This window comes from Podarcis raffonei, chromosome 8 (assembly GCF_027172205.1).
Source record: "Podarcis raffonei isolate rPodRaf1 chromosome 8, rPodRaf1.pri, whole genome shotgun sequence".
NCBI lineage: Eukaryota > Metazoa > Chordata > Lepidosauria > Squamata > Lacertidae > Podarcis > Podarcis raffonei.
In genome coordinates, this window is record NC_070609.1 from 29,311,793 (window position 1) to 29,383,881 (window position 72,089).

Genomic DNA, 72,089 nt, shown 5'->3' on the forward strand with positions numbered 1-72,089 from the left:
GTTCCCGGCTGTCAAGTTTGAAGATCATGTCATCTACATTTTTGTGCAGCTGTTCAAGTGAATGATTTATTTTGAGTAATGCAGTCACAATAACTTCTCCTATCAGCATTTTGAATAGTTCAAGGTCAATCTCTGATTCTCAGGAACTTTATCTTGCAGCTGGAGTTTACCCTGTTACACTCCTGTAACAGTTTCACATGGTCCCTCTAGAGGGAAGCAGTTTCAAATTGTATCAGTTCTTTCAGTCACAGAAACAGTTTCGATTTTCAGTTATTTTTCCTCCCTTTAATAAACTCAGAAGAGATCAATGGAAACAGTATCTTTCTAATTTTAAGTATCTGTCAAATCTGTTCTGTCAGTGAACCTTCCCCAAACGTCATCAGGCAGACCGTCCCCAGGTTCAGAGCAGTAGTAGTTTACTTTTCCCTCTCTCCTGCAGGTTCTCCCTAGTCCACGGCTTCCCCCCTCTTCTCCTGCTTCCAAGGGGGGTTTGATATTTTTAACCAGTGGAATTTTAATCCTTTATCCAAAAACTTTCAGAGACTTTAGTTTGTAACGCCTTTGCTTCAATCTATTTACAAAAACGGGAGGTGGACTTCCTGTTTAGAGCCTTCCCGCTACTTTGCCAAATTAGAATATTTGAAGATCCAAATTTTCCAGTCTACTCACGGGTAGTTGTTTAAAGTCCAATTGTCCACAGGAAAAAGTCAGCGCTCTCCGGCAATAGCAATGCGGCTTCACTCCGTGAAAGAAGCAGTCGATTCAAAGCACCGCTCCACTCACCCACGTCGCTCCGGATCCCCAAAACAGGGTTTCCCCGCGAGTAGGGGAGGCGCAAGAGGTGCCAGCCGAATCCCAAGTTCACAGGCTTCTCCCGCCTGTGATTTCTGTGGGTCTCCGCCTTTGCCGTGGCGGTCAGACCCTCCTTTTTACGGAGCAAGTTCCTCCCGATTGGAGGAGCTCCGCCATTGCCGGAGGCGTCAACCCGGAAGTCCACTATGCATGTTTTCTCTTGCTTTCCCTTTGCAAGAGAAGAAAGTTGAAACCCAGAGCAAGGTGTATGAGGAATTGAACAAGAACTTCTTTTGCATTTCACAATGAGATTAGCTTCTTCCAAGCGTCTTTCTGCAGAGGTATTTCTGTACACACACACCCCATGAAACAATTTCCCATGATTTTTTTGTTCTCCCCTAATCACAACCATATCCAAACCCGTGATTCCCCCAGCCGCGTCTACCACCCGCCACAGCTTATGCTTTTTCAAAGGTCCAGTGGAAGCTATGCTAATAAAACTATATTTAACACAAAGGGTTCTCCTTCCCGGGTAGTGGCTTCTTTCCCTTACAAACTTTCAGTCCAGGGCTGCAAAGGGGCACTGAAGAAGCAAGGCCCAAGGAAATACTTGTGGCACAGCAAAGAGAAGCAGTTTCTATCTTAAATGAGATCTCCAGGCCCTGAAAAGTAAGAACAACACTTCACATTCCTGTTACCATTTTGATTCTAAAACAAATTAGCCGGCACACAAATACAATCTCAAAAAACAACAACCAAAGTGTTCTTAGTAGGAAATGGGAGTGCCTGCTTCAGAACAGCCAGTTGGCACCCCTTAATCAAATACAGCAACTTGCCCTCCTGAGGAGGGTCATGTCACCACCATAACATCTCAGAGGCAGAACATCTCCTTTGCATGCAGAAAGTCTCAGTTTCAGACCTGGGCATCTCCATATAAGGCTGAGAGAGATCCCAGAATGAAATCTTGGAGAATCATTGCCAGTCCATGTAGACAACACTGAGCCAGGTATGACTCAGTATAACAGGGCTGAATTGTCTGAGGAAGGGCTGTAGCTCAGTAGAGTGTTTGCATCACATGCATCGAGTCCCAGGTTCAGTCCCCAGCATCTCCAGGTAGGGCTGGGAGAGACGCCAGTATGAAATAGAGCTGTTGCCCTTCAATGTACACAATACTGAACTAAATGGACCTATGGTCTGACTCAGTATAAACAGCTTCCCAAGCTCCTTTGTTTATTTTAGAAGATTTGTTGGCCATCTAATCTACAAAGTCCTCTGGTTCACACAGGGCTCAGATGATAAACGAAACATCATCATCATTCTTATATTGTCAAACTCAGAGTACGGAATTAATAAACTGAAATTAATAAACATGGCTAGCTTAGGTCCATTATATATACTCTGAGCAGAACTTAGTTGGATACAACCCTGTAACATTAAAACATTTTTTTAAAACATCACTTGTTCAATTTACTACCTGAAAACAATACCAGCTGCATCCTAGTCTTTTCTACTGACCCACTTTTGGCTTCCCTCTTGCCTACTTTGCGCGCTTCTCTCCTCATGCCACATTTTTTCCAGCATCAACTTTAACTCCTTTGACTAAGTTTTTGCATCTTCCTTCCCGCCCGGCTAGCTAGAGTACCTCTTCCCTCTGTGGCTTCAATGGCTGGTCTAACAGGAGAACTGAAAGTAGATTTCCTTTGCATTTCTCTAGGAGTATGGGGGCCTGAGGCAAATCACTCCACAATAAAGGCCCCATTGCCTTTATCTCCCCTCTGCTACACATCCTGTTCCACACAGTGATGGTGGTGGTGACAGCCCTTCCTCCTACTCCTAGCTTACTTGTTCTTTTGAGGCTGTTTTAGCGGTGACATCCTCCCCCTGCCCCACTTTTAATTCTTCCCTTTGCTGTGGTTTTAGCAGCAATGGTGGCAGGAGCAAGGCCATCCGCCTCTGCCTCCTCTCCTCTCCACCTTGCTCCAGGAAGGCAAGAAGTGGAGGGCCTCACAAGGGGGGGCAGGAGGCAGCAGGGACAGCCAGGCACCGAGGCTGCTGACCATGGCCACGGATGCCAGGCATGCCTCCCCTCCCCAAAGAATCCCCTTCCCAAAGGGCAGGACCGGGGGCACTCATCCTATCCCCCCTCAGATGGACAACCATGCCTCCCTAAATAGGTATTTGCCCACCTTGGCTTCCAAAGCAGTTACACATTACATCCTGACACTCCCCTTTCCAACTGACGAGAAATAAACGCATTGCTACAAGACAATTAGTGGTTGCTAAGTTTCCGTATAGCTGCAGGACAGCATTTTTCTGAAGGTAGAACTTTGATCTGCTTTCCTAATAGAAGAGTGTTCCCCCCACTTTTCCTTTTAAATGTTCATCCCCCCTCCCTTTCTTTTTCTTTTGGTCTCATTACTTAGGTGAACATTGACATTCCCCAAGGCATGCAGGCTCCAAAGCCAGGCCCGTCCCTCCATAATCCCAATTCCTTTCCCTCCTTATGAGCCCCAAAAAGGGGTACCCGGAGGCACAGGGATGGGGGACGACAGAGAGTAGCGGTCGTGGGGTGGGGGTGAGGGATGTTGAGATATAATTTAGACTTCAAGCAAGTTTCTTTGCCGGCTCCCTTCTGAAAGGAAGCTGCCAATTAGACTCAAAGCACTGAACTCTTGTCAGTTCACGTTTTTGTCATGGAAAACTAGGGTTGGACTTAGTGATGTTGTTGTTGTTGTGTTTAATGCGTCCCTTTAATGACATTAGAGTTGGGACCCTAAGGACAGAACTGAAGGGGAAGCCACAGCATCTGCTGGGAGGATTCTTCAGCATTCCCACACACAACGTCCCTCAGGCTCCACTATCCTCCACGCAGGCCTTTAAGCCTCACAATGTATAATATCTGTCTCTCACAAAAATCATATTGGACAGCTGAGGCGTCCCTCAGAAAAGCCTGCCCTCTCTGTGGAAACACCACTGCCCTCTGCTGGATGAAAGCTAAACAACTCAGCAGTGAGGTGATGTTCTCAGAAATCTATGGTCACACATGACTTTTACTGGGGGTGGGGAACAATTGGTGCTTTAGATGTTGCGGAACTACAGCTCCCATCACGCCCCCCTCCCCCGGCTATTGGCCATGCAGGCTAGGGCTGATGAGAACTGTAGTTCAGCAAAATCTCAGAGGGACTGGAGATATGAGGCATGAGCTCTTTTCTGACACTCCATGCTTGCCATTTGCATGCAACCAGGGTTGCCAGCATTTACTGTATTTTTTGCTCTATAAGACTCACTTTTTCTCTCCTAAAAAGTAAGGGGAAATGTGTGTGCGTCTTATGGAGCGAATGCAGGCTGCACAGCTATCCCAGAAGCCAGAACAGTAAGAGGGATCATCCGCTGCACAGCGATCTCTCTTGTTGTTCTGGCTTCTGAGATTCAGAATATTTTTTTTTTCTTGTTTTCCTCTTCCAAAAACTAGGTGCGTCTTGTGGTCTGGTGCATCTTATAGAGCAAAAAATACGGTATTTTTCTAGCAGCCTGACACACAGAAAAGTAGCAGAAGTTTTCTCTAGCCCAGTGAAGATGGTGGGGCAAGCTTGATCTAGCTAAACACCAACATCCTTAGAAGATAAGAATGCTGGGAAGGATTTGTGTTTCCCCCCTTTCTTCCTGCTTTGTTTTCTCACTTTTTAAAAAGAGGGAAAAGGAAGGGAAATAAATCACAGACTAATTGCTGTTTAAATATAATTCAACACACTGTTTCAAGCATCTGACATGATTAAGACAACATTTACCTCCTTACCAAACAGGACCTGCAACAAAGTTTTGCAGTCTGGAGTGCGCCTGTTCAGGTTTCCAACCTGCTATGGCCCCTTCCATTCCCCACCCCTGCAACAGTCAGTCAGCATTCTGTGTCAGATGGACATGCCCATTCCCCTTTGGGCTGCTTTGGGATCACTCCCCTTCCCCCCCCCCCGTTTTATTTTTTTACCCTACTTTCTTGCACATGGGTGATGCTTCTTTTGGCTACATAAGGATCCATACATAGTCTGATAATGAAATCATAGACCTATATAGTTGGAAGGGATAACGAGGATCATCTAATTCAACCCTCTGCAATGCACAAATCTTTTGCCCAATGTGGGGCTGGAACCCACAACTCTGAGATTAAGAATCTCATGCTCTACCAGCTGAGCTCATACACATGTGTGTGTGTTAGTATATAGGATAAAACCAGAGTATCTGAGCCTGACGTCTAGAGGCATTTTTGTATGTTATTTTCACTTTTTTATCTTCATTTTTATGCACACTTTCCCCTAATATGTGTGTTTTGGTAAACATCGTTTGGTTGGAGAACTGCATTGCAAAATTCAAGGCAAGATGTGTTTTGGTTTGCATATTCTTTCTGAAAGTGTGGATTCGATAGGTTTGGCTTTAATTGTGTACTAAATTTAATTTCTCCTCCATTTCTAGCTGGGAATTTGCTTGCTTCTGCTCCCAGGGATGTTAAAAGTATCGCCTCTCCATGTTAGGTGGGGAGGTTTCAAGATGAAGAACAGGGAAAGGAGGACCACCCCACTCTCCAGAGAGATCCCTCCCCACCATATAGACCGCCCCAAACCCAAGTCCTTTACTGCTTTGTATTTATAGCACAGTGTGGGAACATTTCAGGAGGCTGAGAAAGAAAAGAAAAGAAAGTCTCAGAAATGGAGATGGACTTTCTTCATTTAAATAGATTTTTAAAAATCAATTTAAACAAAGAGAAAAACAGCATTGCTAAAGAAAAAAGTTAATAAATGGCTATTCCTCCACAGATTGCTGTGTGTGTTTCTTTTGGCATTTACATTTTTCAGATTAACATGCACGAGAGAAGATAGAAAGTGTGCGAGGCCCTGAGGAAATAATTTGAGAAATCTTTGCATATTTTATTTAAAAGCATGCCGTGTTAGGTAGAGTAATAAAGCAGAGAGATAGTGATTAGGTTAGGCCTGGAGGGATAACATCCCTCCTTCCCTCTCTGTGGCTTTCTCTGTTCAGCTGCCCCTTTCTCCCTCTCCCCTCTTTCTGCCCTGCCCCACCCCCTACTCCCAGACTTTCCCTAGATTCAGCTAAACAAGGTGACGTTTTTAATTTAAGAAGGGCTGTAATGTGAATTTCAGTTGGGCAGGTGTTTGTGGATTTGGTGTTACATAACATAAGGTTGCTTAGCAGTATCCCACAGCCTTGTAGAAAAAGCTGAAGAAGTACTCTGAGTATGTAACAGAGGAGTATGGATGTCAAGGAATGCTGACAAAAACAGAAATTGGAGCAGAAATTGCTGGTGTTTACTTATTTGTTCCATGTCCAGAACTGAAATCAACCCACCAAATATGATTGATGCCTAAACAATACGTAATTGATTCCACCCCCCTCATCCCATTTGCATTGTGTTTCCTTTGCACTGAAATGCATAATGTCATGGCAACATAATGTACACAATTAATTACATAAATTAGGTAAATGTGAGATCGCCCCAGCAGACAGTAAGATGAATAACACAGTTCTTGACAGAAGGCAAACTGCAGTGGAAAGGAAACAGTGATGAATGCGGAAAATGGAAAATAATCCCTTCTTACATCTCTCTAGAATGGGCCTTTTTGTGGTGCTCCATTTTGAAACACACTCCCCAAGTAGAGGTTGGGTAAAGATTCAGTCCAGTCTACATTTTAATACTACTACTACTACTACTAATAATAATAATAATAATAATACGCAAACTGAAATGCAACCAGATTAATACATTTTTATTTGCTCATATATTTTTATGGCCCTTGTCTATTTCCTTTCCTTCCTTCCTTCCTTCCTTCCTTCCTTCCTTCCTTCCTTCCTTCCTTCCTATTTCTTATGTTATTTATTTTCTGTATTTATAGGCTGCCTTTCAAGGTTGCCCTTCTCAAATAGGCATGGCCCCTCTCAGTTTTTATAATTTTTATAATTTGTTGCTTCTCCCTTTCATTGTTGTATGAAAAATATTTGTGTGTGTGTGTGTGTGTGTGTGTGTGACTGTGTTACAGATGCATTTAGCAAAGGAAGAATCTACAGCACTATATTTTTGCAGGGTACCAATAAAGAGGATTGGCCCTGAGGGAAAACAATTATTGTTTCCAAAACACATCAGCTAACAATAAAATATTGTGATAACTTTTTCTCTCTGCCTTATTCCAGCATTTTGTGCCTCTCCTGTTCCCCTTTGGTTTTTGTGGGTATTACACAGACACCCACACCCTGCTTGGAACTCATTAGGGTGGCTTTAGACAATTACAAATAATTAATTACATGCATATCCTTCGTTCTTTGCTCACATTGCCAGAACAGATCAACTGAAATCAACAATCTGACCAAGAACATTGCTTCTTCAACTGGTAGGTCGGGACCCACCACTGGGTCACAGTCTCATCTAAAATGAGCTGCAGCAGTGGCACTACTATCATAAAAATATATGGTTAAAAAAGTAATATATGGGTCCCCAAACGTATGTTTGGGTTAAAGATGAGCCTCATGCCAGAAAAGGTAGAAGAATATTCATTTAGAGCATCTTTGTCAAGCTGGGTTCTCTCCAGGTGTTTTGGACTACAACTAGAATCAACCCCAGGCAGCTTGCTTGATGGCAGTTGTAGTCCAAAACCATCCTAGCTTTCATGCATGGGCACGGTGCTCAGACTCTCTTGGCACGATTATTTCCAAAAGCTTTATTCCAGAACTCACTACAATGCTGAAAAATAAATCAGGTACAAGATGTGCAGGTCAGTGGTTAAAACAGAGCTGTAAAGTTCATGGCTAGGCATAAATGAAGATGTCCCAATACTTGACATGCCAGTGTGGTGTAGTGGTTAAGAGCGGTAGACTCGTAATCCGGTGAACCGGGTTCGAGTCTCCGCTCCTCCACACGCAGCTGCTAGGTGACTTGGGCTAGTCACACTTCTCTGACGTCTCTCAGCCCCACTCACCTCACAGAGTGTTTATTGTGGGGGAGGAAGGGAAAGGAGAATGTTAGCCGCTTTGAGACTCCTTCGGGTAGTGATAAAGTGGGATGTCAAATCCAAACACCACTTCTTCTTCTTCTCCTTCTTCTTCTTCTTCTTCTTCTTCTTCTTCTTCTTCTTCTTCTTCTTCTTCTTCTTCTTCTCTGAGGAGTTGTTGCTGTTGTTGTTTACTACAAAAAAAACCCCCTCCTCTTGTCTTGTTCATTTCACCAGAAAATATAATCTTTTCTGTTTTGTTTTCAAAGCATTTCTAGTTTGGCAGGTTGAACCAGTTTTTCCTTAGCCCTAGTTTTTAAATGGATGACTTTCTGCTGAAGTACTGTTTTGATGTATTTTAATTACATCATGTAATTATTTTACAATTGACCATTGAGTTTTTAGAAACAGTGTCCACAATTCAGTGTTTTTTGTTGTTGCTTTCTAAAATAAACAAATAATACTATTTTTTTATATGAATAAATTGGGTGCAACATACTGGTAGCACAAAATGGACACATTATTAAAAGACTTGGATGAACATCTGAGCAACCATTATAGATCTGGTGCCACAAGGGGGCCTTCCTAATGTCACACCATGAACTCACCATCATCCCTGAGGCCTGCAATGGATGTATAGTGTCAAATGCTCCTCCCCCCCCCCGCCGCAACGCCTGCCACTAAAAATAGAAGCGCATTTGCAGCTGCAAGAAGGCTGTTGTGGGAACTCTCCATACCCATTAACGCCCAAGTCCCAACAGGAAAAAAGATACAGTGAATGTGTAGAAGACAGCACTGATCGCCCAAGTTAACAGGAAGCTGGCTTTCATTCTGTGACAGCCTGTCTCCAAACTTGGCGTTTCTCTGCAAAAGCCAAATGTGAAAGCCATTGTGACAGTGGTGCTAAACCATGGATCTCATAACATGGGCCTGACTTAGTTGTGCTCATTGGTTTCAGTGGGTCTGTTCTGATTCTGAGTAAAATGCAGCTGAAGACCACCCCTTATCTGTTTCTCTTTCCCCCTCTCCCACTTTGCCCCTCCCCCAAATTGCAGCAGGAGCAATTGGGATCAGGAGTGCGGAGGATGGGGTAATTTTTAATCCTGCCCCCCGCATGCACACACAGGGAGAGATCCAAATGGCAGTCCCATCTTTCAACATTTGAAGAAGAAGAAGAGGAGTTTGGATCTGATATCCCGCTTTATCACTACCCTAAGGAGTCTCAAAGCGGCTAACATTCTCCTTTCCCTTCCTCCCCCACAACAAACACTCTGTGAGGTGAGTGAGGCTGAGAGACTTCGAGAAGTGTGACTAGCCCAAGGTCACCCAGCAGCTGCATGTGGAGGAGCAGGGAAGCGAACCTGGTACACCAGATTACAAGTCCACCGCTCTTAACCACTACACCACAACGGCTGGGCTGGGAAAGAGGGACTGCCCACTTGGCTCCAGGTTGCTATTTGGATTCCATAAATTTGGAAGCAGAGTTGCTGTTCCACTTCCGCTTAAAACAGAACAGCAATGATGGTGTGCTGCTAGATTATCCATGACTAGAAGCACCCTAAATCCTGGATCCTCACTTTCACTTTTCACCAGACACAGCTCCATTCCTTCCTCTCTTTGGTACTCTGCAAAGTTCCTAGTGGAATGACAGAATAGCGAAAGGATTCGCTTTTACAAGCCTCATTCGAAAGGGGGGAGGGATTACATGTGGAAGAGCCATGAATCACATAGCTGAAGGATTTGTATCATCTTGCCCACTTTGAAGCCAGCCAATAAATCAAGGATCCTCTCTTTAAAATACAGCTCAGCACCCAGCGTTTTATGCAGAATATATTTTTGAAAAACAGGCTTCCCAGAGTTGTGAAGCCCGCAGGAAACCAACAGGAAATTGGAATGATCCATCATAAAACGCTTCTCGCTTACGTTTCATGCGGTAACTTCCACAGCTCTTTGAATACATTGATTGGGAGCCGAATGATAAAAGTGTTAACAAATGCCAGTTCCCTTTATTTGTTCCTTGATCAATTTCAAAATTAGAATGCATGGCTTACCTTAAGACCCCTTTCTTATTCCCCACCCCCTTTCAGTTAAAAAATAGGATTCCTTTCTGCAATTTTCCACTTTTATGCTGACCATAGCAGCTACCCCCTGTCCATTCCAGTTTGGCAAATAAAAGGTGCAGTCTGTTCTCCACTGCCATGCTCCTCTCCACTTTTCTGATTTTTGTCTGCAATCATAAGGACTAGACGCTTCATTTTTAAAAGCTTGTATCCAGTCACATGAGCAAGTGTTGAAAAAAATGCAAACTACACCACCTTATCTTCTAGTAAGGGCAATTTTTGCGATGAGAGGGCAGACCCATAATATAACTCAGCAGGGAAAGCTAAGTTTGAAAAACAGCTACTAGCAAGCAGTGGGAGGAAGGGGAGAGAACGTTTCCTAAGATTTATGAAATGTTATCAAATTCAGGAAATAAATTTGTATATGGTAAAGTGGGATAGAGACATGAAGCATGATATGCCTGAGGGCATTTGGTCTTGGATCATCTTTCTGTTGCAATTAATTATAAGGGAAATTGAATTAAGATAGCCAGGCAGTGGCATTTGACAGCATAGAGGATGTCTAAGGGCCTTTCCACATTTACCATTTATAGTGGCATAGCTGCTGTTTGATTCGACTTTTTTGAGAATGTGTTGGTAGCTGATCGTCTGCACCTTTGGTCATATGTCCCTGTTATTAGAGAGCAACTGTGGGGTTTTCCTTTCCACACTAATGGTGAGCTGGCCCCAAATCGAGAATAGTCTTGTGGCTATAGTCACAGCTGTTACATATCCTCATGTTCCTCCAGCCAGTAAATGTCAGTTATGAGCATACACACAGGGATACCACTTTTGCTGTTCGTTTGTTTTTAAATATGATTTAATGCCTAGTATTCCTGAATTCTAATCCTGCGTGGAGATAGGGGATTAAAAGAGAAACTACCTGTCTGCTTAGTTATTGTGGTGAATTTTTGTCTGCAGCTCGTGACTGCTGTCATGGGCAGCGCTGTGACTCAGAACCATTGTCTACATCTCTCCTCTAGCCACTGGTCAGAAGGAAGTGGCACAGAACAGACATCTCTCAAACAAGGCTCATCAGTCCCCACCTCCTCCACACAGAAACCTGGGTTGCACACAAACGAAAATATTAAGGATCCCGTGCCGATCTTTCACCTTTTTCTCTTTTTTTCCAGTAGAACAAAAAACAGGGTTCTGAGTACATTATTCTGGAACACTAGTGGAATAATGCCATTGTAAGGCAATGGGTGGGGGAGGAAAATCCCCCCAAACAGCTGCTATATTGGCATAAATGATAAGTGCAGAAAGTCCTCAAGACTCATAGTAGGCAATACGTTAGCTATGTAGTTGTCCCTCTAAGTGCAGGAGTCCCCACCCCACCCCATGATTTGCCAGCACAGGGGCCCAAATCAGATTGGGAACCAGTGGAGTGAGGAAATTGGAGGGCTTTTAATGTTGGCCCCAGCTGTGGTTCCACTCTAGCTAACACTCCCCTTGTGCCTACAATGTACATTGGAGGGGGAGACCATCCCCCCCACCATGGGAATCCTTGCCCCCTGAATCTGGATCAGGGCCATGGTAGGGAGCAAAGGATTAAAGCCTCCCTACTCCCACCCTGGCAACTTGCATAAAGCAAAAAAGCTCTGCTCTGCATCCAAGGGCACAGATTCATAGTGAACGTATCATTTTATTTTTATAATCTTCTTTGTCAGGTGACTCATCTTGTGCCTCTGTTTCTTTAATGTATGTTGCTTTGGTTTTATTTGTTTTGATGTTTTGGTTGAGCTTGAGGTGTTGTTTATGGATTTTTAATATGAGTTTGAAGTATAGAAATTAATAAAAATAAAATGAATAAAAGTAATCTGGTTTGACCCTTAGATAGGCAGGCAGGGGGAAGGCAGATATTGGATTTGTAAAGGAATGAAGGGTGACATCTTATCAAAAGTAGAAATGCGAGAAAGCTGTAGAATTTGGATCTTTTAAAATGAGTGCAATCAATTGTGGGGTTTTTCAGACCGACATATTTTTGAATTATTTGGTACGTTTACAGTGAATTCCTACACAGGTTTACCCAAGTCCCAGGGGGTTCACTGAGACTTAAGTAAATGTGCATGGGACTGCTGTCTTAATGCATGATGTAAAATATTATATTCCTGTAAGTTTTCAAAAACAAGCTTTATATATACATGGACAGACTTCTAGATCTATTAAAACAGAACTAGTTAGGAAGCTACTGAAATGGTTAGAAAACATTTAATTAACTGGGTTATTGAGAAACCCGGAGAAACGCAGAGGAGCCTGAAATAAGTGGAACAGAGGAAACTGTCTTAGACCAAGTCAGTATTGTCTAAACAGATTGGAAGTGGCTCTCCAGGGTTTCAGGTAGGGTCTCTCTCATCCCTACCTGGAGCTACCAGGAACTGAATCTGGGACCTTCTGTATGCAAAGCAGATGCTCCACTGCTGAGCTTCAGTCCTTTCCCAAACCTAATGTTACATTGCATTAAGAAGAAATGGTGGGCTGAAGAATCAATGAAAGGTCACAAGGCACCATATCTTATTTATCTTTTAAGTAAGAAATTCATTGTGATTATGGATAGGAGGAGAAAGCTCAGTTTGCATTTAAAGGTGAACCTACCTATTTCATACTTGCTGGAACAACATGCAAACACAGCCATCCTTCAAAATTCACACTTCTCCGAATTTTGCAATGCTGTTCTCCTGCCAAATTATGTCTACACAAATGTATATACACTAGGGTAAAGTATGCACAAACTATAATATGATATAAAATATATGCTTTAGATTAGGAGGAATTAAAGGTAAAGGTAAAGGGACCCCTGACCATTAGGTCCAGTCACGGACGACTCTGGGGTTGTGGCCCTCATCTCGCTTTACTGGCCAAGGGAGCGGACGTTCGTCCGCAAACAGCTTCCAGGTCATGTGGCCAGCATGACTAAGCTGCTTCTGGTGAACCAGAGCAGTGCACGGAAACGCCGTTTACCTTTCCACCGGAGCAGTACCTATTTATCCACTTGCACTTTGACGTGCTTTCAAACTGCTAGGTTGGCAGGAGCAGGGACCGAGCAACGGGAGCTCACCCCGTCGCAGGGATTCGAACTGCTGACCTTCTGATCGGCAACTTTAGACCACAGCGCCACCCACGTCCCTTTAGGAGGAATTACTTTGCAGAAATGTGTATAATAGGCAAAAATGCACACAGAAATATTTATATTAGGATAAATTCATGCTAAAGAGCTGTTGAATTTTCATGAGAACGCTTTTTCTAAATGCAAACTGATGTTTAAATGTGGAGAACTTAATATTAGAAAAATGAGAAAACTGAAATTGACTGATTCACCCATCCCTAATTGTGATTAAGGTTATTTAAATGTGAAACAGTAGATTGTTCCATATTTGTTGCTTTTGTACTTTTCCTAATTTCAAAACAAAACAAAACTTGACATTCTACACTTAAAGGATTTGGCATTTGGATTTGTCTCCTGGTCCGTGTTTCTTTCATCTGATCTTTCAAAAGAGGCAAGTTAAAATCAATCCCTTTCTCCTCTCCACCCACCCTAGATTTTTCCAGCAAATCCAAGCCCCTTGACAACTCTCTGTTCCTTCTCTCAGCCTTCAGATCTGAAGCAGTTGGAGAAAAGAAAGACACTTAAACGCCGCTTTCTCTCTTGTCCATTCCCATTATTAATAAACTCTGAAGGCTTCCTTTCTGTGCTTTAATGAGATTAGTGTTATTTCTATGCATTGCTGGAGGGGAAAAGGCTGGCAGGGAGGCAGGGAGGCAAACCCGACTGATCTGTTAACTAAAGGGTGCTAATCTATATAGAGTGTGGGTCCGTCTCTTCCCCCATCCCCATAGCCCAAGGACAGACGAGGTTTGGGTCGAATCAATTAAAAAGGGAGGATTAGTCATCTTGGTCACTCACTATATTAAAAGCACCCTAACACGCTTCTGAAAACAAACAGCCAGTAGGTTCTTCCAGGGCGTCAATCTGCCTGAGGGCTGGTGGAGGGAGGTGATGGATAGCCTAAGAAAGGAGATTGCAACTTTGAGGCGGCTAAGCTCTTCAAGGCAATTGCCTTGATGGACCGTCTGCCTGGTTTGCAAACCAGAAATCGGAGTACGTAATCGTCAGCTAGCAAAACCATAATCGCCCGACTGTGTTTGTTTGGCCGGAGCTTTAAAGCTCTTATCAATTTTTGCTGTAGTCCTTGATTACTAATTTTCAGGCCTTACTCTTGAAACAAAAGGTGGAAGAAGGATAAGAAGTTCCAGAAGCATGACCTTGTGAGTCTGTTGCAGCAAAAACAACAAAACACAAAACCCCGAACAATCAAAGCAAAAAGGGAGAGAGAGAAGCAGGACACCCTTTTGATGGAGTAAAAGATCCAAATTATTTTACTCAAGGACACTTTGTTGTGTGGGACTAATAATGACTTGTTTACAGCTAACTAGTATGCAGAATGATGTAGTATGTGGAGATATTTAAGATCTTCCCCAATTCTTTTTTGCTCCCACACAGTACTGAGCTAAGCCAATGTATGGACTTAACCATAAGTCTCAGTTTGGATGACATGCTAAGCCAAACCTTGGCTTAGCTCAGCACAGCATGGCAGTAAAAAAGACCCAGGAGCAGCAAAATAACTGTGAGCTCCTCTCCAGCATATTTGCATGGTCCTGGTAAGCCACAGTTTGGCTTATCATTTCATGCTAACCAGGCCACTGGCATTAATACTTTAGGCTAAACATGGGGCACACTGGCCAAGGAGAATGGTCACCACCAAGCCAGTGGGTTCAAGGCCAATTTATACTATACATTCAGCAGTGATGGGCAGTGGGTAAACTCATGAGTATTCACAGTGGGCAGGTTCACACATAGCACTAAACCAAGGGCAGGTGGAAAATAAGCAAAACTTTAGACAAATGAACCACAGTTCATTTGGTTGTCTCTGGGACAACACAGGGTTTATTAAACAAATGATGGCTTCAACAAAGTAAATTACCTTGAGTTAAAGAGGACTTACACTACCATTGTTAACTGCATTTACTTGGGACTAAGCCCCACTGAATTCTTGTTATCTTCGCTGCATGCTTTCTCCTAATCTATGTTTCTGCAGTTTTTGGTTGGAGAATTGCATTCAAAATTCAGAGAAGTGCAAATTTCAAAGACTAGATGTGTTTTGGTTTGTGTCTTGTTTCAGGGAGTGTGAATTAGGCCAGTTCACATTACAATGCAAAATCTGCCTCCCCATCCTTATTTGTACAAATGGAAGGGTGTGTTATGCACATAAAACTAGATTCCCCTTCTACATGGTTCCCCTATTTTGTATTGAAGAATGGCAAAGGATTAAATTGAGGATGAACAGTTCAGCCTCAGTACTCATTGGAGGTGTGACTGATTTAGCATTAATGTTCATTTTTCCTGGCTTGTGTGAACACACTTATGCATAGACCCCATGTTCAGGGTCAGGCAGGAAGTGTGATTGTGCAAAAACCTCCAACACCTCATCGCTGGTAAGTATGGCTTGGTTCCTTCCATTTTGAAAGAGTTTGAAAGACAGTCTCTTCTTTAGGCATCCCTCATCAGGCAAAAAAAGGCAATGGGGATAGAGTTGGATTAGGCTGTGTGTTTTAGTCTCAAGATTGCTAGCTGTCTGGCTGATAGTTCTGGGGTGCTAAACACATTAGCAACTTCATCTGTCCTTCTGCACACAAGAAACTCTGGACAGTTCTTTGCTTCAGGATATAATGCTGAAGCAGTAAGGCAGAAGGCGATGAGGATGGTGTGTGAAAATGTTACTGCTTAATTTGAGAAAGAGAAATAGTGTGATGCTATCAAGGGAAGCAGATAACTTCTTCCTATTTGGAGTGGTGGCGCAATATGAACCCATGTTTGTGTTACAGCTTGAGATCTAAGTATCCGAAGCAGCAGCTTCTAGCAAACAAGCCTGCCCAAACCTTGTAGGCCCTTCTCTGAACAGATTTCACCATAGATTTGTATAAAGGCAATTTATATAATATGGACAGTTCTACTTCTGTTCCCTTCCCTAATGATCTCCAACATTGAATATACCTTTTTCCCAAAAGCTGCACATTGGGTCAGATGTCAAAGAAATAAACAACTATATGACATTTAGAAGACATCTGAAGGCAGCCCTGTTTAGGGAAGTTTTTAATGACTGATGTTTTAATGTATTTTTAATCTTTCGTTGGAAGCCGCCCAGAGTGGCTGGGGAGACCCAGCCAGATGGGTGGGGTAGAAATAATAATAATAATAATAATAATAATAATAATAATAATAGTAATAATAATAATAATTTATGAATTAATAATTAATATCACTAAGCTTTCCACTACAACCCGCAAGTCCCTTTCCTGGTCAGTCACTGTCAGCTTAGACTGGAGAGGCATTGTTTTTGTTCTGCCCTATATTCATTGCATGCAGCACTGTCTCCATTCCACTACAGTTTGTCTTCTTCCAAAAACATTATCCCTCTCACTGTCCGCTATGGTAAATTTACATGACTTGCATAATTAATTATGTAGATAATGTAAATTGCATAAATTACATTGTCATTAGGTTATTCCACCCAATTCATTTCAATGCAAAGGAAACACAAGCAAATGGTGTGGGTGTGTGGGTGTAATAAATTACATAGCATTTGCTGAAAGCAACAACAGTGAATATGGATCATATTAGTTGACTTGGTCTTCCTTCTGGACATGGGACACATAAGCGAACACTGGCTATTTCTGCTCTCATTTCCATTTCCATTACAACTCTCTGGCATCCTTACCTCAGGCCCCATCAGCATATATGTCAAGTATGGGGAACTTTTGGACCTCAAAAAAGTTGCTGTGTTTATAGTTACATCAGTAGATTGATCAACAAACGTAGAGATGATTAATCAATGAGGACCAATTTTAATTGGTGAAGCTTGGAATTATGGACATGCAGACCATTCTTTCCCTGGTATATAAGTGTAATAAAGAAAATGTTAAATATGGGCTCCCTGCTAAAGAAGCTCGAAAAATACACTTCTGTAAAGGCTCTGGGGTCCTGCACCCTGATATCCTTGCCGTTGGCCAACTGCAATTCTCATGGCTCTTTGAGGAAAACTGTAATGTTTAAAAGGGTTTAAGAAAGGAACTTGCCCACTACCACTCAATGAAAGAGCTGCCCTACATCTTGAGGAAACAACATGCCACCGCCCACCCACCTCCAAGGGTGGCAACTTTTGCTTCAGAGTTGTGTGGAATGAAGCCAGGTTTGAATGCTTCCCACCATGTTTCTGGGAAGAAGGGAGTGTTGGAGAACTCTGATGAAAATAGAAAAGGAAGCAGAAATTAGGGCAATGGGAAGGGTTGGGGAAAGCTGCAACTTCTGAAATTCCTTCTTCTGCCAAGCTGTTAGAAAGAGGGTCCTTGCTTCCTTTTGCTCCTGGCTAAAGCAGGTGAGAGCAGGTGAGAGCTGGACCATAAAGAAGGCTGATCGCTGAAGAATTGATGCTTTTGAATTGTGGTGCTGGAGGAGACTCTTGAGAGTCCCATGGACTGCAAGAAGATCAAACCTATCCATTCTTAAATAAATCAGCCCTGAGTGCTCACTGGAAGGACAGATCGTGAAGCTGAGGCTCCAATACTCTGGCCACCTCATGAGAAGAGAAGACTCCCTGGAAAAGACCCTGATGTTGGGAAAGATGGAGGGCATGAGGAGAAGGGGACGACAGAGGATGAGATGGTTGGATAGTGTTCTCGAAGCTACCAGCATGAGTTTGACCAAACTGCGGGAGGCAGTGGAAGACAGGAGTGCCTGGCGTGCTCTGGTCCATGGGGTCATGAAGAGTCAGGCACAACTAAACGACTAAACAACAAAAAGCAGGTGATGGGGAATCAGGCCCAGGAGCCAAATGCAGACATCTAAGGTCTCTTCCCAGGCCACACCCCATCCCAGTCCCTTCCTCCAGGAATGTTTTTGCCTTGTTGGAATGTGTCCATGAACTCTGATAACATCTCTTGCTTGCCTCGATGGAGGATATGAGGGTGTCAAGAAACTAGCAGACTGTACAGAGGTGAAATCTACATTTATTACTCCACCCACTTTTGCTTCTAGCCCCACCCACCAATGGCATGCAGCCCCCAGAAGACTGACCAGAAAGGAATGTGGTCGGAAAAGGCTTGCTATTGCTTTTTTAAAACATCCACACCCACAGCAAAAATGCAAGTAGCTTTGCCATGGCAATGATGATTTCTTTAGGATTTGTTCTGCTACATGGTCTGTCTGGGTGATAATAAAACACGTGGTGCCTTTGTAATCTATAGGGTAGATTCATATGCACTAGCAGCAAGAAAGGTTGACCCAAAAGAGTGCTTACTGTAGGGATGCAGGAGAAATTCTATTCCTTTCTCAGTTAAAGGTAAATCTACCTGCTCCATACTTTCTTAAAACAATATGCCAACCGAAACCCAGCCATCCTTCAAAATTCAGACTTCTCTGAATTTTGCAGTGCAGTTCTTCAGCCAAGTAATGTCTATAAAAATGCACATACTGGAGTCATGTGTGTATATATATGCATGTATTACTGAAAATAACATACAAAAATGCCTTATATTAAGGGAAGTTTGTTTGCAAAAAGGTGTATATTAGGATAAATTGCATACATTTAGGAGAAACAGGAGAAATTCACATTACAATGGCAATGATTTCTTTTAACTTCTTTTTTTAAAAAATGTGCAAACTGGTGTGGATATGTGGAGAACTAAACTGAAGATTGGAAAAGTGAGAAACTGAGAGAAACTCAAATTGACACATTTGTCTTTTCTTATTTGTCAAAGGCAAAGGGATTAAAAAATTCTAAATGGTCTGGGGAAGTTGACCATTTTAAGTTTTGATGGCATGTATTTCCGAAAGTTTGTATGTTTAACTCACTTTTGGATTCTCTAGTTTTGTTTTTCAACAGCTACCATTGTAATGGCTGTTGGCTACAACCAAGCAGTAAATATCTGCCTGGCTGATGTATTGCCCTCAATCAGATGTTAAGGTGGTTTGTAAGGTTGTGGGGGGAATAAAAGCAAAACAGTGTGTGGGGAGGCAAAACCAATGAATGTTTTCAGTACACAACAGCACCTCTTATCCGTCTTTGGCAGAAAGGTCTTTCTCAATTCCTAACATGCCGGAGGGGAAAAGAATCACCCTAAACTTCCAGTTTCTTCAGCAGCAGGCTTAATGCAGCTAGTCTCATAGTTTCATACACTTCATTATCATGTGTTTGTGGATTAGGTAGCAAACCCCTGAACTTCCCTTTGTCCTAGCCTATTGTCGAGCATTTTGCTTGCCTGAGCTTAAGAACCTTGTAACCATTTTGCTTCCTTTAAAAAACAGGATGAATGGGGTGGGCAGGGGGGTGGATAAAACTAAGGAAAAAGGAGGGGGAGGCCTCTTTGAGGTCAGGGAAGCATTCAGGCTGCAGCTGCCCCATTCCCAACAACTCCCAACGGGCGCCCAAACACTGTGCCAGCAGCTTGGGGGTGGGACGAGGAGGAAAAATACACCTGCTTAGGGCTGGGACGATCACTTTCACGCCTGTTGGGATTAGAGATTTTAAGTGTCGTTCCAAATTGTGCGGATAAACAGCCTTGTGAAAACTTGTTAGTGCGGCAAAAAGGCAGCTTAGTTGCCTGCCTTTTGTTATGCGTGATTTTTATTGGCGGATTGGATTTGATGAGGTTTAGGGTTTATTCTAAGAACTCCATTGAAGAGCTGGGCCTTTTGTCTCCCGCCACAGAGCGTGAAGATTATGAAACATGGGCCAAGCTAAGCCTGCATTTTGACAGGTATTAGCTGCTGGGATACATGAGGACCACCAGACACAGCAAGGCCTCGCTGCCTGCCACCATTCCACAGTTGCCAGCCTGACTCCTGCCCATCCGTCTACTGCAGGCCTGCTGTCTGTCTTGTCCACCTGAGATCCCTCTCATGGGTGGCACAGGTAAGATGATGAAATGCAAAGGAGGCCATCCACTTTTACATATCCTCCAACTGTATTGTTTAGGGGCAGGTTTTCTTTCCTGTTCCCTGATCCTAAAATTCCATGCTCCTTATTTTGTTCCTATTTTTGCTTTAGTAGGATGCCATGTTAAAATGTTCTTTACTGACTTGTTAGCATTGTCACGCTTTGGGGTTCAGCTCCATCCACAGGGTCTCTTGGAGAAGAATGTAAGAAGAGCCTTGCTGCTGGATCAGCTTCCTCACAACTTCACCAGTCATGGGCTCTTTTCTGAGGTGGAAGATGGTTTAGACCAGGAGGACTCCGGAATTGGAAATCTATGGCCTTCCAGATACTGCTGTATTACAGCTGCCCAAATCTCTTATCATTGTCCATGATGACTAGGGTTGATGGGAGCTGTAGTCCAACAATGTCTAGAAGGCCACAGATTCTCCAGCCCTGGTTTAAGTAGCAGCAGGTAAGAAACCTAACAATGTTTTTGGCTCTTGGAAAAGCATGTAGCCCTCATGGAAGTCAGGTTTCAAGTTATCTCATTCAAGAATCTGATATACATGTGCTGCCAAACCCTTGCTAAGCCCACGTTTTCTTCAAGTCATCCCACTGTTTCAGTTATGCAGCTTCCCTTATCCACGGCTGGCCCCACCATTAGGCAGAGTGAGGCACCTACCTCAAGTGGCAAATACTGCAGCGATGAGCAGGGATGGTGAGGTGTTGGGCGGCAGAGCTGTGCATGCTCCTTAGCCTGCTCTGTTCCCACAAATCTAGCTTGCTACTCTGGTTTGGCAGATGATGTTGTTCCTTTGCTTGGTGTTGAAGTAAGATTCAGCTTCCTTGTGTAAAATGTGGGTGAAAGGAACTGTTGTGTCGTCCTTCTTAGGAAGCAAAATGTCTTGGGCCAGCCCTCCCCTTCACATGTGTACTGAACTACAACTCTCATCATCCCTGGCCATGCTTGCTGGGGCTGATGGGAACTGTAGTTCAGCGACATCTGGAGGGCCAAAAGTTCCTCATACTTGCTTTGTCTGCTTGCTCCAGAATCATTTTGGAAGCTCCTGGCAAACAGGGAAGCTCAAGCCTTGCCTTGTAACCCAGCATAGCTTAGCCAAATAGCAAGGCTGAGTAGCTGTCACATTTCCATTTGATTGCTGGGCCCCAGAGGGCCGTGGGGCCTACTTTTCTGCTCTACGAAGGCCATTCCTCAGCTCCAGTAATGGGACATGTCAGAGCAAGTCCCGCTCTGTAAAAGGTGGGACTTTCTGAGGAGCTGCTTTCAGATGAAAGCGAGCTTGTAGGGCAAAGCTTCTTCCCAAATTGCCCTGTTGATTAATCTCACCCAAAAGCGACTGACGATAAACAAAACGATTAAAAGATGGATCTGCCAATGCAAGTTGATTGTTATCAAAGTATGGAGTGGTGTTGGTGGGGAAAGTGCGAGGGAGTCAAAGGAAAACGTCACAGCCAGCTTCTAATACACCAATCATTTGAAATGTTACCCATGAAATATTGTAGAAAGAGGCTGGCCCACCTATTTTTGTGACAGGTAGAGAAAGAGAAGGACTGTGGCTCATGGTTAGAGAATCTGCTTTGCAAGCAAAAGGTCCAAAGTTCAGTTCCTGATATTTCCAGGGAGGAATGAGAAAAGATTTGTGTTGGAAATCCTGACAAGCCACTGCTGGTCAGTGCAGCCCAAATATAATATATGATTATCATTGTTAATCAAGATATTCATCAACCACCCCTTCATGAGGAGTTTTACGATATTCATTTTTAAACAATTAAAAACAACAATAAATAATAATACAATATCCTATCTTATGGATAGAAAACCAGAGGCTTGGCGAAGAACCAAAACTGACATTCAGATTATCCCCATCCTATAATAGCTATTAAAAACCAAGCAATCAATAAGTCAATTCAGCTCTTCAGAAGATGTTCAGGAAAAGATTTTGGTGGCTCTACAGGAAAAGTGCTGCAGTTAAAAAGCAGCCACAAGGAGCCCCTCTGCGTGTGTCCTCAGGATTCCAGTTTGGTGTAAGGAGGTTGCAGGCCAGAGAGTGCTCTTGACTTCAAGGGATGGACCAGAGGTGACATCTGCACCCATAACAACAAACCCAGCTACTAAGATCTCAGGATCAGGCCCTCTTGGTTGTGTTCTCAGAATGCAGAAATACATCTGGTGGCAACCAGAGGGACGCTTTTTTTTGTCATGGTGCCCAGTTTATGGAACCATCTTCCCCTGGGGGAAAAGGCAGCGCCTGTTGAAAACACATTTATTGACCCAGGCCTTTGGGGATTACTGCTACCTGGCCTTGAGAATTGTTCTGGTTACTGAATTGGTGGCAGTGCTTTAATTTGCATCCATTGCAATGTGTTGTTACTGGTTTAAAATTTTGTTTCTTGTCTTTTATGATAAAAGCCACCTTGATTTCTCCATTACGCTTGGCAGAAGTTCATCTGGTAGATCTTATGACTGAGTAAAAGACATTGAGCAGCTCATAGCAAGCTGCCTTATACTGGGTCAGACCATTGGTCCCTCTCTCACTACTGTCTACACTCACTGGCAGAGGCTGTCTAGGATTTCAGATAGGGAACATTCCCAGCCCTGCTTGGGGGTGCTGGGGATTGAACCTGGGGCAAAGCATGACAAAGCAGATGCTCTACCACTGAGCTATGGCCCTTCCCAAGTACACATCACAGAATATCTTGCTACACATGACTTGCCTGGTTTTGCAGAAATTCTTTCCTACTCCCTGTATCTGTGCAGACAGCTATGACTTCACTTGCAAAGCTTCTAAGCAAATCTGAGTCTGCTGCCTGTCTGCATTCTGCTGTCAGGTAATATTCCATCCGCATGGTAGCTTATGAAGGAGCATCATGCATGGCTTGCTTGAGGAAGGTTCTGCAGCCTTTCCCCGTCACAATAATGTATTTGCTAGATGGGATCTGATCACTCCCGTCTGCTCTTTCCAGGACAAGGACTTGCTACTGCAACTTTCGTTATGATGGCAATTGGAGTTTAAAGTAGGGTTGCCATATGTCTGGAATTTCCCAAATGTAACCAAAATACTGCATTCGGCACCAGTGTCAGGGCAGAAATTGGAGAAAATGACACATGGCATTTCACTGTTTGAAATAAGGCAACCCTAGTTTAAAGGCATGAGCAGCAACTTGAACTGAACACTGAATCCTTGCTGAAGGGGCACACTTTGCCCTGGATGTAATCACACTGAGACTCTGGGTTTGGAAAATAAGAAAGCTCAGGGTTGTTGTTTTTTTAAAAAAGAAATATATACTTGATAGGAAAGGTCCCAATTCTAAATGACTGAGGAGAGGGGGATACACAGAAGAGACATACAAATACCTATGTCTCCTCTCCCAACGTAAATCTCAGTGTTGCAAGTACATAGGACTGAGCATACAGAGGTTGAGTGAGATGAATGCGTAGTTTTGGTGGAAGGCAAGCTACAACGGAATACAATGCTGCATGCAATTACAGAGTAGAATGGAAAACAATATGCACTTAAGTCCCAAGCTTGGAGAGGAGCCTTTGAGTGCACTGTACACCAGCTGCAGGAAACCTGCCTGTGGGCTTCATTGAGCCCAGCACACATCCTAATTTGGCCCATGAAGCTGTTTTCCCCAAGCCACACCCTCCCAAGCCACACCTGCCATCATAAGTATTACATCAGCTGTGGGGTAGGTGAAGAAGACACGGCTGCAAAGGAACAATCATGAGCCTTGAAATATGGGCTTGCAGACAGCACCTTTTAAATTGGACACCAAAAGCAAGCCCTGCTGAGATTGGATGGAAAGCTCCTGAGTGGAGCTGATCCATGCCAGAAGCAAGGCCTGAAGCCAGTGCTGATCAGCTGATTGGCAGTGACCAAGCCCCAACTGTATCAACTCCTCCCCCTTTTTCCCTGGCAGGGAGGGGCACCATTTGGTGGTTCGCCTCAGGTGTCAAGATGTCTTGGGCTATCCCTGACAGCGCTCTTCCCACCTGGGATTCCCAGCAACTGGTATTCAGAAGCATACTGCCTCTGATAGTGGAGGTAGAATATAACCATTGTGGCTAGTAACACTGACAGCCTTATAGCCCATGACTTTGTCTAATCCTCTTTTAAAGCCATCTCAGTTGGTGGCCATCAGTGTCTCTTGTGGGTGCAAATTCCACAGGTTTAATTATGTGCTGTGTGAATCTGTCCTGACTCTTAGCAATGTTTTGCTTCACTGGATGTCCATGAATTCTGTATTATGAGGGGGCTTTGCAGTACACCTTGCTGCCCTCTAACAACACCATGCACTCTCCACTATTAAATATGACAAGATACTCTGATGCACACAGAAACGTAGCAAGATGCACGTGTACTTCATGCTGTCAGAAGGGTATACGGTAAATTCACTCAGTTTGTTTTCAGGCTGTTTCCCCTGGTACTCCCACCTCCCCTCCACCTCCGCTGCCTGATAAATGAAGCATGTGGGGTGGGTGGGTTAAGCTGTTTTCCGCCGCAAGGCCTGAAGCTCTGGCTTGCCTGCTATCACCAGGATAAATGCAGGCTTTTCGGCCTAGAGGCGGCCCTAGCCCTCCCTCTTTCCCTCTTGAGTTGGGTTATCAATCCAAAGCTCCACATCGCTCATCCCAGCCTGGGCTCGCTCTCCACTGGGAGAGACTTGTCTACCCTTAGGCCATGAGCAAGACCATTGTGACTTAATTCTACACAGTATCGACACCAAACAGACTCCGTCTCGGGCGCTACTAGCTACCTATCTTTCTCTTTTGTGTTCTTCGGTTTTACCCCCACTTTTTTTTTAACGTTCTCTACCTCCGCTTTTTAAAATAGAAAAAAAATAATCATGCCTCTGTGTACCATGTACCATGTGCTGGCTGGGGATGATGGGAATTGTAGTCCAAAACATCTGGAGGACACCCAGTTGATGTATGCTGTGGAAGGCCATTCCTTGTTTGTTTGTTTGTTTGTTTGTTTGTTTGTTTCTCAATTCCATGAGATGTTTAAAATCTTTTGCTTGATTTTGTTTGCTCTTAATTGCAATATCATTTAGGGATTTTGAATTTCTGTGCTTTCCCCTATAACCCCAGCCCTCCAATTCATGCAAACTTTTGGAGGGATTTTATAGACTCTTTCGACTGGCAAGAGAGCAGGCAAAATTGAAACAAATATGTCCCTGCCATTTGCACTCTATAGACATCAGATGGCATTGGCACATAAACTAAAATGCCATGTGTTACCATGCTGCCATTGTCAGGACAGCCAGCACCAAATCATGATTTTTTAAAAAATGCATGTTCTATTGCTTCTGCTTCTTTGTTGTCATCAGGCCCAGCCCCAGACATTTTGCGGCCTGAGGTGAAGGACAAGGTGGCACCCGCTCCCCATTCTATGCTCAGAAGCAGTGGGATCTCATTTCAGCATTTTCCTAGGGAGGGCAGGATCTCTCTATTTCAGTTTTCAGTTTCCTGCTTTTCCAATCTTAAATTCAGTTTCTGCAGCAACTTACATATTAAAAAAGCGGGGGGGGGGAATCCTAATGGAAATTCTTCAGCATTTTCATGCAAATTTATCCTTATAAACACATTTTTTGTAGTTAGTTTCAATTTCACATAATGCATTTGTCTATGCTATTTTCACTAAAATGTTTGTTTGCATGTACAATTCCCCTGATATATGCATTTTTTAAAACACTGCTTCAATGAGTGCACATTTTGAAGGATGGTTCTTGTGTTGTTTCAGAAACTGTGAATTAGATACATTCAGCTTTAAATGTGAGGGGACTGACGAGAGGTGGATTTTTGGACGTGTGCAGGTGAACTATTTTTTACATCCCCCCGAAAAGAAAAGCTAAGCTCAACAACCCTGGGCAATCACCCCCCCTAAAAAAGCTCAACAACTCTGTGCCACCTCCCCCCATTTTCTTAAATTTGAGTCTCCAAAAATAGGGGGTGTCTTATACATGGGGGCGTCTTATTACATTATCTATATCTTATTATTATCTATATCTTATTACATTATCTATAACTATAACTATAACAACTATAACTATCTGTCCAGGCCTAGCCCAAGACATTTTGGCACCTGAGACAAACCATAAAGTGACACACATGGTGCCAGGGAAGAAGGGAGGAATGAAGAACATAAAGGTCAACATCAGAAGTAGGGGGTGGGAGAAGACTAGTAGTGCCTCCTATTCACCCAGGCTGCTGTAGAGGCAGCATTGGGGGAGGGTGCTGCCAAGGAGGTGGAAGAGTTGGCCTCCATAGAGAATGCTGCAGCTGCTGCTGCTGGCAGTGCTGAATTTAGGGTGGTACAGGTGGTTGCTCCCGCACAGGGTACTGAGCCATAGGGGAGCAAATGGAGAAAATCCATTTTGGGATGCGGAATTTTGGCCTTGCACAGGGTGCCATTTTACAAAAGATTACCAAAGTCTACCCCTGCTTCTGGCACTGCAGCAGCACTGGGCAATATGTTCCTTGGAGGCCAGATTTGCTGCGCCTGTGGATCCTGCTGCTCAAAACAGTCACCTCATGGGTGGGTCAGCCCTATTTCTTTTCTCCAACAAAGGTGGGTGTTTAGGAAGAATGGCCAGGGGGCTATTATACACATACACACACACCCTGCCAGCAGATCTGGGGGCTAGGATTGCTCTCTGCAAGGCTTTTAAATGCACACTTAAAATTGTGAATGTGTCAAATACGTGTATCATACAGGTTTTCTAGTGAATGAGTGCAGCTCTTTTTTATGGGCATGCTCAGTAGCAAACCTACTTTCCCTCAGAGTAATGCTATTTGCTAAGATTATATTACTTAATGGGTATTTTATTGCTATTTTAAAATTAATATGAAAAAGTTGCATGTGCATGTTTAAATAGTGCACAACATGGCCCTTGGATAAATTTGGCACTTCTCCTCAGGAATGTCTTTGGCCCAGTAGAAGTAAGCAGCATTTGTTCAAACAGGGCTCCAGACAGATCGAGTTATAGGCCAGGAGAAGGGAGGATGGAAGAAGAGAAGGATGTACCAGGAGTTTTCTGATAAAAAGTTAACTCTAAGGCTGCGTACACACAATATATATTTAAAGCACATGGCTCCCCCCAAATAATCGTGAGCACTGTAGTTTGTTAAGGGTGCTAGGTGCTCTGTGAGGGGTAAACTACAGTTCCAGTTACTCTTCAGGGGTGCTTTACATGTATTGTGTGTACGCAACCAAGGCAGAAGTTGAGAATGCAAAGCCTTTCTATTGCTGTGTTCTTTTTGAGCAACGGTGTAGTGAAAAAGGCCACTTTTTCTAAAGGCTCTTCTTATCATCAGAATATAAAAACAAAGAAAATAATCTGAATTTCCAACTGAGTTGCTCTTGCTTAATATTCTTCCCCGAAGGGTAGTTTTTGTGCACGTGATGGCATTTCAAATGGGATCATTACAGGAGGCTCATACTGTGTTTGCATCAGATGCTGCATCTTAGTTAAGCACTCAGAGTCTTGCCCATTATGATGCTGCCAAGAAAGGAACAAGAGTAGAAATGTGCTTTGCAAACGGGGTCATTACTGCAAGCCTTAGACACCAATGACAATAATCATCATTATAACATATATTATAATAACACCATTATTGTAATAATAACAGCTAGCATGGCCACCCCTCTGGAAATAATAATAAGAATTATTATTATTCATTTCATGTGTCCAAATCTTTAAGGTACCACAAGGCGGTTGTTTATGCATTACCTCATTACAACAGGTCTATAAGGTAGGCTTGTATTGTTCATTGTACCTCAGATTCAAGGATGAATCTGAGACAGCCTGCAGCCATTGATTTTCAACACGTTAGTTCCCTTTCCAGGACGGAGAGCACCCATATGTCAGCAGTGTCACTACTGCTACTGACGAAGGGAAAGGGAAAGGATAAAGATGGCAAAGCCGAATTTGAAGCGCTGTGCCGCTAGCTTCACGAGACCTGACAATCAGCTGATTGTCAGCGGTTTGCAGACTGAGCCTTTGCCCACAGTCTGATATCAAACCGTGGGGTGGGGGCAAAAATAAGTGACCTGGCGTCATTGCAATGTGAAGAGATATTATTGTTATTACTACTACTACTACTATTTTATTTGTAATTTTAACATACAAAAGAAAGCAGGAAGAAAGGATAAAATAAATAAAATAAAGGTAATGCCAACAGCAACAAAAACCCACTATCAGTTCACATTACAGATACAATAGCCATCAGTATATGTATGTCAGCCACACAAAATTGACATCTACCTGACCTATGTTCAAATTTAGCCAGGGCCATGTGGCCCTCAGACCATTGCATAATGGATAGAGGGTAGTCATCCATCCAGGCTCAATGTATTAAGTGATGGCAAGTGATTGACAGGTGGCGGCCACACCAACCTGTCAAATTTGACTTATGGGGGCTGAGGGGAAGGTAATAATCTGGCCCAGCATGTGGACTCAGTTTCCCGTTGCTCTAGTTGAATGGCTGTCCAGTCCAAGTCCTGTTTCAATATGAACCCTAAGGAAGCAGGAGGAGCCCATTAAAACCTGGACACCATACTGACCAGGTACACAGGTCACCTGTCTGTCCACAATCTCCACTACTAGGGTGAGAGAGATTATATTTCTGCTTAAATTACAGAAATTTCTAAATCTGTACCTCTACATATAAATCAGCTTGTGTAAATATTATGCAAAATTGTGCCCCCTTTTCGCTCTCGTTTCATCTTTTCTTGTGGGGATGCATACGTATGTAGATACCCCACAGGTTCTATAATCCATTGAGCACACACTTTCAAAAGGGTCAGCTCTTGAAGTTTCTGTCAGTGGGAAGAATGGAGCAAGCTGAGCAATCTCCATTCGCCCATGATGACACAGGTAGATGCCCCTACCCTTCAGTTGTTGGTATGAGGATATGAACAGAATAGGCTGCTTTGTGTCCTTTCTCAGGATGCCACGGTAGAAAGATTATGTCCTCTCTAGAAAACAGAGCAAAGGAATATCCTCCAATAACTAACTCAACTTGGTACTCCTTGTGGGCCAAAAAGGTGAAGGAGGCATATTCTTGCACATTAGACATGTATGACTCATACAAAAGTAGGGTGTACCCTCCAGAATAAACCTGCAAAGGGACACAGTCATTGGGCCTGTGCATATGTAAATATGGGCGGCCCTAGGTCAGACAAGATGTCTGTCTCCCCCTCTGAAGAACATCCCCCTCAAAACCTCGTAAAATGGCTGCCTCGGTCTCTGAAGAGAATGCTCCCAACTCACAAAATGTCTGCCTTCCTCTCTGAGGAGCATCCCCTCAATGCCTCATGAATGCTGCCAAGGCCCCGGTTGCAACTCTGCAGGCTGCATCAAAACAAAAGCACCAAGCCATTTAGAGCTTCTAAATACAAGGTATAGGCTGAAATCCTACACCCATATACCTGGGAGCTAGCCCCACTGAACATTAAGGGTCTTAGTTCTGGGTAGACATGCATAGGGTTGCACTGTAAATTTGTCTTTTGCTCCACAACCTGTCTCAGGGAACCTAAATATAGCCACCATGACACAGAAAAGCACCCTAGGCGATTTTGTGGCAGCAAAGAAGACAAGAGCGAGGATGACACATCCCAACTGATTTGGCTTGCAAAATTCTCTATTAGTGATTCAAGTGAAACAACTCCATGGCTGGGCTCTTGCTATAGGCCTCTGTCCTTGTCTGAGAAATAGCTCAATTCATTAATTTTTTTATGGCCTATGTTCTGGCTGTACAGGCGTACTTACCTCATGGCTAAAAATAAATAAAGAATTTCCTGAGGAATAACCATTCTTAGCCTAGTCACTTCCAGATGACCTGTTTATTGAGCATTCATCCTGATATGTTTGCAGGGAAGTTATACAAGCAAGCATTATTCCAAACTGTTAAGTTGTGGGCGAACATAGCAGACAACACAGCGATTTCTCCAGAGCAGCTCTTTACTTGTAAGCTGGACAGAACTGAACAGCAAACAGCTCAGCCGGCCTGCTTTTATAGGCAGCCGGCTGTCAACATTGTAGCAACAACAACCCAGGGTTTCCCGCCTAAAATAACTGACGTGGACCTGAGTGAAAACTATCTACAGTATCCCCCTGCTGGCCCAGGGTGAGAACTTCAGTACATAACACAAACTTTCCTGTGCATTTTCCTATAACTTACCTTACTTCAAAATCTCGATTTTTGGGGGGCGGCGAAGCATGTTCTGTTCTGTTTTATCATTTTAAAGTGTACACCCTCACTTTTTGAGGAACTTCCCTCACAGAGCAGCTTGCAATCTCCAATAAAAACTGCCTGAAAATAAACTATAACAATACAAGAACAGGATAACAAACAATGGACCACCATAAAAAGCATCCCCTCCAACATTTCTCCAATGTAAATAGGGACGTCCTAAGGAAAAGTGGGACATTCCGGGATCAAATCAGAAACCGGGATGGCTTCTGTAAATCCAGGCCTGAGAGAGGTATGCAGCACTCAAGTGATTAAATTCTCCCAAACTGCCTCAGGGCTGTCAGTTAACAAGGAGAGATGGGTAGCTTACTAAAGGGGCCTATAAACACCTGAGCCGTGACTTAAAGGTGACTCTGCCCAAGGTTTTGTGGAGATTAAACAGACTATTCAAACACTCATTTGAACCTTTCTTCACCTTGTTTTCCCATCTCTTCCTCCTCTTTTTCAGTCTGCTGAAATTCAAGGATGCTAAAAGCCAACAAACACACAATCTATATTTGGAATTTGCCAAGGGTAGAGTTTCATTTAAAGAAAGAACAAGGTTTCTCACGGTATCCACTGTTCTCTGGAAGCCAGGGAAGAATTTGCTCCTGACACTCTGTGCATAAATGTAGCCTATTTTCAGAGTGATTTTTTTACCTCCCTACCCCCCAATCCTGCATTCAGTGGTGTCAGTGAAAAACAAAATCTCATACAAGTACTATAAATCTTGGAGCCCTACTTTCCATCTCTTTCTACTACATTTGGCGATGCCTCCTTGTGGTTCAACCCCAACATTGTAATGGTGCCATGTGGCAATTGAGCAGAATGGCCAGAAAATACTTAAGAGGGACTGTTGAAGGTGACTGCTTCCTGCACCCCAAGATGGCTGCCTGAGATGGTCATTGCACTCTGCCTAGACGTGTCTTCTAACTGTTCCCATTCTGTGTGGAACTGGGAGAACTCAACCAGTCTTTTGACTATTCCTTTGAATAGCTTGCAGATTGGGAGCCTGTGGCTCCGCAGATGTTCCTGAACTGCAATTTCCATCACCCTGACTATTGGCCAGGCTGGATGTGGTTGATGGTAGGAGTTGGAGTCCATCAGCATCTGGAGGTCCACAGGCTACCCACCACCGAAATAAGTGATTCCACCATATCTGCCCAATAACAAACTGCTTGAGAAACTGCAATTTCAAAATCAGCTTGCCATGAGGCCCAGGGTGAAACTAGCTGCGGTTATGTTTCAAGAAAAACTAAGTCTCCCTTGAATTTGCATTGCTGAACTCGTTTCACGTTGCTTTAGATCCTGGCGCTAAAGGAGATCACACAGATCAGGCATGGGGAAACATTTTCAGCCCAAGAGCCACATTCCTTTCTGGAAACCCTTCTAAGGGCCAGATGCCCTTGGTGGGTGGGCCCAGAGGCAAAAGTAGACTGAGCAGCAAATGTGAATTTTACCTCTGTACAGCAGGCATGTTCCTACAAAAGTATCACACAACATCCTACAACCAAAGAGCAGGCATGTGGACTTTTTATTTTAAATGAAAAATAACACACAAGCAATACACATGCTTACTTATTGCACATACAAAAACCACCCATTTATACATAATAGCCTGTACTACACCACAAACATAGCAAGCTTTTACCCGTTTAGCGGCATCCAGGAATGGACACTGGGAATTATAGTTTGGTAGGGCGCCCAGAGATCTGTACGTGACCCCTCCCACCATACCCTAAAAACTGGAAAAGGGGAATGACTTAAATCAGTTTAAAGCAGTCATATAGCTATAGAATCTTCCATCATTTCTGACTGGACCATCACCCACAACAGAGCGATCCTAATCAGTGCAGAAATACCATTTTAAAAATGCAGCTTCTGCTCCCAGCAGCTTCTAGCATTAGAGGCAAACTTTTTGGTGCTCCAGCCACCACAATATGGCCAGATATGAGCATGTCCTAGAGCTCTACATTCAAATGCCTTCCCCAGGGAATGAACAGCAAGTTCTCACTTTATGGTCTTGTGGATTATTTTGCTCAGAACAAGCACTTGCAGTATGGAATGTATCACATTGTCATTTTTGAGTTTCGGTAAGAAGGTTTTTAGCTATTTAAATATTGTTCTGTGATGTTGTATTTTATCTGTTTTGTATTATCTGGGATCCTATAGGTAAAAGGGTGGTTTAAAAGTAAATAATAATAATAATAATAATAATAATAATGTTTTGCCCATAATTAGAACTGAATTTTCTTTTCATCTTTTGGTGACATGTGCAGTATTGTTCCTAATTTGCATTACTGATTGCAAATAACAACAAATACTCCCAGGTAGTAATGCTAATTCATGCCACTAATCCAGTCTCCTGATATAAATATGTTATACTATGCAATAAATTCATTCTGTAAAAAAATACACAACAGTAACATACATTTCACATCAAAATCCCTCTTATCTTTGATGTTGGACACATAATCTTCATTCTTTTCAGCCTGATAAAACATCAGAGTTGAGACTCATTCTCACCTCAACCCAACCCAAGGATTTGAGTTTCTTGATATGGCACCAGTTGTTTAAAATACATAGATATATATATACTATAAATAGAGCTATCTGCATTTTTTAAAAAGTCTAAAAGTAAACACATGACATTCAAAAAAATACTCTGCATGTAACAAGTAAAACTTGAATATAATTTAAGCAAAGGTCAGTGGGGTAGCAGCTTTAAACACGAAGGCATCTTAAAGACTAGGGATTGTATCCAACTAAGTTCTATTCAGAATAGACCTATTGAAATTAATGGACCTAAGTTTGTCATGCCCATTCATTCAACTGGGTCTCCACCAAGTATGGCTAATGTTGGATACAACCCTATGGACTTGGTCCAAAGACAGGTTCGATTATGGGAGATGCTTTCATGTTAAGGTTGGATTTTCATCAGTCTACAAAACAACAGCAACAAAACAAAACCCTTAGGCAGTTCTCAAGTACAATATTACCAACTGATGCCCGAATAGTTACAGTAATGGGAGAGGAAGCCTGTGCTCCTGTTATCCTATCCACTAGACACAACATTTGGAGGGCCACAGGTAACAGCATATGTTCCAGCAGCAGAAGCTAGACAGAGAGGGATGTGAGAGGACCAAGCCTCTCAAGAGAGAAGGGGGCAGGAGGTGGCTACTTCTAAGTGCAACAAAAGTCCATGCAGGTGAGCCCACTTTCCAGACCACAGGGCACTTAAACATGAAGTGTTGTATTCAACGTAGTGACAAGGACAGTGTTTCAGCAGGACTTCTCCTTGTGCAACAGAATGTTCTCCCCATCTCCTCCCTGCAGCACCGCAGGTGCCTCTTAAATCAGTTCTGGTCCCCCCCCCCAGTCCTTCAGAGCAGAATTGGGGTGGCATGCATGCAGAGAGAAAAGGGGGAAATCCCACTGCACTAGAGCTAACTCTTAAATATTTAGCACCTCGAAATGTTTGACAGTTTCTGACCAAGGTTGGTCCACTGGCAATATTTGACTAGGTGACAGCTGTTCCAGCCCTGACAGCTTTAAAAAAACAAGCCCAACTTTAATATATTGGACAGCAGCAGTGAAAATATTCAAGACCCAAAAAGTTATAATAGTTGGAAAGACAGCCAGGAAGAAACAACTTCACTGTACTGCACCTGACACCATTTGGACCAGATGGGACTGGTAGGTCTGCAAACTTTACAAAAGATTTCAGCTGGAGAGACAGTGTCTTGTCCATTCTTCTAGCAGGCTAGACGTATTCAACCTGTTTTATTAAAAACCATTTGACGTCAGACACATGCAGGGTGGGCAGGAACCTGCTGCTTTGGGCACGCTCCAGCTGGCTGCACACTCCCAGTTTTCATAAGCTTTGAGCCATGTGACAGTCATTGTTCACCAAGATCCAACACTGCGTGCTTTTGCAGTTGTGCAACTGGACTGACACCTTCCCAAAACATAGCAACAATCATAACAAATAATGAACCTCTGGACATTAGTCCAGAATATTTCTTGAGAACAACTTTCCTTTTGGTGCAAAGCAAAAATATTGATTTGGTTTAATTTATTTAGAGAAAACATTTAGAGCAATAGCCCTAAAAGCCTAGACCACCAGGGTTGTATTTTAGCTCTTATTTCCACTAGAGGAAATGCAAAATATAAATGCTTTTAAAACTTAAATAAGACATCTTGCAAGCAGAAAGCCAGTATTCTGTCACAAGAATGTTGTCTTATAGGATCAAAATCCATAAAAGGTGCAGTTTTTACAGACAATGCAATTATGCATTTGAACCTGTAGATTCAGACTTGTGAAATGGTTCAGCACATCCTCAAGGATTGGCGCAGAATCGGAAAGCTTAACAACTTTGGGGTAGTTTGCATGTGAAGGTTTTTTTGGGACACATGCTAATCTATGAACAAAAGCAATATCCTGTGCATGCAAAGTCAACCCACACTAACTGGGGCAGCAGCAGGGACGGAATCAACAATGGTTATATAAAAAATAAAAAGCAGAAAAATAATCATGAGAACTAGCCACATTTTCTGATCATTCGAAATCTCTCCATGCTTTTTTTTCGTTCCGGGCACCTTGTTTTTAGTGCTAGCAGGATCAGCAGTGCGTGAATATGCTGGAGGTACCTGGAAGCAGAATAGGAAATGGAATAGGACAGATAGCTTGGACCTGGATGGGAAACAGAGCCAACACCACTGTTTCTGCAGTTGACAAGCACAAAAGGAAGATGGAGCAAGCTTGTTTTTTGCTGCTCCAGAGGTTCAAATTACAAGAAAGGAGATTCCAACTAAACGTTAGGAAGAACTTCCTGACAGTAAATGCTGTTCAACAGTGGAACGGACTGCTTCAGATGGTCCTTCACTGGAGGTTTTTAAACAGAGGTTGGATAGCCATCTGTCAGTGATTCTTTAGCTGTGATGTCTGCATTGCGGGGCGTTAGACTAAATGAAACTCTAGAATTCTATGATTGTATGACAGGGAAATGATCAGGAGACGGTGTAGAAGGCAGGCAGCAGGAAAACAACCTGGAAGCACAGTGGGGTAGCCTTCTGGCTTCGCTTAGAAAAATAAGTAGCTCAGACTCAGGGAATGCAACAGATCTAGAAGCTGCAGCGGGCAACATATCAGGATTGGCTGTCTTGCATCACCTGATATTCAGGATCATGAGGATTTTGCTCCAAACTGTTTGTATCATGGTTTGAGCCAGATTGAAGTTCCTTTCTCCAACACAGGGCATAAAGGCCAATGGCAACTGACCCCTTTCAAGCTCCTTTCTCCTGGTCCCAGACATCAGGCTTCAAGGCATATATGCCAATGTCTTTCCCAGCTTTTATTCATGTTCTTGAGACCTTGTCATAGGATCAGATTCTTTGTATTCCATTTTGCTATCCACTGTGTTTGTATTTCACCAAGAGAAGCCATGCACCAAAATGAAGAGTGAAACAAGCTTGAAAAATTGCATCTACTTGTAAATAATATGGGCCATGTGCTGGGCTCAAAATGCCCATGCTCAGTGGGCTACTGATGCTCTGGTATACCACAGGAGGAACATCAAACATTTTAAAAAGCACAAGTCTCCCACCCATGCAAATATGGAAATCTGTAGGCACCTCGCTTGTGTGACCAAGCTAAGGACTGAAGGGCCCACAGAAAGAGAAAAGTGCGAATGCGTGTCATGTCCTTTACAATTCTGCCTGAGCTGGGTTCTTGGCATAACCCATGCCTTGCTGGACACATCGAATGAGTTCCTTGCGGTTGTCCAAGATGGTGTCAAAGCTCTCCTGCAGCCGGTTTTGCTGGTCAACCACCTTCTGCTGGAGGCTGCGGATCCAGCGGAGCAAAGCCAGGCGACGATACATCACCAAGTGGACATGGTGCTTCTCTTTCTCCTGCTCCTTGAACTTCTTCTTGTCCTGAAGATTGCGGAAAGCCTCAGCCAGTGCTGGGAAGAGGGTCTCAGAACTAGGAGGAGAGTTCTCTGGCTCAGCTTCAGCAGCGGAACATGGTTCTCCATGACCCTTCCAGTCTTCAGTGGCAACAGCAAGCATGTCCCAAGCACTGGCTGCCCCACTGTCAGGACTATCAATGCTTAGGGAACTGCTGGCATAACCATTGTCTTCTAAAGGGGAGCTGGCCAGCTTCCTTTCTTTTATCCTCTCCTTGGTCACCACCTTCTCATGCTCTGGGTCATTGACTTCTGCTCCTTCTGGAGGTCTGCGGATGTCCTCTTCCTCCTCTTCCTCTTCTTCTTCTTCCTCCTCCTCCTCCTCTTCTTCTTCTTCAGAGGCAAAGGACATGCCACCAGACTTCAAGCCCTGGGGGACATCCTGTGGTTGGCTCATTGCAATTTGCCTCTGCATGAGCACTATTTGGTTATCAGATGCCTCAGGTTCATTGTTCCCTCCTCGCTGCTCCGATTCCCCTGGCGTGCACTGGCTCCAGTTCTCATTGGTGTCATAGGCCTCCTTGCCCATGAAATTGAGGTTTGTATCTGGCCGACAGTCCCTTCCACCAAGGTAAGCAGTGTCCAGTTGAGAGTTCCCCTTTGCCTCATTGAACAGCGGGTTAATGGGTATCTCTGGCTGACACATGGCGAACATCTGTGCACCCTCCCAGCTGGGGAAAAGAGAGTAAGAGAGAGAAATATAGGAACAAAATGTGTAACCCACATCCACGTAAGAACATAAGCAGAGCCTACTGGATCAGGCCAATGGCCCATCTAGTTCAGCATCTTCTTCTCACAGAGGCCAATCAGGTGCTTGTGGGAAACCTGCAAGCAGGAATTGAGCACAAAAGTGCTCCCCCTTCTTGCAGTTTCCAGCAACTTGTATTCAGAGGCATAATACCTCTGACCATTGTGGGCAGAGCATAGCTTCCATCACTAAGGGCCTTTTTTGGACTATGTCAAGAATGGGAAACCTGTGGCCGCCAGATGTTGTGGGACTCCAATTTGCTAACATGGCCAATGGTCAGAGTTGATGGGAGCTGGAGCCCAACAACATCTGGAGAGCCAGAGGTTCCCCATCTCCTGGTCTGTGCCATGTGTGAAACAGCCCTCAGCTGAAACCCCACAAGTCACAATTGGGTGGTAAACCATTCTGAGAGGCTGTGATAAGGCACACATCTGCAGAGGACAATTACAATTTGGTTTCTTTCTTTCTCGGCTCCTTCCAAATTTGCACTCCAGCAATGTCATTGCCTCGGGCTGTGGAACTTTGGCAAACCCTGGCGGTAGCATGCAATATATTTTTTCAAAAAATAAAACACCTACAATGTTACTTGAAGAGAGGCTGTTGGCTGTGACTTTTTACATACAGAAAGACAGTGGAGATGGAATTCACCTACAGCTGGGGCAGGGTGGGGCTCATGGCTCTCTAATGCTTTTGCTGACTTACAACTCCCATCATCCCTGACCACGGGCCATGCTGGCAGGGGCATTAGGAGTTGGAGCCCAACAACACCAAGAGACACACAGGTTCCCCACTCTTTGACCAAGAGCTGGTAACCATTTTTAAGTGGCCAGTGACCTGTTTCTCAGAGCATCTTCTGCAGGCTGATGGGGTGCAGAGATATTCCTGCTTGCCTTCATGCACCACCATTGTAAAAACAATTTAGTTCACCAACCCTAAGCATTTTCATGACTTTAGGCAGATTACAGGCCAAACAAGGGAAAGGCAGTAGGTTTGGGGGCCTGGGGTGGCCTGGAGGTTGCAAAATGAACACTGGGCAACTCATGGACAAACTGAACAACTGAACAGAGGGTGATGAGGCCTATAAACAGAGAGACTCTGCTACTCAGCTGCAGCACAGCTGATTCCCATACAGCAGTTTTTGCCAACCTAGTACCCTCCAGATGTTGTTGATATACAACTCCCATCAGCCCCAGCCAGCCCCATATAGTGATGGGAGCTGGAGTCCAGCTACATCTGGAGGGCACCAGACTGGCAAAGGCTGCTGCTCAGCAAGGATGGGGAACTAGTGGCCCTCCATATGTTGCTGGAGTCCAGCTCCTAAACCTTGCCAGTGATCAGGGATGATGGGAGTCGGAGTCCCCATCTGGAGGGACACAGCTTCCCTCTCCCTGCTATACACAGTCTAAGGGGAGGCTGGGCAGTTTCCACCCCTGCACCTAAATAGCTCCTAAGCTTGTAGCAGTTTTGTCTACACACACAAACACACCGGTCCTAATCCTCTCTCGAGCCCACATTGTTTAACTTTACGACACACCAATTCAGCAAAGGAGCGGGGGTGTCCATCTGGCATCCTGCCAAACGCAAGTGGTTGCGCAGAAAGGCACGGTCGCTGCTGCAAAAATCCCTTCACAAGCAACAAACAGGGAATATGATGCAGTTTTGTCCCAGCTTTGGCACCGAAGGGGATCTGGTTGCAACCACCACCACCACCCCGCCGCTCTGTGTGTGTCAGTGCGCCAGCCCCTCGCAGCATTCTCGCTTGCTATAACCAGGCATGTAACCGGCACTCACCGCTAGAGCCTTGCAGAAAATCAGTGGGGAGGGGTGGGGGGTGTTTCAGTCTGCGTCTCTTGCCGCTGAGCTGCTGGAGAACGGAAATCGCATTAGGCAATGAAGCAGGAAAGCGTCACGGGCTGCCCGCTTCCTAGAGCAGGCAAGGTTGCTGCTGCTGCTGCTGGTACTGCTGGCACGCAGCGGGAGGAGGAGAGAGCTCGGCGGCCGAGCTGTGAATGGCGCGCTCTGCAGCCACACAGGACCGCCGCTTGGGAGCACGACAGCAAGGCAGCGCCGCCACAGCACCTCCTCCGTCCGCAGCCAGAGAGGGCCCAAGACCAGTGCTGGACTGGTTTCCGGAAGACTAGCTAGCGCCTCCCCATACACACACCCGCCGCCTGCCCGGGCCAATTCACACGACCCCAACTAGCGTGTAGAGAATGCGAGTGGGAAAGAAGGTGGGAGTATTTGGGGGCGGAACCGACCTGCTGCTGGCATTCTGGCCGCTAAACGAGAGGAGCGCCAACGTGCGTAAATAACTCCTTACGGCTTCTCTTGGTCGACAGACACGGGTAAATCACATGGCAAAACTCTCTGCGGTGGACCGACTCAGAGTGTGCCGGGGAAAGGCGGGCCGCGGGGAGGATGATGATTTCAACTTATACACGAGATTGAGAAATCTCTATGTGGGACAAGAAGCTACAGTTAGAACTGGATATGGAACAACTGATTGGTTCAAAATTGGGAAAGGAGTACGGCAAGGCTGTATATTGTCTCCCTGCTTATTTAACTTATATGCAGAATTCATCATGCGAAAGGCTGGGCTGGATGAATCTCAAACCGGAATTAAGATTGCCGGAAGAAATATCAACAACCTCAGATATGCAGATGACACAACCTTGATGGCAGAAAGTGAGGAGGAATTAAACCTCTTAATGAGGGTGAAAGAGGAGAGCACAAAATATGGTCTGAAGCTCAACATCAAAAAAACGAAGATCATGGCACTGGGCCCATCAGCTCCTGGCAAATAGAAGGGGAAGAAATGGAGGCAGTGAGAGATTTCACTTTCTTGGGCTCCATGATCACTGCAGATGGTGACAGCAGTCACGAAATTAAAAGACGCCTGCTCCTTGGGAGAAAAGCAGTGACAAACCTAGACAGCATCTTAAAAAGCAGAGACATCACCTTGCCAACAAAGGTCCGTATAGTTAAAGCCATGGTTTTCCCAGTAGTGATGTATGGAAGTGAGAGCTGGACCATAAAGAAGGCTGATCGCCGAAGAATTGATGCTTTTGAATTATGGTGCTGGAGGAGACTCTTGAGAGTCCCATGGACTGCAAGAAGATCAAACGCATCCATTCTTAAGGAAATTAGCCCTGAGTGCTCACTGGAAGGACAGATCGTGAAGCTGAGGCTCCAATACCTTGGCCACCTCATGAGAAGAGAAGACTCCCTGGAAAAGACCCTGATGTTGGGAAAGATGGAGGGCACAAGGAGAAGGGGACGACAGAGGACAAGATGGTTGGACAGTGTTCTCGAAGCTACAAACATGAGTCTGACCAAACTGCGGGAGGCAGTGGAAGACAGGAGTGCCTGGCGTGCTCTGGTCCATGGGGTCACAAAGAGTCGGACACGACTAAACGACTAAACAACAACAACACGAGATTGACTGCTGTGTATGTGTACACTTGTGTATGAGTGTATACATGTGTGTGTATGTACACACACACACACACCCCTCCAATATCAGAGGGTGTGAATACCATGGGGGAGGGTTGTGGTTCAGTGGTGGAGCATCTGCTTTACATGTAAACACTCCTTGATTCAACCCCTGGCATCTCCAGATACAGTGCCCATCTGAAATCCTGAAGAGCTGCTGAAGGTCAGTGATGGCCAAACGTGGCCTTCCAGATGTTTTGGAACTACAATTCCAATCATCCCTGACCACTGGTCCTGTTAGCTACAGATGATGGCAGTTGTAGTCCCAAAACAGCTGGAGGGCCAAGTTTGGCCATCACTGGTGTAGACCTTTGGCCAGATATTGCTGAACTACAATTCCCACCATGTTTGGCCATTGGCCATGCTTGCTAGGGCTGATGGGAGTTGTAGTTCAGCATCCTATGGAAGGTCAAAGGTTCCCCACACCTAGCGTAGACCTCTGAGCTAGATAGTGCGATAGTCTGATTCAGTACCAGGGATACAGGAGTGGAAGAGTGTGGTTGCGCTCACAGAATTGTAGAGTTGGAAAGGACCAGGAGGGTCATGTAAATCTTGCTTGTGGTCTTCCTGTTGGCTGCTGTGAGAAAAGGGTGGTGGACTGAGCCTTTGGCCAGATACTGGAAGGCTCTTCATAATCTCAGACTATTCTGAACACCCTCACAAAAATGAGCTCCCTGCAGTGTGGGTAGAAGCCAAGGGAGGTAATCAGGTTTGAATTCATTTTAGGGTTCTAAGCTGTAAGTGCCTAAGCAGCTGTGCCACCCTTTGGGTGTACTGGAGTGAGAATTACTGTAAGTACTGTTGGTCATCAGTTATGGGGAACTGCCGTAGCTCAGTGGTGGAGCACATGCTTCGCTTGCAGAAAGTCGCAAGTTCAATTGCCAACCTTTCCAATACAGTGGATTGTTCTGAGTTTGCAGAGTGTGGCATGATAGTTGCCCAAGGCCTTGGAGAGCCATTTCCAGGGAGCAGTGGTGGCTGGTGCCCATTGGGACTGGTAGGATGGAAGGCAGAACCAGAGCCAGTGATAGGTGTTGTTGTCGTTTAGTCGTGTCCGACTCTTCGTGACCCCATGGACCAGAGCACGCCAGGCACTCCTGTCTTCCACTGCCTCCCGCAGTTTGGTCAAACTCATAGTAGTGATAGGTAGAGCCAACTAATTCCACTTTTGTCCCTGTCCTCTTACCTGCTGAAATCTACAAGGGCAAATGGGTGGTAGTTTTTTTCCTTTCTGCTCTGTACCCCACCCTGGTATCTGTATTGGTGAAGGGTGGGCTATAAACACTTTAAATGAATAAAAATAAATAAATATATAAGACAGCTTCATATGTAAGCTAAGGGCGAATCTGTATCACTCGCCCATTCCTTCATGTCTCCCACACCCTTCCTCATACCCACTGCCATCCCCACAGATAGTATGATCTCAAAAGGGTCTCTTATCACTACTCTGTGCCCCGGAGGCTTCTTGTCAGCTTGAAATGAGAAGAGGGAGATGCTGGAAGAAGACCAAAATTCTGTAAAAGAATTTGGGGCACAGGAGTGTCTGGTCACATGAGAAGCCACATAGGAAGTGGAGATAAAGGGGCCTTTTGTGTTCACTTGGAGGACATTGAAGCAAATTTTATAATTGCGTTGTTATTTTTATTGCAAAGTATCAGCTGCTTTCTACACAAGAAGTCTCTTAAGTGACTTACAAAATGCTAAGAGCATAAAGCATGTCCCACACAATTCTCTCCTGTTTCATCCTCACTACAACCCTGTAGGTAGTTTAGGTTGAGAGATAGTAAATAGTCTTAAGTTGAACTTCATAGCTCTGGAGATGAGAACCCCTAGTCCTGGTCTGACAGTCTAACGCACTAGACGATCTTACAAGTTGATTAAGAAAAAATTGTCCAGTAGCACCTTAGAGACCAACTAAGTTTGTTCTGGGTATAAGCTTTCATGTGCATCTGAAGAAGTGTGCATGCACACAAGAGCAGAACAAACTTAGTTGTTCTCTAAAGTGCTACTGGACAATTTTTTATTTATTTCAACTGCATCAGACCAACACGGCTACCTACCTGAAAGCTGATTAACAGAACAGTGCTATACATGGTCTACTCAAAAGTAAGCCCTACAAAAGTAACTTCCCCCAAAGTTTGTATAGGATAGCAGCCTGTGCTGTTTATTTATGTAACAAGCAACATAAATTTAATAACAATAACAACACACCTATAAAATTCTTTAACCAGTTGATAACCCTGCTAAAAATACAGTGCAAAAAACAAGCAGGGAGCAAGGTTTAATTTTTAATTTTTAAAACGCAGTATTGCCCCAGACAAACAACACCCTGTTGATTCTGTCCAAAATGTGCTGTGGGTTATTTCATTACAATTAAGAGCAATGGGCAAAAGACCCACGCCCCATGAATACCTCATTTGACAGCTGTGGGAATAGTAAATGGGAAAGTCCAGGTCATCCCTGCAACTGATTCAGCAGCCTCCACTTTTCATCCTAGAGGCATATTCTGAGAGAAGGTGGTCTTATTTGGGCTTTATAAGCTCAAACCAGCACCTTGAATGGCCTGAAACCCAGCTGGATGTTGACACAACAACGGTGGCAACTTTGATAGGCTATGCTGGCACCTTCCCTCTCATGGTTATTTCAGAACATCAGTGCTCCCAGTAAACCCAGAGTACTCCAGAATGCCCTTTCCATTTATTGCAATTTTGATCTGGCAACCTCTGCCGAGATCAAATACCTGGAGTCCCGGACATTCAGGCATGCTATTTGCTATGCGCTAGAGATAACAGCTCAGCTCAATATCTGATCCAGGGTTCGTGCAAGTAACTGCCCATGCTCCTCTCCTGCCAGCAACCTGCTTTTCATCTGTTGTGTTTTCTGTTAACCAATCTAGCCCAATGTGCCACAGCCTTTGAACAAAATTGTTCCCAGCAGAGGCCTCAAGACCCCACTCCCCAGCCTGATGACGTCGGCATGTGTCACAAGAGCCTGTTGCTCTAACCTTTTTCCGTCAGGAAGGATGAATAATCGAGGCCTAACCAGTCCCGCATGTGAGGGAAGCTTTGAAGGGGAAGATGGCCAGGCACAAGACACGAGGGCAAAACCACCAAATTGGAGGGGTGGGATGTTGCACGAAAGCTGCCTAACTCATCCTCTGGCTGGCTCTTCAGGGCTCCAGACTAACTCTACAACTCATATCAGCCGCAGTAGAGATTAACCGGCTTTGCCCTTTTTTTAAAAAAATAGGAGTCAGCAGCTTGCAGAAAGCAAGGATGTCAACAGAGCCATGCTGGACCAAACTTTGCTGGTCCATTCAGTCCAGCATGCCAGGGTTCCCACAATTTTTTTATTGCTTATTCGTTCATCTAAAAGCATTTATAAACCTCATATTTAAAAATCGAAGTGGTATATAAAAATGCAATAAAGCAGTGTCATAAAAACAGGTGCAACATAAAAACCAGGAAAAGTATTATAAAAACCAGAATTCAGTAATAATGGGGCCCTTTCTTATGGGTCAGAGAAAGTCAGGGCAGAAAGATAACCCTGGGAAGCACACAAGCAGGGTATACATCCAATAGATGTCTCCTGCTGCTAGTCCTCATAAACTCTTACTCATTGGTGTAAGGTAGTAGTGGAGAACCTCCAGCCCATAGGCATAATGCCTGACAGGCCTCCCCATTTGACAGGTGAAGCCATTTTGATGAACCCACCTGCCCTAAGCCTGATGCCATATATGGTATCTTTGTATCTGAAAGGTCCTGTGCATAGCATTTGGCAAACTCTGACAATCAGCTGATTGTTGGGGCTTCCATGCATAACACTATGCAAAGACGGGTGACCTGGCAACCCTACCAACCTGCCAAACCTGGCTTACGGCCTGGGAATATGGCACAATGGAATGGAATTTGATTTCTCTCTCCTTTTGCCTTCACCAACAGGATGAATGGAGATTGACCTGCTTAGGTGGTCAGCGGACCATCAGTCTCAGCAAATAGGATCAATGGTCAGAGATGATGGGATTGGTACTCCAACATAGTCTGGAGGGAGCCATGCTGCCTGTAACCACTATAACATTTAATTCATTTTTAAAAATTTAAGTATTTATATTGTCTGCCTGAACCTAACCAGAACAGGTCTGATGGTGACTGCTGTACTCTTCACCCTACCCCCTACCAAAGTTGAAAATGTCAAGAATTTAAAGGCAAGTTGCTCTGTTTGGGGTTACACAATGACACCATTGAACAGTGTGTACTTGTGCCTATTGACTCATCCAGAGCAGGATTTAGGTCAGGGGTGGGAAACCTCAGGCTCAGAGGACAACTGCAGCCCACAAGGCCTCTCCATCTGGCCCTCAGGACTCTTCCTAGGCCATGCCCCCTTCCAGGGGCCATACCCCTTATTGGCCCCTTTTCACACCCTTTTTGAGTATTTTTTCTTTCTTTCTGGAAAGTGTCCTTGAACTCAGACAATGCTTCTTGAAGGTGAGTGAGCATAGATACTATGGTACTTTACAACAGTAAAATCTGCATTCGTTGCTCTGCCTACCTTTTGTCCCTGGCCCCACCCTCTGGTATGTGGCCCTTGAAAGGTTGTTCAGAAGGGAATGCATCACTCAGACTGAAAAAGTTTTCCCACACCTGCTTTAAGTAACAGGTAGGCTTAGGGAGCAGCATTGAAGCTCTCACATGAGAAATGTGTGCCACAAGACCAAAGTCCAGAGGAATAATCTATCCTCCTCTTCCTCCAACAGTCTCGTTCCTCCTCAGACTCCATCTCAGAAGGGTTTGGGAGCTGTGGTATTCGATGGGACCCTGCGGATCACAGTCCCTGCAGCTGGGGCTTGGAGGTTAAGCAGTGTGACACAATGGCGACTGAAGCAATTTGCAAACCAGCTCCAAATTGTAGTGTAGAAACATCCAGACAGACTCATCCTCCTCACCAATGGGTTAAAGCTTCAGTTTTCTTTTTAAAAACTTCCTCGGACCATCTGTAACCTAACCCTCCCCAAATGCCTCATCTGAATTTAATAAAGCAAGAGGAGAGTTGGAGAAATCTCCCAAAAAGCTTTCATAGAAATTAAAGTAAACAATGCGTTGACCTCCAGCCCTTCGTTGCCCTGCTGCTGACTTGGGCCTGATTGTTACGGTTACAGACGGTTTGGCGTTTTTTGTTTAATTGTAAACACATTTGGTAAATACGCCAGGATTTGGTGGTAGCTCCAAAGGGGTCCATTAATGCACCGGTAAAAAAAAGCAGGGAAATGACTCCCATGGAAGGAGAGGAAATCTCCCATGTGAACGGGGGGGGGGGGGGAGGCACACTGCTGAACAGGCCAGAGACTGACAACGAGAGGCAGCTGCTCTCTAAAAAAAACCGTAAGTGGACTGGGGGCCATCTTGGATTCAGCTTTGAGCAAATCAGTCAGGAGCTGCTTGCTGTTAGGGTAAGAAGCCTGTCCTATTTACAAAGCATAATTTAGGCTGCTAGGAAATGTACAGTAATCACCATCCATCCAAATGGTGGCTCAGAAAGACCTATTGGTGATACCAGATGGAGAATTGTATTGTTTGTTACCCATGTTTTTTGTGGGCAATACACTGAACCAGGGGTTGGAAACCTGTGATCCTCCAAGTGTTGCTGAACTACAAGACCCTGTATCACTGACCACTGTGCAAGCTGGTTGGTCTAATGGGAGTTGGAAGTCCAACAGCAACATCCAGAGGGCCATAGGTTCCCCCTGCCTATGTGCTAAATAGGCTATGGACATTGTTGGCTTCACATGTAAGAACATAAAGAGTCTCCTGGATAGTCTAGCATCCTGCTCCCACAGTGGTCAACCATAGGTCTGTGTGAAACCTGCAAGCAGGGCCTAAGCACAAGAGCACTCTCCCTTTCTGTGGTTACCAGTAACTGGTATTTGTAAACATACTGTCTCGACCACAGAGTCAGAGCATAGCCATCATAGTTAGAAGCCATTGATAACCTTACTCTCCATGAATTTGTCCAGGTTGGTGGCCATGGTTGCCTCCCGCGAGACTGAATTCCATAGTTCACGCTGCATGAATAAGTACTTTGTTATATTTGTCCTGAATCTTCCAACATTCAGCTTCACTTGAATGTCTACAGGTTCTAGGGTTAAGACAGAGGGAGGAAACCTTTTTATCTGTGCAATTTCTTCATGCCATGCATATGCTCACATACTTCCACATCATGTCTCCTCTTACTTGCACTTTCTCAAATCTGAACACTCACACAACCTATAGAAATCCTGATACATAAAGCAGAAGTCTGCAGTCACACTTAGAAAATGCTCTGACTCCAAAGAAGAGGGAGCCTCACCCACAGAAGCAAAGAAGTGAAGGAAGTCAGGAGTTTGGTCCATTCATCTCAGTGTTGCCTGCGCTGGCTGGCAAAGGGTCTCTAGAGTGTCCCCTGTTCACAAGAAAGCTGCTTGTGTTGGGAGATGCCTTCTGCCACATCAGGACATTGGTTCTTCTAGCTCAGTATTGTCTACTGCACTGACTGAGCAGCTCTCTAGGGTTTCAGACACGGATCTCTCCTAGCCCTTGGACCTTTTACATGCAAAGCATGTGCTGGGCCACTCACTTACTGCCTGTCCCGGCCTTGTTCATACAATGCAATGTACAAACTAATTGCAGTCTACTGTTTCATAACTACCGGGTTGTTTTTTTAAGTCAATGGCATCAGAAATGAACAGCAACCACCACTATCTTGCCATTCTTCTTTGCCTACTAGCTTTTTCCTCAGGTATTTTAAATTTGTCATTCTTTTAGGCTCAAAGCAAAGAAACAAACTTGTGAGGGATAAAGGCACTAATCAGATCTTCTGCCACATCCAAAATTGGCAGAATGTTCAACTGCTTACGTAAGCCTCCTTTTTGTTGAATAATTAATAAACAAACAAACAAACAAACAAACCAATCACCAGGTGAAAATGTTCCTCTTCAACCAGGCCCTGGGATGATTAAGATCCAATGCCCTTTTAAATGAGTTGCGGGAGGGGCAGGCGGGTTATTGGTTTGTCCTTGTTCTTGTTTGTATTATGTATTTTATTATTTTTATGTTGTGAACCACCCTGAGATCTATGGATGAAGGGCGATATACAAATTTAATAAATAATTATAATTATAAACCACTGTTCTGGTCCATAAAGTTACCAGCCGCTGCCAACAATTATATGGATACTGGAAACAAGTGTCAGAGAAAGTTGTGACAAGATGGCGGATTCAGGGCCCAGTGCTGGAAGTACCAGAGAGTTGGGTTCCACACACAGACAAAATTCCTTTGGTTCAGTGAGAAGCCTAGAAATGACTACATTAAGAAACATCCCCAAAGGGGATGTACACACCATACATTTAAAACACACATCCTACAAAGGAATCCTGGGTAGTTTATCCTAAAGCTACCATTCCCAGCACACTTAACGAAGTGCAGCCCCTGGGATTCTTGAGGTATGGGGGGGAGTGCTTTAACTCTGCTTTAAATAAGTATGCAGCCAGAGTCCCAAAGGCAGTTCCTGGCAAGGGTGTTTTATTAGATGGGGGTGGTCCAGAGAGCCTAAGCCTCTGGTATGTCACCCCAGATCTTCCTGCCTTTTTATTTTGTTTTGTTTATAGAGAAGCTGGGTACACTAAGATCCCAGTGACCCACCTACTTAATTTCCCAAAACAGAGGTGGATTTAGGGCAGTGTGACCGGTTCTGCCACACTGGGTGCTGAGCCTAGGGCATCATGGCATCACAATTATGATGCAGTGAATTGAGCAGAAGGGAAGGCAAGAGGCATGGGGGGGGCAGCACCGGATTTTGGGCTCGCACAGGGTGCCACTGAAATTTGAAAGACCAAAGTCCCAGCCCTGCCCAGAAGCATCTGTAGATGTAAACTAGCCACTTGCTCCCCAGTCATATGCAAAGTGATCTCTAATCCACTCCCACTATAAACATCAATAGACCCCCTCCATTTATTACATACCTTAGCCACTCTCTCCAAATTCCCCTCCAGGGATAAAAAATAATAATCAAGATACTCTATCTGTGCCAAGAAAAAGCTGAAGTTCTGAAACCTGTGCCACATTATAAAATTAAGCAAATTTGCATACTCTCTCATATTTTCCATAATTTATTCTGCATTCCCCACCCAATTTTGCCCAAATGAATCTGCATCTGGCAGTCATAAGGAGGGAGGGGCCCACGGATATTTAGGCTCTGATTCCCACCCACCCCAACATACACACACACAGAGAGAGAGAGAGAATAGTATGTTCTGCAATACATCTGCCTACTTAAATCTTAACAGGCATTGCTTATTTACAATGTCTAATCATAAGGGCTAGAAACTTGCTCCCCCCCCCAAAAAAAATAGTTAATATTATCAGGAATTCAAATTCTGAATGGCCAATTCCAAATTCTGCACTCATTCTCTATTGCACAGCAATGCTGAATTCACAGAGCTAGGGGAGGGGGAGGAATCCAGTTTGCACTTTCATTCACACTTCCTGAAACAATAAACTTCTCTGAATCTTGCAATGCAGTTCTCCAACCAACCAAGTGTGCATGGAGATGCACATATTAGTGGGAAATAAAGTACAAAACTGCATTATGTTTGCTTTCATAAATGCATATATTAGGCCAAGCAGCATACAATAATGCATAAGTTGGGAGAATCCTGTACAATTCTGGGCCGTTTTTTTATAAAAAATATGAATTTGCAAATGGATGCTGAAATGGGGCAAGCCAAACTTACGGTCGAACACAAGAAAAATTGGAGGGGGAAAGAAATTGACAGATCCATCCATCTCTACACAGAGCCCTTCACTTTGCTAACTCTCCATTGTCGTAAACGAGTGGGGTGGGGGAGGTTAAAAATATGTGACCTTTTCCAGGGAGACGATGCCCTCACTGCGGTCACTGCTTTCTTAACTCCCGCTCTTCTCCCTTCTCTCTCTCCCCCCCCCCGCCTCCCCAACCCTCAAAAAAGAAATGTGGCGGGGTAGAGAGTTGAGCAGCTATCTTGACTCCAGCCAGTGCAGCCTGCCAGGAGGAAGGCCTGGTGTCCCTTAGAGGCTTCCTCTGTGGTTTTATCTGCTGCTCCGCTACAGATGCCAGCTCCTTCCCTTCCATTAACGCAGGGTCCAAAAAGAAAAGAAAAGAAAAAAATCCACCATTTCCTCTCGCTCTGTGAATTGCTAATAAACTCCAGACAGAAAGGTCTGATTAGGAAATTGTTTAGGAAATTGAAAGGAAAGGGGGAGGGGGTGGGACCCGTTCCATGCTCCAGTTGAGCCAACGCTGCTTTTCTGAGCACGTGAGCCGGGCAGAGTGAGCTTGGCTTCGCAATAGGCTTGTCCGCTGGGATCCTGCTCTTCTCGCTTTTGCACAACCTGTTTCTGCAAGCTGGATCTGTCATGCAAGCAGAGGCATTGCCACATGGGTCTGAGGGCTAGGGCTGCAGGGATGAGGCCCGAGCCAAATAGCTGATTTTCAGTTTGTTGCTGCCTGAAAGGGGTGCTTCCAGACTGTCAGTATTTTGCAGGGGAGTGGAGTGTGGCGGAATCACATTCCAGTAAATCCAGACTGCACAATTAAAGCTGCTTTGGAGCTGTAGCAAAACCAACTCACTTCCCGGAAAGGATAGGGAAATGCTCTGGATAGTGTGAGATGGCAGTCGATTTGATGCAACTCATCTAACCTCCCCACAAACAAATAATTAAATAAATAGCCAACTTTATCTAATCACTCCAGAAACGAATTAGGCCACCTATTCGAGTAGTAGTTTAGAGATTTTTGAACAAATTCAGTAAGCTTCTTTAAACCAAACTAATTCATTCCGAGCACTGGCTATAGGCCTACTCATGGGTTTATGTTGCACCAGCATGTGATGCTCAAAGGGAGAGAAGTGTGAGAAGACAAAAATAGAATTATGATATGTACACAGGGTTCTCTCATAGATAATGCTAACAGCCAGTGCCATTTGCAGATAACACCATGTCATATTCCAGTGGTGTCCTGAGTTTTTAACACTTAACGTTTATTCCCTGTGAAATGAGAACTTTCCTTACCACAATGTTCCTTAGCACTCACAAGAAGTCATCTGGACAAAACATTTCTCAGCTCCTTTTATCACAGCCATTCTCCCACCCTCCTTCCATTGTCAAGGATTTTTAAATTACTGTTACAACTTTGTTTTCCTCCCTCCAATTTTCTTCTTAAATTTTGAACACATGCATGATGGCACAGTCTGCAACAGATGAATCAAGGGCCCCTCCAGACATTTGTTTGCTTTTACGATGATTTGTACTCATGATGATACTGGAGCGGTTATATGTGATTCCTCTTTTATTTTTTTATGGAACGCTTCATAAAATTGCGTATCATTCTTGTGCAGGGACCATATATCTTCTCTATATTGTTCAATATTTTTTAGTGTGTGTGCCGCCAAAGTGATTCCTCTTTCAATACTGTTTGCACCTGCAAAAGGTTTGGAGTGGACAGACTGCTCTGCTTCCGATTGGCGCATGCCCTGTTGCTTCCTGCTGAAACCCTGTAACTTTTTATACCATGAATGTTCTGCTTTAATTTCTATTCTGCTTTTGCTGCACTATACTGTAGCACCAGAGTGAACCACCCTGTGATCTTCAGATGAAGGGCAGTATACAAATTTAATAAATAATAAAGAAGAATGACATTCTAGACAGCAATAATGCAGTAACATTTGGAAAACATCACTCAAAAACTAATGAAGTGGAATGATGTGCATATATCCTATGCAACTATATCATAACAGACTGTCCAGTTTTAACCCACCACTAATGCACTTTTATTGCATCAATGACATGTTGCAGAATACAGCTGCAAAAAAGCACCAGTCTGGAGGGGCCCTAAGTACATTAGAATCTAGGCCCTGCGAATGAGCTGAAAGCAGCAGATACAGCAGTACTGCTCGAGTTAAGGTGTGGCACTCATCTGTCTCTGGAAGAGAGATGGGTAAAAGCCCTGTGTAAGAGTAGGGTATAAATATAATACTTTTTCCAGCTGCATTAGACTCCAGAGACTTTAAATTGTTCCTTTAAATAGATAAACATGTACATAAGTCACACCAATATATATTGTCTGGTGTTTATGAAAAAGAACATAGGTAAAGAAAACTCCAAGAATAGTTAATATTTCACTGCCATAAACAGCAGTTACGTATCTCCATTTGCATAATGCTTCAGGCAAACGGTATGCTAGGAAACGTAGGCTTGATTTATCACAATTTCCAGCTTCTGCCATAACTGCCTACAGGAATAATTGTTAAGGCTATTTGCATAAAGTTTTATAGGAATACCATGCAACCTTTTCTTCAGGATGCACCTAGGTAGGAGGAAGTCAAACTGAATTCAGAATACTGATCCAATACAGGTATTAACAAACACAGCTAACTTTCCCCTCTGATCCTTTAGGAATGCCGTATAATAACTCATGTTCCTAGCCTTATTATCCAACTCTTTTACATTCTTTGTTAATTCTGAAACAGGATCTCTTATCAAGGCCAGTGATTTCAATTTGCCTCAGGTAGCAAATCTGCCCCCATCCCCACCATTGTGCCACTGCCAGTCTAGTTGTGCCGCTGCCAGCCCCACCGCAGCTTCAGCTGTACCACCATTGCTGCTGCCACAGTGCCCTTGCCCTCACTTCTAATGCTGCACCTTTGCCGCTGTGTCATGGTGACAGCACAGGTGAAACTGCAAGCAAGGGTGCAGTTGGGGGTGGTGGCAGCAAAAGGACACCCTGTCTCTTACTAATCAGTTTTTTCCTCCCAGAGCCACTTATTCCTCCACCAAATCCTTTTGGGGTTTATCACTTCCTTAAACTTTTTTCATCTTAAAATGATTGCGTAGGCACATATGTAAATAAGCGCCAATCCAAAAGAATAATGTTCCAAAAGTGCAGCTAGCGGGAGATGGGAGAATGTGTTAATCATCATAGGTATTGCCCAGTAGGTGATCACAAGTCACACCAAATGCATCTTCATTCACATGTCAGTTATCAGTTCGACTCCTGTTTGTGAGGCCCCATCTGCACTATATATATAAAGCAGTATCATGCCACTTTAAACAGCCATGGCTTCTCCCAAAGAATATTGGGAACTGTAGTTTGTTACGGGTGGTAAGAGTTTGCTGGGAAGAGGGATGGACGATTAAACCACTCTGTGAAAATGACAGTTGTTATGCAGTGTCCCCAATGTTATCATGTTGTTGTCGTCATCTGGAGGTGCAGCCTTGCACTATGTTGCAATAAAAGCAGAACAAACACCCCAGAACATTTGTGGTATGAAAAGCTACAGTACTGTATTTCAGCAGGAAGTTATGGGACATACAGTGGTACCTCGGGTTACATACGCTTCAGGTTACAGACTCCGCTAACCCAGAAATAGTACCTCGGGTTAAGAACTTTGCTTCAGGATGAGAACAGAAATTGTGCTCCGGCGGCGCAGCAGCAGCGGGAGGCCCCATTAGCTAAAGTGGTGCTTCAGGTTAAGAACAGTTTCGGGTTAAGTACGGACCTCCGGAATGAATTAAGTACTTAACCTGAGGTACCACTGTACATCAATTGGTAACAAAGCAGTATGTCTACCCCAAAACTTTTGCAGGCTCAAACAATATGGAAAATGAGATTGTATGTAACTGCCCAGGCATCATCATGAGCACAAATCATCATGAATGCACAACAGAAAGAACCCTTGCGTGACTGAACAGTGTGAATGAAGAGTCAGGGCTCCGCCTTCAAAGGCAAAAACTACCAGCCACACCCCCTCCCGGCAACTCATGGTTAAACAATACATGGGTGGTGCTACTGGGGGGATGTACCACAACACCATTTCCCCTCACATCAGCAACATGCCCGGGAAGCCCAATATTTTAGTTTACTGTATTGTATTTATCTGCAAACTTATAAACCACAACCAAACTAGTTAACAATAAAATAAAATATAGAATACAAAAACGTTACAAACTCAATCAACTAAGGACAAGAGAACCATTTCTACGGTTGTGCAAGTATTATTCCATAAAACAACTGGGTCAGACTTCAGGGAAAGCCTTCTTAAACAAACAAAAAGTTCTTCAACTGAAGACAAAAAATGTCTTCAAATATGCCACCCTGGGCCAGTTCCAGTACAGATGCAAGGCAAGGAACATTTTACTTGCCTTGGGAGGAGGAGGAGGACACAATGGTACTCGCCACCACACAAAGAACCCCAGAACTCAGTGCAGGAAGACCCTTCTTGCAGATTCCACCATCAGCACTTAGGTCTGGTAGGGTATTGTGCACTGACCCACTGCACCCGATTAGTAAAGCCCATGTGGATGGGAGGCCAGGGGTCTTGCAAGGGCCCCTTTAAGGGATTCCATAAGCAGCAGGTCCTCTGCCTACCATAGAAGGGACTGGGAGCTTCATTGATGCAGATACTCAGATTAAAAGCAGATGGCCAAATCTGCATTCCGCTCAGCCTCCGTTGACTTTAATAAAATCGTCAAACTCCTTGGAAGCTTTTTCCTTCCTTGCCAAGTGACGTCAGCAGCCGGCCAGGAGGTTTTCTGAGCAATCTGTGGAGCCTGGTTGGACTTCCTTCTTCTGGTCCAGAAGGATGGCGCGTTTTGGAACAAAGAGCCTTTTTCTCATTAAGTAATATCAGGCAGTTTCAGGCCCATGGCCGGAAACTTTGTGTTGAGGGGGCTACGGATGTGCTGGTGGGGAACGTTACAATTAGTATAGTCAGTATTTAAAGTTATTTAACAAAATATTAACACATGAAGCTCCCTGAGGCTGAGTCAGACCTGGAGCAGACCACTTAATGCATCATCTGATGATGATATAGAGCAGAGGTCCCCAACACGATGCCCATGGATGCCACCTCAGCCCCCCTTTTTCAATGAGTATTTTTGGGGTATTGGTTTTGAGGGAGGGTAACCTGTTTTTGTCTGTGTCTTATTTGTTTTTGGGGGGGGAGAGTGTTTTGCCTGGGAGGGGGTGTCAGAGCATCACCAGTTTGGGTTATTTTTTGTGGTGCTCACAACTGTTTCAGATTTCCAAAATGTGCTCCATGTCCAAAAAGATTAGGGAGGCTGGACATGCAGTGCTGGGGGGTCTGAGAGATCCTGGGTTGGTGGTGAGCATGCTGTTCAGGGTGCTAAAATGGTTTTGGCAACCTCTGAGCTCCGCAAGGCTAAACTGCAGGATAAATGGCAGCCTGAGTCATTGTTTTTCTTTTTCTTTTACGCTCTCCTTAATCACATTTATTTTTCCGTTTCTCAACCATCAAGAAGCCAGAGGCTGACGCACAAGAAAGGAGCCGCTTGTTCTCCAGTGGTACAGAAGGGGCATTTGCTAGATGTTACAAAAGTTGACCAAAGTGGGTGTAGAGGGAAGAGAGAAAAATATAGCTGTATAGATGCTTCATGGTAGAGTATTTGCTTTGCATGCAGAAGGTCCCAGGTTTGATCCCTGACATTTCCAGGTAAGGCTGGGTAAAGACTCCTGCCTGAAACTCTGGAAACCCCCTGCCAGTCAGTGTAGAAAATACTGAGCTCAATGAACCAATGTTCTGCATTAGTATGATCCTATGTCCACACATCAACGTTTGTCGTTGGCTCAACTAAAGCATCTCAGGAGCCATCGATGGGGTTTCCTTGCAGAAAACAAATAATATGATCAATATTTTGGGGCACCAACAGGGTCTAAGGTGGTTGCTTACACATCACCCAAAAAGAAGACAAAGGAAGACACAGATGCAATGCTAATGCATATGCATATATGCAAATTTAGAAATAATAACTATAATTTAATTAGACATACCATATATCTCACTGGAATGCTGTCCCGGTGCTACTAACTATGGATGGATAACTATTCAAAGGCCCCTGCTGATTTACCTTTTATCTGTAAACTGAAATTCAACTGGACAGCCCTTCAAACAGAGGACTCCTTCAAAAAGTAAGGACTGTCTTTTGCCAGCCCTTCAAATATGACATGTGGCCACCCTACCAGGGTCAAGATGGGTCTTTAGATCAGCAATGCCAGTCAGGGACAAGAAAACTATTTGGCCTGGGGCCAAAGAGGGCTTCAAATTTAGACACTTGTTAATTTTTGGCCTTTGGTAAGTTTCACAGCTTACTTTTATTTTACGTATTTATTTTAATATTGCTTTCCACCTTTCCTTCAAGAAGCTCAAGGTGGTGTACATGGTTCTTCCTCCTCTTTTAGCCTTACAACATGGGGAGTACCGGCTCCTTTTTTTCCTTTTAGAAGAAAAGCACTGCTAATAGCAACACCTTGAACTTGGCCCGGCAGCAAACTGGCAACCAGTGAAGGTGTTATGCTGAAAGGGTTTCCTGCCAGCAACTGAGCTGCAGGGTTCTGCACTAACAGTAGGTTCCAGGTCAAGCACGTGGGAAGTCCCACATAGAGGGTATTGCAGTAATCCAAAACTGAAGTAACAGTGTACTGATGCTGTAAGAGGATAGCCGGAAGCCATGTGTAAAAAGTGGGATTTGAGCAGGGGGTTGTAAGTGTTGGGATACTGCCAGGGAGGCAAAGTCCATCATAGCCCCCAAGCCGGCTGCCGGACGATCCATTGACCTCCCGTAGACAGGCAGTATCAGCAATTAGCAACACGAAGCCTCAGAAATAGATTGCCACATTCTTAGGCTGGTGCACACTCTATCAGCAGAATTCACACAGCGAAAGATGCACAGCAGGAGAGCATTTTTCCAAGTTTATTCAGCATTGATCAGAACAAAGAAAAACATGACTGCCTGTTTCGGTATGCTCAGGCAACAACAAGAGAAACGAAAACAACAGAAAACATAAACATCCTGTGAAACAGGAAATACGCAGACTCTGTGACTCACAGCCTGCTCCCTTTTAAGGTGGAACGGAAATATCCTAACAGTAAGAAGGAAAATAGGTTTTCCTCTTGGAACTGCCTAATGCATCACACAACAGTAGGGTCTCACCGGTGTTTCTCCTTGTAAACCATTGTGGGGAAAGCAGGGGTGGACATTTTTGGTCCAAGGGCCACATTCCCTTCTGGGCAACCTTCCCAGAGCCACATGCCAGCGGTAGTCAAGGCCAAGTGGCAAAAGTGGTCAGAGCAGCAAATGTAGATTTTACCTTTGTACAGTACTCTAGTTTCTTCACACCCTGACTCAGGCCTTAATATCTTCCATCCAGGCAAGCCAAAGGCATTGTCAGAGTTCAAGGGTGTATTCTATCCAGGCAAAAGCACTCAAGGAGGGTGCGAAGCAGGGCCAGTGTGGCTTTAGGAAGTGGTGTGGGGAGAATCTCGAGGGCCTGATAGAGAGGTTTTGAGGGCACCATTTAGCCCCCAGATCTGCGGTTCCCCCACCCCCTGTTGTAAACACAAAACCTGAGTGAGGGCATTAGCAAGTGCACATACCTGTAGGCAGAAGATTTCTGTGACTTCTTCGATTCCCCTCTGAGGCTTTTCCCAGGTCATCCAGCACTGAGATCCCTCACAGTGTGGAGGAGAGATGCACATCCTTAAGCATGCAGCTTTCACACCCCAGGGAAATGGCGCCAATCGCACCATATAGTCTCTGGTCTAATGTAGAGTTCTGCTTTTGCTCCAGGTCTCTGTTTGAAGGGCTCTTAATTTCTTTAGCTGAAGGCTGATCTACCTTTATGTGGGTGGAAAAGAACCCCTTTCATGAGCATCTGGGGTGGTAGAATCGGGGCCTTGTGTACATTTAATGTAATCCCTTTTCTTTTAAGCCCACTGGTCTTCCAAACCAAAGAAAATAATGCATTCCATTCTCTTATAATTGAGCCCAACCCAAATTAATGCAACCACAGAGCTACTAGGGATGTGGGGAAGGCTGCCAGTGAGCATCCAGTAAGAACATGACATTTGGGCAGCGGCCCCTGTGCCTGTTAACAGGCCACTTTTGCCAATTAAGTCAGAATATCTGGCTTTTAAAGACATCATAAAAATGGTGATATGCCCAGTTGCAAAAGCAGAGTAGCTATTAGGCAGCAGACAAACAGCTGGGAGAGAGATCCGTGGCTCCATCGCTTCCTGGTGACTGTCTGATTGCTATGGAAGAACAAAAAGCAAAAGAGTGTCCCCTAAGCTCCTAAATCTTTAGAGCAGGAAGTAGACACATCTGTCCATTTCAACGGGGGATAAACTCCAAGGCAGAAAAAGATCCCCATGTCCGAAACATACTTAATTCTCTCACATCTCCAAAGGCTCTGTACTGCGGGTGCATCCAGGCAGCAAGGTCTACTGGGAGCTCAAAAGGATGTTGGGAAAAAAGTTTGGCCTCTTTCTCTCACGTTCATCATGAGAAACCAGACATGTACCAACATGGGCAGAAAGATCCTACAGGAACACACAAAAGGAAGGTGCCTTATACTGAGGGAGAACATTGGGCTATCTAGGTCAGTATTGTCTACACTGACTGGCAGTGGCTCTTCAGGGTTTCAGACATTCCCAGCTCCCATCAGACCCAGCCAGCATAGGATGATGGGAGCTACAGTTCAGCAATGTCTAGGGGGCCGCAGGTTCCCTATCCCTGTAGTAGACTGTGAGGCCCTCCAGGGTTCAGGGCTTGTGGGGCCTGAGGCAATGCCGTGCAGAAAGTGTATTATGTAGCACCAGTAGATGTAAAGTAAGGCAACTTCTCTGAAATGTCCAGTGCTAAATTGCTGAACTAGGAGCTGGAGAAATGCACATGCAGGTTTGCCTCAGGAACTCTGAAACGCACCTAGTTGTCCTGGAGGGCTGCTTTGAGGTAAAATACCAGTAAATCAACTGCAGTACTGAAAGCTGTCCACCAACAAGTTCTGTTGACAAAGATATCACCTTTGTTTGCATTTTTTTTACCTCAAGGTCACCAACTTCCCCTCAGGACGTCACCTCAGCTCTGCAGTACTGGCTCTAAGGTGCTTGCCATTGCTGACCACCTGCTCTAGAATCCTGATTTTATTTTTACTTTTGTCCGAGGCCTACTCTAGTTGTTTAAATTCATAAACTTTGGTGTTATGCGAGGCTCTTCCTTAGGCAAATATGTCCACAATTTAGACTTGTCAGGTAATTGTCTTGACAGGCCAGTCCCCAGGTGTGATGGCTCTAGTCATGAGGCTCCTCACTCACCTGAGCAAATGCTAAGAAATGTATCATGGTGAGGAGAGGCAGTTGCATAAAATGGGCCCAGTTCTGCCCGCAATAAGGCCATGTTGATATGGCAGTGCATTTTGCCTCCCGCGGTCTATGAGGGAAAATGACTAGAAAGGAGCCAGCCAGCCAAATGCACCAGAGGCAATGGGTGTGGAGCACATGAGACAGTTGTGAAAACCGAGGCTGGAATTCCTCCTGCTGCGTGATGAAGTTATAAAATGCCTCCCGATGCATCACGTGGCGTCTCCCCGTGAGGAGGAAGAATGTCTCTTTCAGGATGTAGTTAAACCTCAGCTTTTCCCCCTTAGGGATAAGATATGTGGGGCAGAGCTATTAAAAAAGAAAACAGCAGAGTCCTTCATCTGTAAGGGAAGCTCTTGTGAGTTTTTAATTGCTGGGAATAGGAAGATGGCTGGGAGATGCAAAGGGTTGTCTTCTGGGTTCCAGCTTAAAAAGAGTAATGTCCCCTGGTCAGGGAAGAGAAGAGATGGGGAGGCCAGCAGGCCAGTCTTGTGATAACATCTCATCCTTCTAAAGGGCAGAACTATGTGGGTAGAAATCTCAAAAGAGAGTCAGAGACAACTCTTTTGGAGCAATCTTGGAGAATGTGAAAGGCAGGAGTTAGATCTCTTTTCCTGTATCCCCTTGTTTTAGAGTTCTCACTGAGGCAACAACCAATATCTGAGCTAAGCAGATTGTGGCTGCATATACACCATACATTTGAAGTACACGGATTCCCAAATAAATCCTGGGAACTGCAGCTTTTTAAGGGTGCTGGGAACATACCCTCCAACATTTCTCCGATGAAAATAGGGAAGTCCCATTCCATAATCATAATTTTACTATTTATACCCCACACACCTTACTGGGTTGCCCCAGCCTCTCTGGGCAGCTTCCAACATATATAAAAACATAATAAAACATTAAACATAAAAAACCACTTCCCTATGCATGATTGCCTTCAGACAGCTCGAGGTCAGATAACTCCATACTCTCCAGTGAAAATAGGGACATCATACCATACCCTCCAACATTTCTCCAATGAAAATAGGGACGTCCTAAGGAAAAGCGGGACATTCCGGGATCAAATCAGAAACTGGGCCAGCTTCTCTAAATCAGAGACATCCCTAGAAAATAGGGACACTTGGAGGATCTGTGGGAATTGTGGCTCTGTGAGGAGTAAACTCCATTTGGTAAAGTTCCTGAGAATTGTTAGGAGGCGCCTATTCCCCTAACAGAACTACAATTCCCAAAGTTAATTATCATTCGATCCCCTTTCCAAGAGAATACCTAACAACTAACAGCAGCCTTTACAAACTAGGTAAAAAGGGATGTGGTTGGCACTGTGGTCTAAGCCACTGAGCTTCTTGGGCTTGCCAATCAGAAGGTCACCAGTTCAAATCCATGTGACGGGATGAGCTTCCGTTGCTCTGTCCCAGCTGCTGCCAGCCTAGCAGTTTGAAAGCACACCAGTGCAAGTAGATAAAGAGGTACCGCTGTGGCAGGAAGGTAAATGGTGTTTCTGTGCTCAAACTACCATCCGGACTGGTCTGCATGCTACAGCTATGGATGAGTGCCTGTGTGTATTCTGTGCGTTTAATGGAAGCCCCAGACACCTGATGCATACATAACAAGGCCTTCCAATAGCTGGGGCTCGATTAACACATCCCTTTAAAATCCCTTCTTGTTGAATGTTTGTTGAGAATAATAAAACAGAATAACAACTTTTCACATGCAAGTTGATCTTTCAGGAATGCAACCGGGGAGCTGAGTTTACTTTATCCCATGTAGCTTGCCCCAGGACACTTCTATATCATAGAGCGTTGCCTTCTACCCCATCCCCAACCCAACCCAACATTAAACGCTGGCTTTACTGTAAAAATAAGCTGGAGGCAAGTAAAAATAAGCACCGGAATCTACAACATACACACTCCTTAAGTGCCCTAATAAGAACTGCTGAGAAGGGAACACATGAGCCTATAGAATTAAAAGTGGGGTGATAACAGTGTCGGAAATACTGGATGTGGCCGCAGAAGACCTGAGTTCAAATCCTAACATTTTAGCCACACTAAATGGAAAGCAGGAGAGTTCTACTGTGGACCATGCATTAGTGCTTTTCCACTTGGCTGAAAAATATTTCAAACATCAAAAAAGCAAGCTATTTTTATAGTTCCCAAGTCAGCTTTCAATTCAATGCTATATTATTTGCCTCATTATCCACTATTTAACACAAGTTACATAGCTATTTACTTAACTTACATTCATTTCAATTAAATGAAATGTCAATATAATGTGAAAAGGTTATTGATTACATAAAGTTTGCAGATTTAAAAACACTGTGTGCAAATACTGATCATATTCCCTTTTCATTTCCACTCTGGACCACAGACAAACATGCAAACTGCAGCAATCTCTACTTCCTTTTCCATTTCCACTGGAATTCTCCAAAATCCCTAAGGATAAGTCAAGGGTGTGTTCTAGCCTCTCTGCTGTTTAATCTTTATTTGGATGGTCTCTCTCCTTAACAATATGCTCAAGAGCACCACTTGCCCAGATTGACTGGCACAGAAATCCCTTTGTTACCATATGTCAGGCAAGTAAAACTCCCAAGAGACTGTGATCTACTCCTAGTATAAAAAAAACGGGCAGTGATCTACCCATTGTCATTGGAGGGAGGAGGAGCGTGTGTGGGGTGGGTGGATTGCACAGAGTTTTTTAGTCCCCCCATAACTTTTTGTACACAATACGGATCCCGTGATCTACCAGGATCAGCTGGGGATCTACCGGTAGATCGCGATCTACTGGTTGGACATCCCTGCCATATGTCAATGATGCTGGACTATTCTCACAATCCTAGGTTGGGTTTAAAAGTCCCATGGCTAAATTCTCAAGCTGCTGCAATATGGAATGTTTGACAATCAATTATTATATGTATTATTTATTCTATCAAGTGTTATTTATTTGTTTTTATTAATTACAGTGGTACCTCGGGTTACATACGCTTCAGGTTACATATGCTTCAGGTTACACACTCCGCTAGCCTAGAAATAGTGCTTCAGGTTAAGAACTTTGCTTCAGGATAAGAACAGAAATTGGGCTCCGGCAGCGCGGCAGCAGCAGGAGGCCCCATTAGCTAAAGTGGTGCTTCAGGTTAAGAACAGTTTCAGGTTAAGAATGGACCTCCAGAACGAATTAAGTACTAAACCCAAGGTACCACTGTATTTGTTAGACCCCATCTAAAACCACTTCTCAAACTACCAAGAAATAACAATATTGCAATAAAAGGTCCACAATGAATCTTAAAAAACCAACTCAGCATAAAACGCAAATACAAGATGGAATAAAATACAAAGCCAATTGCAGGATCTAAAAACAACCACCAATTATGAGGGGTTAAACTCACCAGCCCTACCAAAGAAACAAAAATAAAAAGATCTTGAAGAGCCTGAGAGAATAATAATAATCCTGATTCCCATAATACAGTGATGTGGCACTTAGGCCTCTCCAAGGAGAGCATTCCATAGCTGGGAAGCCACCATCAAAAAAAGCCCTCTCTCCATGACTGGATTTTCTCACTTTCCTAACCACAAAAAGTCAAGTTAGTTTGTTTTTTAAGTGGCTTTGTTGCACCAGGGTGTCAGTGCACTCAAATCCACTTTAGTTGCACAGACCTAAATTCCAGAATATGCTTTGAATCCCTCCTGCAAAATACTGACAGTCTGGAGCTGACCTGAGTTTGCTCTTAGTGCTCAGAATGGTGGTTGTACCTGGTGATTTTAAAGTTCTGGAAGCATATTGTGGAGATTGTCCCAAGAGTGTTTGACATTGCTGTCATTAGATCTGGTGGCAATTTTTCATTGGTTTCCTCAAAGGAAAGGTGAAACAAGTAACAAGTAGAAGTACTACTGTGTCTGCTTTGAATGATGAAATACATTCCAATTCCAAGATATTCACTTTAAAAATAGTCCCACAACCATTAAGAGTTTTGCTCTCTAAAGTAGAGGAATCATGCAAAATTCAAGAGTTTAAATTAACTGAATGGTGCACATTTTCTTCAAATTAGAGCTGGGTGCCAAGCTACACGATGAGATAGTAAAAATGCAGGACTTGCCAATGTGGCAACCTCTAGTTGTTGACTCCGATCATCCCTAGCCATTGGCTATACTGGCTGGGACTGATGGGAACTGGAGTCCAGCAACATGTGGAAAGCCACAGGTTCCCCCACTCCTGGCTTAATCCTTTTTGTAGAAGAATAGGGATGTAAGAAGGTATCATTTCCCATTGTGCCCTAGATTTGTTGCATGCACCACTGTTTCCATTCTGCCTCAGTTCATCTTCTGCCAAAAACTACCTTATTTGTCTCAGGGTCTGCTGCGATGAAGTTATGTAACTTAGAGAAATACACATTCAATTCTGTAAATTACATTGTCATTACAGTATTCCACACCATTCATTTCAATGCAAAAGGAGGGGATTATCACTTGCATATCACTTGCAAACTGAAAGCAGCAGCAACATATTCCCTGAACTGATTTCCATTCTGGACTTGGAATGAATAAGCAAACATCAGCAATTTCCACTCCCATTTCTGTTTTTGTTGGAATTATCTAACATTGCTATCCAATAACACCCCTTGCCAACAACAGTACAGATCACTGCCACACCCTAATACAGGAGTGCCCTCCAAGTGTTTAGGAGATTCCACCTCCCAACAGCCACTGCCACCGGGGCCAGTGGTCAAGGTTGATGGGAGTTGTTGCAGACCAACAACTTTCTGGCTACCTTTGGTCAGAAGCTTTGTGCACCTGTTGCACTCAATGGGATGGAGTTCTTTCAGCATGTGTGGCACATAATTGTGCATTACTGGCAAGAGGTACTAGCAGCATCTCAATAACTCTTACCTTTCTGTAGGATTTCATGGGTTAATATCAGTGCCTGCCCTACAAATAAGGGAAGCAATTGAAAACGAGCAAGCTTGTTTCTCAGCGGGAGGCAGGAAAAGAACCTGGGGTTTTAAAGGCAGACTGAGTCCTTTAAGGCCACATGAAGCTGGGTTTACAAGTCATCCCCTCGCCTAAATGTCACTTTTCCAATTCAACAACAGAGGCTTATTTTTACAAGACTTTTATGGCTCCGCTAGGAGCATGAAAGAGGATCGGGCAGGTTTATTAGAACAGTTTTGCCTCCATGAAGCCTTCATACCCAAACTGACAGATTTTAAAGAACTTTGGGGAATGAAGTTTTCAGGGAAAGCAAAGCACAGAGAAATGGGATGCATAGTCCCCACCCCATTCCCCACAGTGGCGAATTACAGCCATGCTCCTCTGATCTGAGAATAGGGTGGCTGGCTATGTCTGGCTTGGCACATCCCTTTGCTAGGCAAACGCAGGTGATATGTTGCCATGGGAACTAAATAGCAAGTTGCTTTGGATACAGGATAATTTTGGGAATGTCCTGGATAGGAAACCACCGCAGATCATGCCAGACCTTCCCCTCCTCCTAGCAAAGGATGAGACAATCCAGGTGTCTATGTGAAGAAAGGCTGTAGTCCGATAATATATCCATATACAAACCCCACCAGTTTGGAGGCCCCATAGTCTACTAACCAACCAACCAGGAAAAACAGGTGCTGCTTGTCCTGGCAGATGTAGCAACAGAGGCACATCACTCCTAAATATCTGCCTGGCATGAACCTGTGGAAGCCACAACATGACAGCTGGGGTGTGGGGGGAAATATAGCAACATCATGCAGCACAGTTGAACTATGGAACTTGCTCCCACAGGAGGTAGTGATGGGCACCAACTTCGATGGCTTTAAAAGATGACTGGGCAAATTCATGGAGGAGAGGGCTATCAATATGCTCTACTGTACTTCCACAGTTGAAGGCAGCAATATTCTGAACAGAAGTTGCTGGAAATCACAGGAGAAGAGAGTGCTCTTGTGCTCAGATCCTGCTTCTTAGCTTCCTGTGGGCATCTGGGTTGGCCCCTGTGGGAACAAGATGCTGGACTAGATGGGCCATAAGAAGTTCTTATGTTCTTAAGCAGGGGTCCGCAAACGTTTTCAGCAGAGGGCTGGTCCACTGTCCCTCAGACCTTGTGGGGGGCCGGACTATATTTTTTGTGGTGAAATGAACGAATTCCTATGCCCCACAAATAACCCAGTGATGCGTTTTAAATAAAAGCACACATTCTACTCATGTAAAAACATGCTGATTCCAGGACCATCCGCAGGCCATATTGAGATGGCGATTGGGCCAGATCCGGCCCCCGGGCGTTAGTTTGCCTACCCATGTTCTTAAGTGTCCCTTCTCCCTAGTCCTTCACTGACCTTCCATTTCCATCAAATGTGCTTTATAGCCGATAAATATATATGCCCTCTTTCTCTTCCCCCTCCACACACACACACATAGATTACACACACACAGTTAAAGGGGTCGAGAGTGGGTGGGAATCGAGATCATCAAGATCTCTTGGCCCGGCTTAGCACTGTTTACTTTGAAGCTGTAGCCTTGGAAGGAGGAGGGCTGCCCGCTTTCGATTTGTGGAAACATGGGCTTTTAGCAATTATAGCAACATTCCACCCTAAATTCGTACTTCCTGGTGGCAAGTTTGTTTCCATTAAGTTGTTTGGGCCGCAGAGTAAATGGATCCCTGTGCGAGGGCTACGGAGCAACGGCTGAAATAGTTTGGTAAATTCTCTCTGCATGGGTGAAATTCCCGGCGCTACCAGAGGTTATTATCTCCACACAGGAACCAACAATATCCTTTTCGTCGAGACACTAATTCATACAGCATGTTCAGAGGAAAAGCGGGGAAGGGGAAGAAAGACTTGGCTGCTTAGGGATCCTTTGAAAAGGCGCTGAACAGATCAGGCCAGGGGAGTCTCTCACAGCTGATTAATTTCCCTGTGCTTACCCCCATCCCCCCAAAACTAGTCCACCACCTTTTCAACCCATGATAAATCTTCCCTCACTGAACTCTTGGGGTATGAACCTAAATTGAGCCAGACCATTGATCCATCTAGCTCATTGTTGTCTACACTGACTGGCAGTGACTGGAAATGCTGGGATTTGAACCTGAAGCCTTCTGCATGCAAAGCAGGTGCTCTGACACTGAGCTATAGCCTTTCCCGGTTTGCAACTGCCTTGCTCGATGAACCAAGATTACTGTTATTTTTTAAAACTGGGCTTGTGTGCATTTATTTCTTGTTATTCAATTTGGGCGCTTCATTACAGAAATATTAGATAAATCAATATTAGCAAAAATAGTGTACAGAAATGCATTACAGTGGGCGCTCGGGTTGCGAACTTGATCTGTGCAGGATGCACGTTCGCAACCCGCAGCATCCGCAACGGCGCTTCTGCGCACACGCGGGTTGCGATTCAACGCTTCTGCGCATGCGCAACCGCCAAAACCCGGAAGTAACCCATTCTGGTACTTCCAGGTTTCAGGGGTCCGTAACCCGAAAAAACACAACCTGAAGCATCTGTAAGCCGAGATATGACTGTATATTTGGGACAGTTGCTTTGCAAAAATATGTATGTTTAGGAGCAGTGCACATCCCATTCACATGCACACCTGCAACTAGGGGCAGGTGAATCTGTTGGTTTCCGTTTCTCATTTTTCCACCCTTAGGTTCAAGTTCCACATCAGTTTGCAACATATTTCTTAAAAGTCCTTATGAAGATTCATCAGCATTATAGTATGAATTTCCCCTAATACACACATTTTAATGCAATTTCCACCAATGTATGCATGATTGCAAACAATTTCTCCTAATATAATGCTTTTTTTGGGTATATTATTTTCACCAATATATGTGTTTTTATCCATGTTTTGTGTGGATTTGTGTACACATTACTGGGCTGGAGAACTGGCATTGCAAAATTTGGGAAAGTGCTATATTTTCCAAGATGGCTGTCTTTCTGTTTGTGCATTGTCTTGGAAAGTAATTTGGAATTCTTGTGTTCTTGTGTTCAGTTTTCTTCCTCCACAGTAGCTGGATCTGCTTTACTGTATCAGGCTCCAGGTTGTGGCCAAGAAGAAGCTGAGATATGCATGAATCTGCCAAACAAGGCAATATACATGCTTTTTCTTTTTTGTTTATTTTGAAAATGGGTAAATATTCCACACTGAAAATATTACATAATCTAACACCATTTAAAACACCTGTCTATTGTGGTCACATCTAGGCTTCTATTAAGGTAGGTGCCCTATCCATATAATGACACTGCTGCTAGATGGCACCTTATGAATCTGACCTTCCAACTCTTCGCTTTCTTAGATCCTTTCCTGTACCTAAGCATAAGAACACAGGGACAGCCTGCCAGATACAGTCAAGGTCGATCCAGTCCACCATCCTCTTCTCACAGTGGCCAACCAAAAGCCTCTGGTAAGCCTGTAAGCTGCCAAGAACTGGTAGAACAATGGGGAGGAGGAAGAGGATCCCAGCGAGGGGTGTAGCCGGGACTGGGACACACCGAGGCAAGCAGGGGATGGGGAAGGAAATACTCACAGGATGATGGGGGATAATGAGGGGGTGGAGGTCAGTACACAGGAACCAGAGCAGCAGGACCCATCACCAGAGCCAGAGGGACTCCTGTCTTCACAAATATGGCAGGCTCTGAGGTGTAGGGAGCAGCAAGAGGGGTGCTCCAGGAAGCTGAGGCAGGCAAGGGCCCAGAGCCCAGCTCCCTAGCTGGCCAGACTCGCTAGCTCTGGGAGGAGGTGTGTGATTCCTCAGCTGGAGTAGGCTTGGAACAGTTGAGGGGCACGTGCCTCATCAAGCCCAGATGTTGCAGTCAAAAGGGAAGCAGACCTAAGGTAATCACTGGTAGCCTTCTCCTCCATGAATCTGCCACATCTCTTTTAACACCATCCAAGTTGGTGGCCATCACTATGAAACAAATCGAGCCCACACTGTTTGTATGTTTTGCTCAATCAAGGAAAATCAGCTTTTTCCTTCTTCTGCATTACTACAGTGCTGAGCCTTAAAATCACAATTTCCATACAGCTGGAGGGTGCAATAAAAATGCTTTTAAATTTGTTCTGTCATAAACCCCACATTAAGCATCAAGCAAAGCCAGGGTGTATAATTGATCATTAGAAAAAATAAATTAATTTCGGTCCTTGGCAACCAACAAGACGAGCCGCGCATATCCAAAACGTTCAAAAGAGATATTTACATCTAGCCAGGGATGCCAAGGAGTTCTACTGACTGCTCAGCAGGTAGAGAAACTGTAGGCTAGTAGCAGCCAGCGTTGTGGGGCAGAGCCAAGGAGCCACCCTCCTCCTGACACCAGTGGTGAGTCTGCTTACCTAGGCAGTGCTGGAGTAGGGCAGGGAACCAGGGGGGTGGACCTGTGAAGGCACACTGGCAGAGCCAACCTGATTCCCCTCTGCTGCACCCATGCAACCCTGACCTTACTGATGCCCTGCCCTTGCCCTGTTGAGTAAACCAGCAGTGGTGCGGGTGTTGAGAGGGTGGGTTTCTATCTCAGCTAGGGATGTTAGATAATTCCACCGAGAAGGAAAATGTGGGCCATATTGGCTTATTCATAACTGAGTATGCCCCCCTCCTGTCCACCATTTGCGTAGCATTTCCTTTGCACTAAAATGAATGGGGTGGAGTTCTGGAAGTTTCGGGGGCAGCAGTTTCCAAATATGTTAAAGCCCCAACACTTCTTTTTTTACAACAAACATTCGTAGGCAAAGGCGGTACAACATTGTGCCAAAATATGACTATGCAACATCTGTGCTTGGGGGTGGGTGGAAATGGCATGGGGCTGTCCAGAGGGGCTTAACTGAAAGCAAAATCTGGGGGTTTGTCCAATACTTTGAAGAGGGGAGCTAGCAGGCCAAGAAAAGGAGGAAGACAAGGATGGAAGCACAACAGTGAGATGGAAGAAGACTGGGAGCCATTGTTAGGTGCTGGGGTGAGGGGATAGGCATCCACTTGTCAAGAGAATGAAATACATGAAGAGTGTGACATTTCACTTCAACATTTTTGACATTTTATTTTGAATACGGTTGGCGTGAAGTATGTCCATGACAGGAGACTTCTTTTACAGCAAATGTCAAAAGAGATGTCAAATTTGTATTGGGGGGCAGGGGGAGGAAATGTCAACCTCTTAATTCTTATTCCTTTTCTCTTTCCAATAGGTTTTTTTTTCTGGAGCAGCCCCAGATTTAAACCACAAGTAACATGACTTGGAACAGGTGAGATGGAGCTACCTCAATAAGATTGCGAAGAACCTCAGAATCAGATAAGGATGACAATAAATTGCTTTGAGATTTAAGGGTGTCTCAGAGTGGCTTACAATATAAGAACAGGCAAAACAAGAAACATTAAAATCAAACATAAGGACAAGAATAAAGCAATAACTTAAAATGCTCATCCATAAATAAAGTGGTACCTCGGGTTACAGACGCTTCAGGTTACAGACTCCGCTAACCCAAATATTGCCTTGGGTTAAGAACTTTGCTTCAGGATGGGAACAGAAATCATGCTGCAGCGGCGCGGTGGCAGCGGGAGGCCCTATTAGCTAAAGTGGTACCACAGGTTAAGAACAGTTTCAGGTTAAGAACGGACCTCCAGAACGAATTAAGTTCTTAAGTTTGAATTAAGGTACCACTGAAGTTATAAAAAGACAGAGCCAGCCCGCCAAAAGAATGAGCACAAAAAGAGGCAACAGGCATAGCCTCCAAGTTAAGGGCCAAAGGCCTGGCAAATAAAAACGTTTTTGCCTGGTACCTAATATATAATATCTAAAGTCTTTCTATCATCTACCTATCATCTATCTATCTATCATCTATCTATCTATCTATCTATCATCTATCTATCTAGTGCCTGTCTTTAAAAACCACAGACAACTTCTAAGGTGTCATGCTTTCTCTTATCTTTGCTGAGATTTCCCATGGACTCTGCTGTGTTGCGAAAGGTACTGCACTGGCTGGCATGATCAGCAGCTGAGCTGCAGAAAGAAGCCCACGTTTTTGCACTGAAATGCCACTTGCACCTTTGCTTTCCACCCCCACCCCTGCACCCCAATTGGCAGCTGGCTGTGTGAGACATAATCAGCTCTTCTGTTCTGAAGGAGGTCTTTCTGGAGTGTCAATGCAACAATCGGCCGCCTTTTCCATGCCGTCTGTTGAATCTCCTAAATCGTTCTTTGGTGTCGACAGTGTAAATATAGCTTTTCATGGACTTAAAGGCCCTTCTCCCCACCCCCACTGCCGCCCGCCCTTGTGTGGTGGCACTGCATATACGCAAACACACAACCACTTAACCCCGGTGACAAAAAGAGCAGTGAATTGGCTGTTTTGAGGCCCGCTCGTGCAAGAAAAGCAGACTCAATAGGATTTGGGTAACTGGGTGTATAGAAATTGCCATGCCTCACAGCTTGTCAGTGGGGGATTCAGAGTTGAAGCATGTGCAGCTAAAGCTTGCGTGGAGACCGAGGGGGTTGTTCCACCTCTTAAAAAGCAGCTGCTTCCCTTTAAGAAAATAATGATTTATTCATACCCATTCAGGAGAGGGCGGAATATATTGGAAAAGCATCCTTTGGGGGGCCCAGGACTTAACACCATCAGCGTCTTTCTGTCTCTCTCTCCCCACCCCCACCCCCACCAACTCCTTTTGTCCTTTAGAATCTGTGACAATGTGATCCTGCCATTGTTTCTTGACAAGATGCCCTAATAGAGACTTACTAAGCTGAGCAATATGGTCTCAGAAGGAGAGGACGAGGACGAAGAAGCTGGCTTTGCATGCAGCTCGCTTGGTCTGAAGAAGTGGCAGTTCGGAGGGAAAGGTTGACTTCTCCAAGCCTCTAGCTGTGGGGGAACAAGAATTGCAGAGGCTCCACCTGGTGTCTCTCCACAAGTGGTCATTTTATCTGGGCTTGACTGCTGAGCAAGGGAGCCTCAGGGCTTCCTGGGTCTCCTGCAGTAGAGTCTTCTGAATCAGAGGAAGCCAGTGCCGCTCCCTCAGGCTGGTGGACAGGGGGCAGGGGCTTCATCTGACCCTGCAGGTTCACCTGAGTGTGCTTCTGGAGGTGGCTCCCTCTGCAAGCCTGTCCATTTCTGCTTCAGAATCCTTGTCCTCATCCCCTAAAGATCCAACTGCGGGATCTTGGCAGGCCTGAAGCTCCCCACCCCTGAAACAAAATAAATAAATATCTACTTCATAAAATTTATACGGCGCTTGACTATTAAGAAAAACCTCAACGTAGTTTACAAGGAGAATAAAACAATAAAATCATCAGTAAAAAGAACAACTCTTTAAATCATTCAAAACATTAAATCAACAAAGAACAGATTAAACCACGCTACCACATTCTACATGTCCGGTTCATCTAAAACACAGGCGTTTTTAGCAGGCGCCAGAATGAGCACAGTGAAGGTGCTTGCCTGATGCCAATAGGCAGAGAGTTCCACAGTGTAGGTGCTGCCACGCCAAAAGATTTCTTACGAATGCGGAAGGGGTATGATGGGGCACCTGCAACAGCCCCGGTTCTGCAGATAATACTGGTCAAGTGGGTGTATATGGGTAAGGCGATCTTGCAGAGAACTACCCTCTGTAAAGTAGGACACATGGCCACCCTGACTCCAGGCAAGGCCACCTCAAGTGCTCTGCAACCTCAGCCAAGCACATTGGCCCGCCTAATGCATTGCATAAGGAAACGCACACTTATTTGATGAGGTGGAGGGCCTTGCTTTTTCTCTGTGTGGAGTTTCACCATCAACACCCCCCAGAAAAAGGCCGGAAAAGGAAGCCCTTCTTCCCAGATGTATTATCATACTTCTTGGCTCGTGTGAGATGCTTCCCATGAACATATGCACAGGGAAAGAGGCAGATGAGAGAGCCGAGGCTATCATAACAAGGCCAGATAAGGCTTTGATATCCTTTCCCCAGGAGAACGGCTCTCATGGAGGGCTCTTCCAAGACCCTCCTGGCTCTCAGCACAAGCACAATGGGGAACACATGTCAGGCTGAGCCTCCTCTTGCTTTAATTAACTTCAGTTCAATTGTTATTTTCATACGATTGCCTTTGTTCCTCCAGCGTTGGCTAATTTGGTCTCCATTACCTTTCATCCAAAGTAGCCCTTGGCTGCAATGGCTACATAAAATCAGGGGTGGAAAAACTGTGGCCACACAGATGCTGCCAGACTCCAGCTCCCAGCAGCCACAGCCAATGGTTCGGGTGATGGACATGGTAGCTCAGCAGCAACCCAGAGAGCCACAGGTTCCCCACGCCTAATGCTGGAGGCCAGAGTCTCTGCCCTGGTCCAGAGCAACAATATTCCTTGCATACGGATGTTGGAGAAGCAGGTGGTGGGGCCAGCATCTCTAGTTAGGGCTGGGAATGTCCCACCTGAAAGCCTGGAAAGCCACTAGGAGTCAGCGTAGGCAATATTGAGCGGACCAAGGGTCTGATTCAGTAGAAAGCAGCTTCCTATGGTACCTTCCATATGTTTTAGAGAGCAAAACTCCAAGCTGCCTGGCTGGGGATGGTGGGAATTGTAGTCCAAAACATCTGGAGGCTCCAGATTGGCAAAGGCTGT

The 72,089-nt window shown here is 44.5% G+C and overlaps 1 protein-coding gene and 2 long non-coding RNA genes across 3 annotated transcripts; 1 reads left to right on the plus strand and 2 right to left on the minus strand.

Moving 5' to 3' along the window:
• The first annotated feature begins 19,320 nt into the window (after positions 1 to 19,320).
• Positions 19,321 to 30,860, plus strand: LOC128418799 (uncharacterized). Its single transcript, XR_008331761.1, has 4 exons — positions 19,321 to 19,851; positions 20,049 to 20,326; positions 25,620 to 25,692; positions 30,582 to 30,860. It is a non-coding gene; the product is annotated as an uncharacterized LOC128418799 (long non-coding RNA).
• Positions 27,242 to 30,935, minus strand: LOC128418798 (uncharacterized). Its single transcript, XR_008331760.1, has 3 exons — positions 30,855 to 30,935; positions 30,062 to 30,204; positions 27,242 to 28,856 (listed from the first exon to the last, which is right to left on the minus strand). It is a non-coding gene; the product is annotated as an uncharacterized LOC128418798 (long non-coding RNA).
• Positions 30,936 to 35,569: 4,634 nt separating this feature from the next.
• Positions 35,570 to 39,128, minus strand: C8H1orf216 (chromosome 8 C1orf216 homolog). Its single transcript, XM_053398848.1, has 2 exons — positions 38,621 to 39,128; positions 35,570 to 36,752 (listed from the first exon to the last, which is right to left on the minus strand). The coding sequence occupies exon 2, from the start codon at positions 36,734 to 36,736 to the stop codon at positions 35,819 to 35,821; it is 918 nt and encodes a 305-aa protein (XP_053254823.1). The 5' UTR covers positions 36,737 to 36,752; positions 38,621 to 39,128; the 3' UTR covers positions 35,570 to 35,818.
• Between the last annotated feature and the right edge of the window lie 32,961 nt (positions 39,129 to 72,089).

Coding starts and splice junctions, on each gene's coding strand:
- C8H1orf216 (XM_053398848.1), bottom strand. CDS start 36,736: ATGTTCGCCATGTGTCAGCCAGAGATACCCATTAACCCGCTGTTCAAT.